General features: G+C 48.0%; 1 protein-coding gene across 2 annotated transcripts; it reads left to right on the top strand.

Annotated features, from left to right (window-relative positions):
- Positions 1–13,982: 13,982 nt before the first annotated feature.
- On the top strand, positions 13,983–59,910 carry slc25a35 (solute carrier family 25 member 35). 2 transcript variants are annotated; one of them, XM_041181319.1, is made up of 5 exons: positions 13,983–14,448; positions 15,532–15,597; positions 55,509–55,661; positions 56,500–56,634; positions 57,712–59,910. In XM_041181319.1, the coding sequence occupies exons 1-5, from the start codon at positions 14,077–14,079 to the stop codon at positions 57,874–57,876; spliced, it is 891 nt and encodes a 296-aa protein (XP_041037253.1). In that variant the 5' UTR covers positions 13,983–14,076; the 3' UTR covers positions 57,877–59,910. The 2 variants fall into 2 exon arrangements, with proteins under 2 accessions (XP_041037253.1, XP_041037254.1); XM_041181320.1 differs by lacking the exon at positions 55,509–55,661.
- Positions 59,911–72,089: the final 12,179 nt, after the last annotated feature.

Below are 72,089 nucleotides of genomic sequence, written 5' to 3'. Positions count from 1 at the left end.
GTCCCTCAGCTCCATCCACATCCTCACCTCCAGCCAAGAGGACACCTCCTCCATTGAAGAGCTGGAAATAAGCAGCCTGGAAGACCCACTGCAGCGCTTACCCACACCCTCCACCAGCACAGAGACACACCTCGGTGGGACTTAGATCTATAGCAGGCTCAGGTTCACAATCTGGTGGTCACTGCACAGACACGTGTCCGCAGCAGGAGGAGGCAGGTTCAGCCGAGCTCCAGGCACTGGGAGGACTGATGAGGAAGAGGCATCGGTGATATCCGAGTCAGACGATGAGCCTCTGGATTCAGCCTTCCAACTCATTGTGGAGAGCCAGCAGAAGGTGGGGGAACATCACGTAGAGCTGTTGGAAGCCCTCAACAGAGTGCCACATGAGTTAGAGGAGTGCATCTGCCTGCTCTCTGATGAAGTGGTGTCCACATGTGCGCATGTGGAGGTCTCCATGGGGAGGATGGCGGACGCCATGGAGACCCTGGTCCAGCAGAACGTGGAGATGTACACAGACCTTCACTCCATTGCGGGAGCCATGGGTGAGTTCTTGCAGTGGTGACACGAGGGGGAAATGGGGCACCTCGATGTCCCTCCAGGTGCTCTTTCCCCTCAAGGAGTCAGGCCGGGGCTCTTGGGCACCTGAAGGGAGGGGGAGCGGCAGCTGGACACCCCTGCGTCATCCATTCAGGAATCTCAGAGGCTGTCCGCTCACTCCAAGTTTCCTTTGCCTGTGACCCCCTCAACCTCGTCCTCTGTCACCACAGACAGGAGGACAGGAGGCCCACACAATGAAAGCCAGAACAAGCCAGGGCCCCCAAGGCCTTGACTTTCCAAAGGATACACGCCAAAGTCATCAGAGGCAACAGGACCAACCATTGCACAGGCTGCCTCCACCCCTGCTGCGGATATCAGGGCAGCACCTAGGCCTAGAAAAGTTAAGAATTTCTGATCATAAGTTTTTGCAACAGTGAATACATTTTGTCATCTTACAAACTGGAAATATATGCACTTTCACTGAATAATGTGTAATGGTGTCTTTCAGCTTCATTGACAGGCTTTGCAAGTCCTCCCACTGAATACCCTGCCACTAGCAGTTCAGCTGCATACAGCAGCCCACAAGTGATTCTGGAGGGAGAAGTGTGTGAGCGGGGAGGCTGCAGAAGGATATGGACAGGTTAGGAGAATGGGCAAAGAAGTGGCAGATGGAACACAACGTGGGGAAGTGTGAGGTCATGCACTTTGGTAGGAAGAATAGAGGCATGGACTATTTTCTAAATGGGGAGAGAATTTAGAAATCTGGAGTGCAAAGGGACTTGGGAGTCCTAGTCCAGGATTCTCTTAAGGTTAACTTGCAGGTTGAGTCAGTAGTTAGGAAGGCAAATGCAATGTTGGCATTTATTTCGAGAGGACTAGAATATAAAAGCAGGGATGTGCTGCTGAGGCTTTATAAGGCTTTGGTCAGACCACATTTAGAATATTGTGAGCAATTTTGGACCCCATATCTCAGGAAGGATGTGCTGGCCCTGGAGAGGGTCCAGAGGAGGTTCACGAGAACAATCCCAAGAATGAAAGGCTTAACATATGAGGAACGTTTGAGGACTCTGGGTCTATACTCGATGGAGTTTAGAAGGATGAGGGGGGATCTGATTGAAACTTACAGAATACTGAAAGGCCTGGATAGAGTGGACGTGGGGAAGATGTTTCCATTAGTAGGAGAGACTAGGACCCGAGGGCACAGCCTCAGAGTAAAGGGAAGACCTTTTACAACAGAGATGAGGAGAAACTTCTTTAGCCAGAGAGTGGTGAATTTATGGAATTCATTGCCACAGAAGGCTGTGGAGGCCAGGTCACTGAGTGTATTTAAGACCGAGATAGATAGGTTCTTGATTGGTAAGGGGATCAAAGGTTACAGTAGAAGGCGGGAGAATGGGGTTGAGAAACTTATCAGCCATGATTGAATGGCGGAGCAGACTCGATGGGCTGAATGGCCTAATTTCTGCTCCTATGTCTTATGGTATTATGTAATATATTTTGATTTCCAAAAGGTGTTCAATAAGGTACCACACATAAGGCTACTTTAATAAGATAAGAGCCCATGGTATTGGGGGTAGTATATTAGTGTGGATAGAGGACTTGCTAACTAATAGAAGACAGGGAGTTGGGATAAGGGGGGCATTTTCAGGATGGCAACCTGTAACTAGTGGAGTGCCACGGGGATCAGTGCTGGGGTCACAATTATTTACAATATTTATTAATGACTTGGATGAGGGAAATGAATGTACAATTACCATTTTTGCGGATAACACAAAAATAGGTGGGAAGGCAAGTAATGAGGATGGCACAGAGTCTACAGAGGGTATAGGTGGGTTAAGTGAGTGGGCAAAAATGTGGCAGATGGGATATAATGTGGGAAAGTGTGAGGTTATACACTTTGGCAGAAGAACAGAGGAGCTGAATATTATTTAAATGGATAAAGATTGAAGAAATCTGCAGCACAGAGGGATTTGGGGGTCCTCGTGCATGAATCACAAGAAGCTAACATACAAGTTCAGCAGGTAATAGGGAAGGCAAATGGAACGTTGGCCTTTATTTCAAAGGGAATGGAGTATAAAAATAAGGAAGTCTTGCTAAAACTATACAAGACTCTAATTAGACCACACCTAGAATACTGTGAACAGTTTTGGTCCCCTTATCTAAGGAAAGATATACAGGCATTGGAGGCAGTCCAGAGAAGGCTCACGAGGTTGCTCCTGGGTATGGAGGAATTTTCTTATGAGAAGACGTTGAGTAGGTTGGGCCTGTACTCATTGGTGTTTAGAAGAACGAGAGGAGGCCTTATTGAAACATAAAAGATTCTTAGGGGGCTTGACAGGGTAGATGCTGAGAGGTTGTTTCCCCTTATGGGGGAGTCTAGGACCAGAGGGCATAATCTCAGAGTAAGGGGGTGCCAATTTAAAACAGAGATGAGGAGGAATTTCTTCTCTCAGAGGGTAGTGAATCTGTGGAATTCTTTACTGCAGAGGGCTGTAGAGGCTGGATCGTTAAGTATATTCAAGGCTGAGATAGACAGATTTTTAATCAGTAAGGGAACCGAGGGTTATGGGGAAAAGGCAGGAAAGTGGAGTTGATTAACAGATGAGTCATGATCTCATTGAAAAGCAGAGCAGACTCGATGGGCCGAATGGCCTACTTCTGCTCCTACGTCTTATAGCCTTATGGACTTATCATCTTCTGCTCCTTGGATGCCCACAATCTGAGCAAGGCCCTAAGTGAGTAAGTCCTGACTTCTGCACGTCACATTTGGCCAGACGTGTTCTGCACCAGCCTGTTTTCCTGCCAATACGGGTGGTAAATGAGGCGTTGGGGGAGGTTAATCCAGCGAGCTGGGCCTATACTGATATGCAGGTGTATTACAATGATGTTCCCAACGTCCGGCAATGGGAAACATGACCGTCATTGACAGGCAGAGCAGACGATTGTAAACGGATTATAAACGACGAGGAGATACCGACTCTCAGCCTTCCCGCCATATTGTTCGCTCATACCTGTCATAGCGCCGGACACCAACAGGGACAAAACTTCCAACCAGTAACTCTTGAGTGTGTTTTAACTAAGGTTTGATACGAGTTTAACTTAATCTCTCTGCTTTTTAATTCCAATCCCCTGGAAATGAACCATTTTGTGTAACATGTGGTGTGATTGTGAATGTCAGAAACAGGAGCAGGAGGAGGCCATTCTGCCCCTTGAACCTACTCCAACATTCAATAAGATCATGGACGATCTGCCCCCAACTCCACTTTCGTGCCCCCTCCCCATATCCCTCAATCCCCATTACCCTCACCCCTAGGATCTTTCCCGTCTCCCAGTCTCTCGCTAGGCAGTCCCTCGGGATCGAGGACGCCTCGCTTCCACTCTGGTTTGATGGGTTCTGAGGTGTGGGCTGATCAGCCCCGATATGCGATCTGCAGACTCTGCCACGTGTGTGGGGCAGGTGGAGATGGAAGGGTTGGGGGTCGGCAGGTTGTCTGGAGGTTTGTGCACGCGCTCCCTCTCCGACACCTCGACCTCTCCCCCCACCCCGATCTGGCTGGTGGTGCTTCTCCAGTGCTACCAGCGCAGAAAGTAGGATCTCGGTAATATCTGCAAGGGTGCAAGGTAGTGCAGAAGGAGCAGGGCAAGTGGTCGAACACAGCAAGTTGAAGGGGATTGAGGGTGTTTCTGGCTTTGCAGACCTTAACCACTGAAGAGATCGCTCATGGTGAAGGAATCATAAAGAAATAATTGATAGATTGGGGTATTCTGAGTGATCTGATAAAGTGAATAATTCCAGTGGCAGGAGGATCGGTAACCAGAAGGACACAGATTAAAGAGAATCGGTAAATGAACCAGAGGGGGAGATGAGGAGAATTTGTTATTCCCACAGCGAGTTGTTGTGGATCTGGAAGGCGCTGCCTGAAAGGGCGGTGGAAGCAGATTCAATAGGAACTTTCAAAAGGGGGAATTGGAGGAATAGCTAAAGGGGAGAAGCGAGCAGGGCAATGGGGGGAAGAGCAGGGAGGGTGTGGGACTAATTGGAGAGCTCTTTGAAAGAGCCAGCACAGACAGAGGGGCCGAGTGGTCTCCTCCTTGCTGCACCATTCTATGATGGTAAGAAACAGCACAGTGGAGATGGGTTTTCCACATTGAAATAGGGTATATGGGGATAGGTTTAGCCTGATAGAAGGCAAATGGGAGTTTGTTATTGAAAAAGATTTGTCTACCAAGAGCCTTGGATCCAGGAGAGAGGGCCCAGGTAGAGGTCAGAGCCCAGTAACTGAGTAAAGAGGTAGCTCGATACTATGATGGGAGAGCAGTGCAGTGTTCTCTTCCCAACTCAATGGTTTTTTAGCTGGGGTAATGTCAGAAGCACTCATTCAAACAATGGGGAGTGGAAATCTGGAACTCTCCACCGCCCCACAACCCCAGTAAATCTGCTGAGGTTGGGGTGTCAGTTGAAAATTTCAAGAATGAAATTGATAGATTTTTGTTAGGCAGTTGTACTCAGGGTTATACAACTAAGTTGGGGTAAATGCAATGAAGATCCCGAACAGCCCCTGTCTAATCGAATGATGGAAGTGGCTGAGGGGCTGAATGGCCTCCTCCTGTTCCGAAGTTAGGAAAGGCTTAGGGGCCTTTTAATTTTACTTGCATCACTGGCTGGGCCCAGCATTTATTACCCATCCTTAATTGCCCCTTTAGAAGGTGGTGGTGAGCTGCCTTCTTGAACCGCTGCAGTCCGTGTGGTGTAGGTACACCCGCAGTGCTGTTAGGGAGGGAGTTCCAGGATTTAGAGTGAATGAGTGAGTGAGTGAATGAGCGAGTCAGTGAATGAATGAGTGAGTGAGTGAGTGAGCGAATGAGTCAGTCAGTGAATGAATGAGTGAGTGAATGAGTGAGTGAGTGAATGAGTCAGTCAGTGAATGAGTGAGTGAGTGAATGAATGAGTCAGTCAGTGAATGAGTGAGTGAGTCAGTCAGTCAGTGAGTGAATGAGTGAGTGAGTAAGTGAGTGAATGAGTCAGTCAGTGAATGAATGAGTGAGTGAGTGAGTGAATGAGTCAGTCAGTGAATGAGTGAGTGAGTGAATGAATGAGTCAGTCAGTGAATGAATGAGTGAGTGAGTCAGTCAGTCAGTCAGTGAATGAACGAATGAGTGAGTGAATGAGTCAGTCAGTGAATGAATGAGTCAGTGAGTGAGTGAGTGAGTGAATGAGTCAGTGAGTGAGTGAATGAATGAATGAGTCAGTCAGTGAATGAATGAGTCAGTGAGTGAGTGAGTGAATGAGTCAGTGAGTGAGTGAGTGAATGAGTCAGTGAGTGAATGAGTGAGTGAGTCAGTGAGTGAGTGAATGAGTCAGTCAATGAATGAATGAGTGAGTGAATGAGCAAATGAGTCAGTCAGTGAGTGAGTGAGTGAATGAGTCAGTCAGTGAATGAATGAGTGAGTGAGTGAATGAGTCAGTGAGTGAGTGAGTGAATGAGTCAGTGAGTGAGTGAGTGAATGAGTCAGTTAGTGAATGAGTGAGTGAGTGAATGAATGAGTCAGTCAGTGAATGAGTGAGTGAGTGAGTCAGGCAGTGAATGAATGAGTGAGTGAGTGAGTGAATGAGTCAGTCAGTGAATGAGTGAGTGAGTGAATGAATGAGTCAGTCAGTGAATGAATGAGTGAGTGAGTGAGTGAGTCAGTGAATGAACGAGTGAGTGAGTGAATGAGTCAGTCAGCGAGTGAGTGAGTGAATGAGTCAGTCAGTGAGTGAATGAGTGAGTGAATGAGTCAGTGAGTGAATGAGTGAGTGAATGAGTCAGTGAGTGAATGAGTGAGTGAGTGAGTCAGTGAGTGAATGAATGAGTCAGTCAGTCAATGAATGAATGGGTGAGTGAATGAGTGAATGAGTCAGTGAGTGAGTGAGTGAATGAGTCAGTCAGTGAGTGAATGAGTGGGTGAGTGAGTGAATGAGTCAGTCAGTGAATGAGTGAGTGAATGAGTCAGTCAGTGAATGAGTGAGTGAGTGAATGAATGAGTCAGTCAGTGAATGAGTGAGTGAGTGAGTCAGTGAGTGAATGATTGAGTGAGTGAGTGAGTGAATGAGTCAGTCAGTGAATGAGTGAGTGAGTGAATGATTGAGTCAGTCAGTGAATGAGTGAGTGAGTCAGTGAGTGAATGACTGAGTGAGTGAGTGAGTCAGTCAGTCAGTCAGTGAATGAACGAGTGAGTGAGTGAATGAGTCAGTCAGTCAGTGAGTGAGTGAGTCAGTGAGTCAGTCAGTCAGTCAGTCAGTCAGTCAGTCAGTCAGTGAATGAATGAGTGAGTGAGTGAGTGAATGAGTCAATGAGTGAGTGAGTGAATGAGTCAGTTAGTGAATGAGTGAGTGAGTGAATGAATGAGTCAGTCAGTGAGTGAGTGAGTGAGTCAGGCAGTGAATGAATGAGTGAGTGAGTGAGTGAATGAGTCAGTCAGTGAATGAGTGAGTGAGTGAATGAATGAGTCAGTCAGTGAATGAATGAGTGAGTGAGTGAGTCAGCGAATGAACGAGTGAGTGAGTGAATGAGTCAGTCAGCAAGTGAGTGAGTGAATGAGTCAGTCAGCGAGTGAGTGAGTGAATGAGTCAGTCAGTCAGTGAATGAGTGAGTGAATGAGTCAGTGAGTGAATGAGTGAGTGAGTGAGTCAGTGAGTGCGTGAATGAGTCAGTCAGTCAATGAATGAATGGGTGAGTGAATGAGTGAATGAGTCAGTGAGTGAGTGAGTGAGTGAATGAGTCAGTCAGTGAGTGAATGAGTGGGTGAGTGAGTGAATGAGTCAGTCAGTGAATGAGTGAGTGAATGAGTCAGTGAATGAGTGAGTGAGTGAATGAATGAGTCAGTCAGTGAATGAGTGAGTCAGTGAGTGAATGATTGAGTGAGTGAGTGAGTGAATGAGTCAGTCAGTGAATGAGTGAGTGAGTGAATGAATGAGTCAGTCAGTGAATGAGTGAGTGAGTCAGTCAGTCAGTGAATGAACGAGTGACTGAGTGAATGAGTCAGTCAGTCAGTGAGTGAATGAGTGAGTGAGTGAGTGAGTCAGTCAGTCAGTCAGTCAGTGAGCGAATGAGTGAGTGCCGTGACATCCCAAACCCGACACACCATTTCCAGAGCGTCTCATTCGACTGCCATGCGTTCACCTCACCACATCATCACGCCAAGCATCACGTTTAAAGTACAACCGTGCTCAGTGCTTCTAGCCCTGGACTGCAGCAAAGAAGACATGGCCCCCAAAGGCAAGACGACTGCAGCCCTCGAGCGCCTTTGGATGCCATGCAGGCCCCACTCTGGCCGCAGGAAGGGCAGCTACATTACCACTCCGGGTTGTTAGGCAATGGCAGTGGTGGTCAGTGCCAATGCTGCACAGATGAGGTTGGCCATTCATTGGTGATACAGGATGAATTATCCCATCCATGCAGCCATGATATGGCAACCATCTCATCACTCTAAACTCACACTCAAACCCATCACACGTTCACTGGCATCTCAAGGGACATCACCACTCACTCTCTCACACACACCCTCACACGTCCATCTGGCCTCATCTCCTCTGGAGACTACCTCCTCAGCCCTCGCCATCTTGAGGCCACTTGTACAGGTTAACATGTGCCCCCACGCACACCATGAGATACCCCCCCTCACCCTGTACAGCCCTCGTCCTGCAGCCTCTTCCCTTGCCCAAGGCCACTTCTCCCCCTTCCCCAAGCAAGACCTTGGCCTGCAGCCATTGAAAAGCCACCCACATATGGCTGATCTGGTAGGTAGAGACCTGCTCGTGAGCCCCCTAAAAGTGATGTGGTGCTGTCTGTGAAGCCTGGCGTTGATGACTGTGAGTGCTGCCCGAAGCAGGGTAGACAAACAAACCTCGAAGTCCTGAGTGAAGTGCAGCTCGCCAGGTGGACACCTTATATATGCTGTTGTGAAACACGTTGGTGTGTTCTCCCGCTGACGTGAGTGGACGATTAGACGGGAGTGGGGAGGGGGGGATGAGTCCGGCGGGCTGGGCTCATAATGATTTGCTACTGTTATACAACAAGGTTCCCAATGTCCGATGGTGGGGAAAGCAGCCTGCCATTGGCCGGCTTAACGGACAAGCGCAAACTGGTTTCAAGCCGTCATGAAACTGATCACACCATAGTGTCCACTCACACCACCAGACACTCCCGATGCCAGCGGGCACAGAAAATCCCAGCCGTGAATGGATGAGTGAATGAAAGACTGAGTGAATGTGTGAATGTGTGAATGAGTGAGTGAGTGAGTGAGTAAGTGAATGTGTGAATGAGTGAGTGAGTGAGTGAATGGATGTATGAGTGAGTAAGTGAATGTGTGACTAGGTGGATGAGTGGGTGAATGAGTGAGTGAAATGGTGAATGAGTGAATGAATGAGTGGGTGAGTGAATGAATGAGTGAGTGAATGAAATACTGAGTGAGTGAATGAATGAATGAGTGAGTGAGTGAATGAGTGAATGAGAGTGAGTGTGAGTGAATGTGTGAGTGAATGTGAGTGAGTGAGTGATTGGGTGAGTAGGTGAATGAGTGAGTGAAATGGTGAATGAGTGAATGAATGAGTGGGTGAATGAATGAATGAGTGAGTGACTAAGTGAATGAATGAAAGATTGGGTGAGTGAATGAATGAGTGAGTGAGTGAATGAGAGTGAATGTGAGTGAGTGAATGTGTGAGTGAGTGAGTGACTGAGAGTGACTGAATAAATGGATGAGAGTGACTGAGTCAATGAATGAGAGTGAATGAGTGAATGAATAAGTGAATGAGTGAGTGAATGAGTGAATAATTGAGTGATTGTAAGTGAATGAGTGGGTGACTGTGAGTGAGTAAGTGAATGAATAAGTGAGTGAATGAATGAGTGAGTTAATGAATGAATGAGTAAATGAGTGAGTGAATGAATGAGTGAGTTAATGGATGAGTGAGTGAATGAATGAGTGAATAAGTGAGTGAGTGTAGGTGAAAGAATGAGTGACTGTGAGCGAATGAGTAAGTGACAGTGAATGAATGGATGAGAGCGACCGAGTGAGTGAATAAGCGAGTGAGTGTAAGTGAATGATTGAGTGACTGAGTGAGTGAGTGAATGAGAAAGTGAGAGCAAATGACTGAGTGGACAAGAGTAACCAAGTGAGTGAGTAAATGAGTAAGTGAATGAGTGAGTGAAAGAGTGGGTGAAAGAGTGGGGGAAAGAGTGGGTGACTGAATAAGTGAGTGAGAGTGAATGAATGAAAGGATGAGATTGACCGAGTGAGTGACTGAGTGAATGAATAAGTGAATGTGTGAATAAATGCGTGAGTGAAAGAGAATGAGTGAGTGAGAGTGAGTGAATAGATGAGTGAGTGAGTGACTGAGTGAGTGAATAAGTGAGCGAATGAATGAGTGAACAAGTGAATAAGTGAGGGAGTGTAAGTGAATGAGTTAGTGACTGTGAATGAATGAGTGAGTGACTGAGTGAGTGAATGAATGAGTGAAGGAGTGAATAAGTGAATGAGTATTAGTGAGTGAGTGAGTGACTGAGTGAGTAAGTGACTGAGTGAGTGAATAAGTGAGAGAGTGACTGAGTGAATTAGTGGGTGAGTCAATGAGTGATTGAGTGAGTGTGTGAATGAATGACTGAGTGAGTGAGCGAGTGAGTGAGTGAATGAATGAGTGAGTGACTGAGTGAATAAGAGAGTGAATGACTGAGTTAATGAGTGAATGAATGAGTGAGTGAATGAGTGAAAGAATGAGTGAGTGAGTGAGTAAGTGAATAAATGAGTGAACAATTGAATGAGTGAGGGAGTGTAAGTGAATGAGTTAATGACTGTGAGTGAATGAGTGAGTGTCTGAGTGAGTGAGTAAATGAATGAGTGAGTGAATGAATAAGTGAATAAGTGAATGAGTGAGTGACTGAGTGAGTGAATGAATGAGTGAAGGAGTGAATAAGTGAATGAGTATTAGTGAATGAGTGAGTGACTGAGTGAGTGAATAAGTGAAAGAGTGACTGAGTGAATTAGTGAGTGAGTCAATGAGTGATTGAGTGAGTGTGTGAATGAATGACTGAGTGAGTGAGCGAGTGAGTGAGTGAATGAATGAGTGAGTGACTGAGTGAATAAGAGAGTGAATGACTGAGTTAATGAGTGAATGAATGAGTGAGTGAATGAGTGAAAGAATGAGTGAGTGAGTGAGTAAGTGAATAAATGAGTGAGTAAATGAGTGAACAATTGAATGAGTGAGGGAGTGTAAGTGAATGAGTTAATGACTGTGAGTGAATGAGTGAGTGTCTGAGTGAGTGAGTGAATGAATGAGTGAGTGAATGAATAAGTGAATAAGTGAATGAGTGAGTGACTGAGTGAGTGAATAAGTGAGAAAGTGACTGAGTGAATTAGTGAGTGAATCAATGAGTGGAGGAACGAGTGATTGAGTGTGTGAATGAGTGAGTGAGTGACTGAGTGAATTAGTGAGTGAATCAATGAATGGATGAGTGAGTGAGTGTGTGAATGAATAACTGAATGAGTGAATGACTGAGTGAGTGAATGAATGAGTGAATGAATGAGTGAGTGAGTGACTGAGTTAAAGAGTGAGTGAGTGAATGAGTGAGAGTGACGGAGTGAGTGAATAAGTGCGTGAGTAAATGAGTGAGTGAGTAAATTAATGAGTGAGTGAGAGAGTGAATGAATGAGTGATTGAATGAGTGATTGAATGAATAAGTGAATTAATCAGTGAGTGAGTGACTGAGAGTGAGTCAATGAATAAGTGAATGAATGAATGAGTGAGTGACCAAGTAAATGAGTAAGAGAGTGAGTGAGTGAATGAGTGGTGAATGAATAAGTGAATGGGTGAATGAATGAGTGAGTGAATAACTTGAATGACTGAATGAACGGATGAGTGAATAAATAAGTGAGTGAATAAGTGAGTGAGTGAATAAATGTGGGAGTGTAAGTGAATGAGTGAGGGACTATGAGTGAGTGAGTGAGTAAATGAGTGAGTGAATGAATAGTGAGTGAGTGAATGTGTGTGACTGAGTGAGTGACTGAGTGATTGAGTGAGTGAATGAATGAATAAGTGAGTGTGAGTGAATGAATGAGTGAGTGAGAGTGAATGAATGATTGGATGAGAGTGAATGAGTGAGTGAATGGGTAAGTGGGTGAATGAATGAGTGAGTGAGTGAATGCACGAGTGAGTGAATGCGTGAGTGAGTGAATGAGTGAGTGAATGAATGAGTGAGTGAATGAATGAGTGAATGTGAGTGAGTGAATGAATGAGTGAGTGAATGAATAAGGGAATGAGTGAATAAGTGAGTGCAAGTGAATGAGTGAGTGACTGTGAGTGAATGAGTGAGTGAATGGGTGAGTGGGTGAATGAGTGAATAGCTAAGTGAGTGAATGACTGAGTGAGTGAGTGAACAAATAAGCTTATAAGTGAATGAGTGAGTGAATGAGTAAGTGGGTGAGTGAATGAATAAGTGAGTGAGTGAGTAAGTGATTGAGTGTGATTGATTGAGAGAATGAGTGAGTAAGTGAGTGAGTGCTGAGTGTGTGAGTGAATAAGTGAATGTGTGAGTAAGTGTTTGAGTGAGTGAGTGAGTAAGTGAGCGAGTGAGTAAGTGAGTGCTAAGTGAGAGTGGGTGACTGAGTGAGTAAGTGAGTGAATAAGTAAGTGAGTAATAGAGTGAGTGAGTGAGTAAGTGAGTGAGTGATTGAGTAAGTGAGTGAGTGGGTGTGAGTGGATAAGTGAGGGAGCGAGTAAGTGAGTGAAAGAGTGAGTGGGTGAATGATTGAGTGGGTGAGTGAATGGGTGAGTGAGTGGGTGAGTGAGTGAATAAGTGGGTGACTGGGTGACTGGGTGAGTGAATAAGTGAGTGAGTGACTGAATGAGTGCGTGAGTGAGTTAATGTTTGAGTGAATGAATGAGTGAGTGTGAGTGAATGAATGAGTGAGTGAATGAATAAGCGAATGAGTGAATAAGTGAGTGATTGTAAGTGAATGAGTGAGTGACTGTGAGTGAGTGAGTAAGTGAGTGAACGTGTGAGAGCGAATTAATGAATAGAGGAGTGTAACTGAGTGAGTGAGATAATGAATGAATGAGTGAATGAATGAATATGTAAATCAGTGAATGAATGAGTGAGTGAGTGAATGAGTGAGAGAACGAATAAGTGAATGATTGAATGTATGAGTGAGTGAGTAACTGAGTGAGTGAATACATGTGTGAGTAACTGAGTGAATGAGTGAGTGAGTTGATAAGTGATTGAGTGACTGAGTGTGTGAGTAAATGAGTGAGTCAATGAGTGTGTGATATGTGAATGAATGAATGAATGAGTGAGTGACTGAGTGACTAGCTAAGTGAGTGAATGACTGAGTGAGTGAACAAATAAGTTTATAAGTGAATAAATAAGTGAGTGAGTGTGCGAATAAATGAGTGAGTGAGTGAGTAAATGAGTGAGTGAGTGCTAAGTGAATGAGTGGGTGAGTGAGTGAATAAGTGAATGAGTAAGTGATTGAGAGAATGAATGAGTAAGTGAATGAGTGATTGAGTGAGTGAGTAAGTGAGTAAGTGAGTGATTGAATAAGTGAGTGAGTGTGGGTGAGTGAGTGAGTGAAAAAGTGAATGAGTGGGTGAGTGAGTGGATAATTGAGTGAGCGAGTAAGTGAGTGAAAGAGTGCGAAAGTGAGTGATTGAGTGAATGACTAAGTAAGTGAGTAGTGAGTGCTAAGTGGGTGAGTGAGTGATTGAGTGAGTGGGTGTGAGTGGGTGAGGTAGTGAGTGAGTGGGTAAGTGAGTGAGCTGTGTCCCTTCCCCAGGGGTTGATTGACAGTAGCTGGGTCCCTCCCACCGGGGATTGATTGACAGTAGCTGGGTCCCTCCCCTGTGGGTTGATTGATAGTGCCTGGGTCCCTCCCCCGGGGGTTGATTGACAATAGCTGGGTCCCTCCCCTGAGGGGTTGATTGACAGTAGCTGGGTCCCACCCCCTGGGGCTGATTGACAGTAGCTGGGTACCACCCCCTTGGGTTGATTGACAGTAGCTGGGTCCCTCCCCAGGGATGATTGACAGTAGCTGGGTCCCTTCCCCCTGGGGTTGATTGACAGTAGCTGGGTCCCTCCCCCTGGGTTGATTGACAGTAGATGGGTCCCTCCCCCCAGGTTGATTGACAGTAGCTGGGTCCCTCCCCCGTGGGTTGATTGATAGTGCCTGGGTCCCTCCCCCTGGGGTTGATTGACAGTAGCTGGGTCCCTCCCCCTGGGGTTGATTGACAGTAGTTGGGTCCCTCCCCCGGGTGTTGATTGACAGTAGTTGGGTCCCTCCCCCCGGGGGTTGATTGACAGTAGTTGGGTCCCTCCCCCCGGGGGTTGATTGACAGTAGCTGGGTCCCGCCCCCTCTACACCAGTGTGGGCGGTGCCCGGCTCCTTGCCCCCGCCCCCTGAGCCGGTGGGCGGGGTTTGCCCAGGCGGGTTGCGGTGCAGCCTTCCCCAGCCGGCCAGCATCCTCCGTGCAGCGGGTGCGCAGCAGTTCCTGGCGGCCCCGGCTGTGCAGCGATGGATTTTCTGCTGTCCGGGGCGGCTGCTTGCGGAGCCTGTCTCTTCACCAACCCCCTGGAGGTGGTCAAGACTCGGATGCAGCTGCAAGGGGAGCTGCAGAGCGGCGGCTCGTACCGGGTGCATTACCGCAACGCCTTCCAGGCCACCTACACCATCTGGAGGGTGGACGGGCTGCTGGCCCTGCAGAAGGGACTCCTGCCCGCCCTCCTCTACCAGTTCTGCATGAACGGCATCCGCCTGGGCTCCTACTCCCTCATCGAGAGCTCCGGCTACACCAGCACCAAGGGCAGGATCAGTGCGCTCAAGAGCACCGTGTCTGGGGCACTGGCTGGGGTGGCGGGGGCACTGCTGGCTAGCCCTGTCTACCTGGTGAGTCTGCTGTCTGAGGGTGCGGGGGGCGAGGGAGGAGGAGGGAGGGAGGGAGGGGTGAGGGGGGGCAAGGAAGGTCAAGGGAGGGGGGAGGACGAGGAGGAGGGAGGGAGGTAGGTAGGTAGGTAGGTGGCAGGTGCCCTTTCCTGACACATTCCACCCCCAACCACCCACCCGTCTCCCTCCTGTGGGCACTGAGTTCTCCCTGGGCATCCAGTGCCCACTGTAAGCCGGGTACACTGATGGCAGGAGGTTGGGAGGTTGGAGGGTTGGGAGGTTGGTCGGGTGGGGGATGGGGGACAGTGGAATTGTAACCTGCTGTCCCCGATATCTACACCAACGTGCCCCACTCCCAGGCGGCCGTGTGCCTGATGTGTCTCTCCCTCTCTTTCTCGCCTCCTGAGTCAGAAACGTTGGGGATTCAAACCCCGACGACAGAGACCCGAGCGCAAGTTCTGGGCTGGGCGCAGTACCGTGGGAGTGCCACACTGTCAGTGGCATGAACCCATTAAACCCATCCGTCCCCTCAGCTGGTCAGAAAAGATTGGAAGAAGAGCAGGGGTTATCCTGGGCTACATATAGTGCTATTTCCAGCTGGCACTCATTTTATGACAAATAATATTTTTTATTCAGTCACTATCCTCCGCTCTCTGTATTTCATCGGGAGAGGCTGCTGCTGCTTCAGCAAAGTGTTGGTTTTCAGCAGAGCCCTCTTTAACTAGATTCTGTGAATAAACGTTGCCTTGCAGTTACCCACGCTGTGAATTACACTCATATACTATAAGCCCAGTGAGTCCTTCAAACTCACTGAGTGAGAGGGTGAGGCCAGTAGTTACTCTGGGCAAGGATAGGGGTAGGACTGACTGCGATGCACATCATAGCTGATTAGCCTGCACAAGCGCCCGTCCCAACCCCTCCCACATGCCCCTGAGTTAGAAAAATCTAATTGCGAAACAGTCACTAGCCAAGTGACGGGCACTTGTGTAACTGTTCCAGCTCAGAGCTGGTGCCTTAAAGGGGAGGGGACAGGGAGGAATTAATTATTGCGCTCCCCTTTTCTAAAACTTTGCATTACTTTTAAAGGTTAAAACCCACCTTCAGGCACAGTCTGCCTCAGCTATAGCTGTCGGTCATCAGTACCAGCATGAGGTAAGTACAAATCCTGCAGATTCAAAGTGAAATATTCATTTTGCAGGGGGAGTGAGAAATTTCAGTGCTGAGAACAGGATTCACCCATTCACACTCATCAAACCCGTTCCTTCAATTAATTCAATTGCCACTGCTTTGTACCTTCAGTCCATCACTTCACAGCATCATCCAAAAAGCAATCTATCCATCTCAGTGCAGCCATTTTCCATTGACCCCCAGCCTTTAATTTGCAGTTGGCGGGGGGGTGGGTGGGGGGGAGAGAATTCTAAATTTTCCCTCTCCTTTGTGTGAGGAAGTGTTTCCTGACATCACCCCTGAACGGCCTGGCTCAAATTTAAGGTTCCACCCACTTCTGCACCCCCCCCCAACAGAGGAAATGGTTTCTCTCTATCAACCCTACCGGATCCTTTAATTACATAACCTGATAACCTTCTGTGCTTGAGCTTACTCTGTGAGACCTAGCCTTGTAATGTAACCGCTTTGGCCCAGGTCTCATTCTGGTGAATGCACCCCCTCCAAAGCCAATATACCCTTCCTGAGGTGCGGTGCCCAGGACTGAACCCAGTTCACATAGAAATATGGAAAATAGGAGCAGGAGGAGGTCATTCAGCCCCTCCAGCCTGCTGCGCCATTCAATATGATCGTGGCTGTTCCTCTATCTCAACACCGTACTCCCGCTCTCTCCCCATTCTCCTTGACATCTTTAGTGTCTAGAAATCTACCTATTTCCTTCTTAAATATATTCAGATGGCTGAGTTTTTTTTAATAGCTTTCATCCGTTTCTCTTTGAGGTAGCGGCCAACATTCTATTAGCCTTTTAAGTAATTTTTGTGTTGTACCTTGCCGAAAAGAGAGACATGTTGTTGAAGCTTTTCCTCTTGCACTCACCAGAACAGACACAAGAATTCCAAATTTCAAAACGTCACAACAGTTTAGACCACAGGAGAAGAGGGTGCTGATTGGTTGGCAAGTTGATTCTGGTTGGCTGAGTCATTGCCATGGAGAAAGCAATGGGAAACTACGCTTATTTACACTTATGGAAGTGACATACACTCATAGACAGGGACCCGTTCTGTGCCAACAATGGGAATATGTTCAAGCCTTGTGCCTTTTGTTAATTACCTGGAAGCTTGGGGAGCTCCCAATGTATAAACACACTGAGTTTGAGGAGGCCAGCAACACTTTGTTGATTAAGATGATTTTCAGTCTCTCAAAAGCTGCTTGCACTTCCCTGACCACACCACACCACGCTCGTTTATTTCTGTAACAAGTCCATCAGTGGTGTCGCTGTAGCGCTGAAGTTTAGGATGAACTTGCGGTAGAAGCCACACACCCCTAAAATCCGTATGCTTTCCCGTTCAGGCTTGTGGGCGGGGAAGCCTGTCAATGCCTGAGATTTTGCTGTCCCTGTGCCCACACCTATTCCTGACCCACTGTACGCCCGAGGTAGGTTACCCGAGATCGCAGACTCGCGTTTTGCAAGATTTACCGCTAGATTACCTGAGCAAAAAAGGGCTTTTGGTTATTCCGCGTGGTCCTTTCCAGGTGTCATGATACCAACAGGACATCAAGGTACACGGCACAGTGAGGGCGCTTACCTGGTTCACTAGCCTTGGGAAGGCAGCCGGAGCATTCCCTAGACCGAGTGGCTTATCTCGGCATTGGAAAAGGCCGTCTGGGGTGACAAAGGCTGATATTTCATTAGCCCTGGGCATTAGAGGGACCCTTGGTGGATCTATTTTTCATTCCCGTCCCTGTCCATACAGTCCTCCGGGGTAGGAGTTCGCCCCCGGTCACTGCATTAACCTTTCTGTAATCGGTGGCTGTGCCATCAGCTGAGACACTGGCACCACTGGGGAAGTCCGGCCACTTAGACTGGGGTCAATCCGGGTGTTTTCCGACGTGAGCTGGGTTCCTGCTTTCACCTGGACCAGTTTCTCGGGACCTAGGTGACAAGGATGCTGCTTTACAGGAGAGGTCAGTCCCACGTCCACGTGGTGTAGGGAGAGGGCTGTGCAGTCTGGCTTGTCCCACGTGGTGTAGAGAGAGGGCTGTGCACTCTGGCTTGTCCCACGTGGTGTAGAGAGAGGGCTGTGCACTCTGGCTTGTCCCACGTGGTGTAAAGAGAGGGCTGTGCACTCTGGCTTGTCCCACGTGGTGTAAAGAGAGGGCTGTGCACTCTGGCTTGTCCCACGTGGTGTAAAGAGAGGGCTGTGCACTCTGGCTTGTCCCACGTGGTGTAGAGAGAGGGCTGTGCACTCTGGCTTGTCCCACGTGGTGTAGAGAGAGGGCTGTGCACTCTGGCTTGTCCCACGTGGTGTAGAGAGAGGGCTGTGCACTCTGGCTTGTCCCACGTGGTGTAGAGAGAGGGCTGTGCACTCTGGCTTGTCCCTACAGAACTCCTTGAAACTTTGTGAGCAGTCCTGTCAGGTCTCTTGTCTGTTCTGGGTCTAAATAGGAGATCACGGTGTCTAATCTCCCTAATAGTTTGGTGTTAGCTGACCAGAGAGTGTGGGGTTAAATGTGGGAATCCTTACAGGCCTTTGCTTGGTTACCCTCCTCCCGGCTCTGGTACTGCACCATCTTCCTTTCTTTGTGGTCTGGGCTATCAGTTGGACAATTCACCTCAGCAGTCCTCCTCACTGCTCTATATGACCGACTGAGCCAGCAGCTCATCTTGTAGAGGGAGTAGCGCTACCACATGTTCCCCCCCCAGCCCAGCCCCGCTGGGTCTTGGCACTCTTGCCTGCTCACCTTTCCGTGGGTGTCTGTGGAGATTCAAGGTTGCTCCTGGCCCTCAGTACAGGCTCCCGGTACATTGATACACAATCCAACATGGAAAATTCATCCCTTTGCTCAAAGAACCTTTCCTCGATTGGATCCCAGGGACCTCCCAACTCATAATCCCACAAACTATTCCAAAGAGGACTAAGGCCGGTGCACTCACTGGGTGAATCCCAGGGTGGAAAGCAGGAGAATTCCCAGCCCTTAGTCCCGGCCATGGGGGTACCTATGGTAGTGTGCCCTGATTATCACCATCATGTTACCCTTCTAAAGCCCCTTGTGACTGGGGGTGGAGGGCTGAGGACTTTGGCTGGGAGAGGCCCAGATTCCCCAGACTTTCTGGAACGCGTTGGACACAAAATTGGTGATCAAGGCAAAATAACGCAGATGCTGGAAATCTGAAATAAAAAAGAGAATTGCTGGAAAAACTCAGCAGGTCTGGCAGCATCTGTGGCGTGAGAAACAGAGTTAACGTTTCCAGTCCGTATGACCCTTCGTAACAGCTACTGAGAAGTAGGAATGTGATGAAATTTATACTGTTTAAGGGGGTGGAGCAGGTGAAGCTGGATAGAAGGACAGCGATAGGTGGGGACAAAGGAGAGATTGACAAAGATGTCATGGACAAAAGGACAAAGGGAGTGTTAATGGTAGTGGTAAGGGCTAAAGGAGGTGCTGATAGTGGCGGAAAGATAAGAAAGCCTTGTCAATGATACACACAGCTGCTGCTGCTACTGTGTGTCACTGGTGGAGAGAGTGAACGGGGCCCTTGCATGGACTCGACCAGAGAAGGACGGCTTATCACCTCCTTTGGCTCATCCAAATCTCCAAAAAAGGTTTAGGATAGCCAAGAGAGCAGAGTCATCCAGCTGTGGGGCCAATTTACAATAGCCGGGGGGCAGAGTCATCCGGCTGCAGTGCCAATTTAGGCCCAGGCGATGGGGCTTGTTTGGCCATTGACTGGGTCACCACACAGCCAGGGAAAACGCCAGGAATCCTTTTCTGTAACTGCCCTGTCTCCTTGACCTCACTTCGAGACGACTAGGGAAGTCACTACCTTTGCCCCGCCAAGTCATTTCAAAGGACCAAGTTGACCGCATCCACTGGTAAACTATGGGCAATCTCCTTGGTTACTGGCCAGACTTTAGATCACACTCCAGGTGCACCCGATATAAAGGTGTGGGTATATACTCCAGGTGCACCCGATATAAAGGTGTGGGTATACACTCCAGGTGCACCCGATATAAAGGTGTGGGTATACACTCCAGGTGCACCCGATATAAAGGTGTGGGTATATACTCCAGGTGCACCCGATATAAAGGTGTGGGCATATACTCCAGGTGCACCCGATATAAAGGTGTGCGCATATACTCCAGGTGCACCCGATATAAAGGTGTAGGCATATACTCCAGGTGCACCCGATATAAAGGTGTGGGCATATACTCCAGGTGCACCCGATATAAAGGTGTGGGCATATACTCCAGGTGCACCCGATATAAAGGTGTGGGCATATACTCCAGGTGCACCCGATATAAAGGTGTGGGCATATACTCCAGGTGCACCCGATATAAAGGTGTGGGCATATACTCCAGGTGCACCCGATATAAAGGTGTGGGCATATACTCCAGGTGCACCCGATATAAAGGTGTGGGCATATACTCCAGGTGCACCCGATATAAAGGTGTGGGCATATACTCCAGGTGCACCCGATATAAAGGTGTGGGCATATACTCCAGGTGCACCCGATATAAAGGTGTGGGCATATACTCCAGGTGCACCCGATATAAAGGTGTGGGCATATACTCCAGGTGCACCCGATATAAAGGTGTGGGCATATACTCCAGGTGCACCCGATATAAAGGTGTGGGTATATACTCCAGGTGCACCCGATATAAAGGTGTGGGTATATACTCCAGGTGCACCCGATATAAAGGTGTGGGTATACTCCAGGTGCACCCAATATAAAGGTGTGGGCATATACTCCAGGTGCACCTGATATAAAAGTGTGGGCATATACTCCAGGTGCACCCAATATAAAGGTGTGGGCATATACTCCAGGTGCACCCGATATAAAGGTGTGGGTATATACTCCAGGTGCACCCGATATAAAGGTGTGGGTATATACTCCAGGTGCACCCGATATAAAGGTGTGGGCATATACTCCAGGTGCACCCGATATAAAGGTGTGGGCATATACTCCAGGTGCACCCGATATAAAGGTGTGGGCATATACTCCAGGTGCACCCGATATAAAGGTGTGGGCATATACTCCAGGTGCACCCGATATAAAGGTGTGGGCATATACTCCAGGTGCACCCGATATAAAGGTGTGGGCATATACTCCAGGTGCACCCGATATAAAGGTGTGGGCATATACTCCAGGTGCACCCGATATAAAGGTGTGGGCATATACTCCAGGTGCACCCGATATAAAGGTGTGGGCATATACTCCAGGTGCACCCGATATAAAGGTGTGGGCATATACTCCAGGTGCACCCGATATAAAGGTGTGGGCATATACTCCAGGTGCACCCGATATAAAGGTGTGGGCATATACTCCAGGTGCACCCGATATGAAGGTGTGGGCATATACTCCAGGTGCACCCGATATAAAGGTGTGGGTATATACTCCAGGTGCACCCGATATAAAGGTGTGGGTATATACTCCAGGTGCACCCGATATAAAGGTGTGGGTATACTCCAGGTGCACCCGATATAAAGGTGTGGGCATATACTCCAGGTGCACCCGATATAAAGGTGTGGGCATATACTCCAGGTGCACCCGATATAAAGGTGTGGGCATATACTCCAGGTGCACCCGATATAAAGGTGTGGGTATATACTCCAGGTGCACCCGATATAAAGGTGTGGGTATATACTCCAGGTGCACCTGAGATAAAGGTGTGGGTATATACTCCAGGTGCACCCGATATAAAGGTGTGGGTATATACTCCAGGTGCACCCGATATAAAGGTGTGGGCAGATACTCCAGGTGCACCCGATATAAAGGTGTGGGCATATACTCCAGGTGCACCCGGTATAAAGGTGTGGGCATATACTCCAGGTGCACCCGATATAAAGGTGTGGGCATATACTCCAGGTGCACCCGATATAAAGGTGTGGGTATATACTCCAGGTGCACCCGATATAAAGGTGTGGGCATATACTCCAGGTGCACCCGATATAAAGGTGTGGGCATATACTCCAGGTGCACCTGATATAAAGGTGTGGGCATATACTCCAGGTGCACCCGATATAAAGGTGTGGGTATATACTCCAGGTGCACCCGATATAAAGGTGTGGGTATATACTCCAGGTGCACCCGATATAAAGGTGTGGGTATATACTCCAGGTGCACCTGAGATAAAGGTGTGGGTATATACTCCAGGTGCACCCGATATAAAGGTGTGGGTATATACTCCAGGTGCACCCGATATAAAGGTGTGGGTATATACTCCAGGTGCACCCGATATAAAGGTGTGGGTATATACTCCAGGTGCACCCGATATAAAGGTGTGGGCATATACTCCAGGTGCACCCGATATAAAGGTGTGGGTATATACTCCAGGTGCACCCGATATAAAGGTGTGGGTATGTACTCCAGGTGCACCCGATATAAAGGTGTAGGCATATACTCCAGGTGCACCCGATATAAAGGTGTGGGCATATACTCCAGGTGCACCCGATATAAAGGTGTGGGCATATACTCCAGGTGCACCCGATATAAAGGTGTGGGCATATACTCCAGGTGCACCCGATATAAAGGTGTGGGCATATACTCCAGGTGCACCCGATATAAAGGTGTGGGTATATACTCCAGGTGCACCCGATATAAAGGTGTGGGTATATACTCCAGGTGCACCCGATATAAAGGTGTGGGTATATACTCCAGGTGCACCCAATATAAAGGTGTGGGTATATACTCTTCCTCTGATACCATTCACTGGAACTCTGGCATTCAATGCCAATGGTGGAAAGGTCCCACCTTTCCCAGCAAATGGATTTGGTTGGCCCCTGGATCCTTCAGTATGACTATGGGTTTACCTGCCTCACGTGACAGGTAGGGAGTCATTTTTCCTCAGAGGGGTAGGGAGAGGTAGCCAGGTTTTTAAATATTTTGAGGTGAATTCTCTGAGGCTTTCATAGGTGGTCTTTAACTTCAGTGCCCGTCTCCGGCGGTGAAAGACAAATTGGCTGATAGTGTGCGCAGTTTTGGTCTCCTTATTTAAGGATGGATGTACGTGTATTGGAGGCGGTTCAGAGGAGGTTTACTAGATTGATACCTGGAATGAGTGAGTTGTCTTATGAGGAGAGGTTGGACAGACTGGGCTTGTTTCCACTGGAGTTTAGAAGAGTGAGGGGTGACTTGATTGATCCTAAACGGCCTTGACAAGGTGGACATGGAAATTAGGTTTTCTCTTGTGGGTGAGTCCAGAACTCGGGGGCACTGTTTTAAAATCAGGGGTCGCTCTTTTAGGATAGAGAGGAGGATAATTTTTTTACTCTCAGAGGGTTGTGGGACTTTGGAATTCTCTACCTCAGAAGGTGCTGGAGGCGGAGGTCGATAGATTCTTATTAGGCAAGGGAATCAGAGGTTATCAGGGGGATAGATGGGAATGTGGAATTAGTAATATAAACAGATCAGCCATGATCTTATTGAATGGTGGAACAGGCTTGGCGAGCTGAATGGTCTACTTCTGCTCCTAATTCGTAAGTTTGTATAAACTCAGTAAAAGCTTGCTTGGACTGTTTTTGAAGATTTCAAAATTTCTGACCTTTTTTGGCCATCTCGTAATCTGTGGAGGTCTCTTCAGAAAGCATGTCATAACCCTTATGGGCTTAGTCGGTTAACCAGCTTTGCATCAGCAGTGTCCGGCTTTCTGAGGCTATTTCATTTAGTTTGCTATTTTCTCAAAAGAAATGAAAAATGCCTCTCTGTCCCTCTCCACAAGTTTTGGGATCACTTAGGCAAATTTAAACAGTTCCACACGTGGCCCTGAGTTGGGGACAGGTCCATCCCTATTGTTACCTTTCCTGGGACCAGGTCTACCCTCTTAGTTCAAGCTTTTTAATTGAAATTCTCTTTCTTCCCTCTGTTCCTGTCTCTCTTTTTGTTCCCGCTCCCTCCTTCGTTTATTTTTTCTTTCTTTGTCCCTCTCCTGCGTCTCACTTTCTGCTTTTCTTTCTCTCTCTCTTTCCCTAGTCTGGCATTCTACCTCTTCTATGCCAGCTGTATTTTTACAAAAGCTAGTTTGCCTGTTTCTGGTTCTAAGCTTATCTCTAACTCTTCCAATTCAATTTCAAGACTGCTGGCCACTAGTTTTTGAATTTCTTGTTTCTAATTCTATAAAAATAAGAAAGTAAGAAATAGGAGCAGGATTAGGCCATTCGGACCCTCAAGCCTGCCCTGCTATTCAATAAGATCATGGCTGATCTGCCCCAGGCCTCAACTCCTCTTTTGCACCAGCTCCTCATAGCCCTCAACTCCCCGATATTTCAAAACTCTATCTACCTCCTGTTTAAATACTTACAGTATCTAGCCGCCACAATTCTCTGGGGTAGAGAATTCCAGACATTCACTACCCTCTGAGAGAAGAAATTCCTTCACATCTCAGTTTTATATCAGAGTGTCCCCTTATTCTGTAACTATGTCCCCTAGTTCAAGAATCCCTCACTCGAGGAAACATCTTCTCAATATCTACCTTGTCAAACCCCCTCAGAATCTTGTACATTTCAATAAGATCACCCCTCATTCTTCTAAACTCTAATGAATAAAGGTCTAACCTGTTTAGCCGCTCTTGATGATAAGTCAACCCCTTCATCCCAGGATTCAGCCCAGTGAATCTCTTTTGAACTGTCTCCAATTCCTTTCTTAAACACGGGGACTAAAACTGTACACAGTGCTCCAGGTGCGGCCTCACCAACACCCTGTACAGTTGTAACAAGACTTCCCTATTTTTAAACACCAACCCCCCAGCAATACAGGCCAAAATTCCACTTGCCTTCCTAATTACTTGCTGCACCTACATACTAGCCTTTTGTGTTTCATGCACAAGAACATCCAGATCCCTCTGTGCTGCACTTTTCTTGGAGTCTCTCTCCATTTAAATAATAGTTTGCCTTTTGATTCTTCCTACCAAAGTGCGTGACCTCACATTAAACTCCATCTGCCACGTTTTTACCCACTCACTCAACCTGTCTATATCCCCTTGCAGATTCCTTATGTCCTTATCACAACATGCCCTCCCACCTATTTTTGTATCATCAGCAAATTTGGATACATTACATTCTGCCCCCTCCTCCAAGTCATTAATATAGATAGTAAACAATTGAGGCCCTAGGACTGATCCTTGTGGCACTCCACTAGTTACATCTTTCCAACCTGAAAAAGACCCATTAATCCCGACTCTCTGTCTTCTAATTGTTAATCAATCCTCAATCCATGCTAATACATTACCCCCAATACCGTGACCTCTTATCTTGTGCAATAACCTTTTATATGGCACCTTATTGAATGCCTTTTGGAAATCCAAATACACTACATCTACCGGTTCCCCTTTATCAACTCTGCTTGTTCTATCTTCAAAGAACTCTAGCAAATTTGTCAAACATGATTTCCCTTTCACAAGACCATGTTGACTCTGTTTGGTTGTGTTAAGCTTTTCTATATGTCCTGCTATTTCTTTCTTAAGAATGGACTCTAGCATTTTCCCAATGACAGATGTTAGGCTGACTGGCCTATAGTTTCCTGCTTTTTAACTCCCTCCCTTATTGAAAAGGGGCATCACATTAGCAGTTTTCCAATCCATTGGGACCCTCCCGGAATCCAGTGAGTTCTGGAATATTTCGACCAATCCTCCATTATCTCTGCAGCCACTTCCTTTAAAACCCTTGGATGCAGGTTATCAGGTCCTGGAGACTTGTCTGGCTTTAGTCCCATTAGTTTCTCAAATACTTTGTCCCTCGTGATAGAGGCTGTTACAAGATCTTTCCTCCCATTAGCTCCTTATTTATCTGATATCTTTGGGATGGTTATATTGTCCTCCACTGTGAAGACCGATGCAAAATATTGATTTGAATTATCTGCCTTTTCCCTGTTCCCCATTATCAATTCTCCAGTCACATCCTCCAAGGGTCCCACGCTCACTTTAGCTACTCTCTTTTTATATACCCGTAGAAGATCTTGCTGTTTGTTTTTATATTTCTTACCAATTTACTTTCATGATCAATTTTCTCCCTCTCTATTAGCTTTTTAGTCTCCACTGCTGGGTCCTAAAAAATTCCCAATCCTCTGACCTACCAATGGTTTTCACCACTTTGTCTGCCTTAGTTTTTGATTGGATGCTCTCCTTGATCATCTTTGTTAACCACTGGTGGTTCATCCTTCTCATTGAGACCTTCTTTTTGACCGGGATAATTTTTTGCTGAGTGTTATGAAATATCTGCTTAAATGTCTGTCACTGCTCATCCACTGACCTTCCCCTTAGTCTATTTTCCCAGCTCACTTTAGACAACTCTCTCTTCATACCTCTGTAATTGCCCTGATTTAAGTTGACACTGGTTTGAGACCTGAGTTGCTGATCATCAAACTGAATTTGAAATTGTACCAATTGTGATCGCTACCCCCGAGAGGATCCTTTACTACAAGGTCTCTTTTAATCCCACCTCATGACACAGTAGATCTAAAATAGCCTGTTCCTGAGTAGGTTCTGCAACGTATTGCTGTAAGAAACAATTCCTGATGCACTCTACAAACTCGTCTTCCATGTTACTCCTGCCGATCTGATTTGTCCGGTCAATATGCAGATTAAAATCACCCAAGAAGGTGCCCTTCTTACACGCCTTCATTATTTCCCGATGTATAATTTGTCCTACAGTGAGGCAACTCTTCAGAGGCCTATAGATGACTCCCACGGATGACTTCTTCCCCTTGCTATTCCTTATTTCCACCCAAACTGACTCCACATCATGATCTATTGCATCTACATCACTACTCACCACTGCGCTAATACCTTCCTTTATTAACAAAGCTACCCCACCTCCTTTTCCTTTTTGCCTATTTTTCTGGAACATCAAATATCCTTGAATATTGAGTTCCTAGTCTACACCCTACAACCACATCTCTGTAATAGCTATCAAGTCATATTCATTTATTTCTATTTGTGCCGTCAACTCATCTACCTTGTTACAAATGCTGCCTGCATTCAGATAAAGAGCCTTAAGTTTCGACTTTTTACCATTATTACTCATTCTGGTTCTGATTTCTATGTCCAACCACCTAGCTACACTTCTCAATGGACAATATCTTTGAACTGTTCCAAGTCATTTCACTCTATTCTAAAATCACACTAGCCTTGAAGGTGAACATTTTGGTTAATATGGAATCACTCTAGTAAACAAGAAAACTGATGTTTTTAAATTATGTCTAGGGATTAATTTAGTTCCTGCTTCCAATCTATGGTTTCAAATCCTGGACGAGCCCCCAAATGTCTGTTACAATGGTTAGCAGGGGTGAACCGAATCCTCTCTTTGTCCCACTCCTGGTTGGTTATAACAGTGTTTGAATTTAAAAAGGAGATGATGTTGCCAATTCAGTGTATACACCTAACTGTGTGTAGCTCCATGTAGGAAATAAGCCAGCCAGGTTCCTTCAGTTAACAAGTAAAGAGTTTGTTTTACTGCTAAACCTCACTCAGGTAAAGTTGCAGAAATTAACAAAAGGTTTAAAATGTACAAATATGTCCAACTACTCACTAATGCAGAACCAACACATACAAAATGTACAAATATGTCCAACTAGTCACTAATGCAAAACCAACACATACACAACAGCCACCACCAGCCCCCGCCCAGCATGCACAAAGGGAAATAAAACTCTGCAGGGTATCAGATCTTAAAACTTGGGCAAGTAAAAATTAAAGTCAGATCAAGAAATTATTTACAGAATGTACGAATACTTATTTATAGCTGAAGGGTCACTTACTACAGAAGCTGTTGGTACTTGGGGTTTGTCACTGTAACAGTTGTGGCTGGTTGATTCTCTTTTCTCTTGGACACAGTGGTGTTGATTCAGAATCCACCTTTCAGGACTATCAGTTTGCTGCAATGAGGTCTTCTGGTGGTTTTCAAACTACAAACAGCATAGCTTTGATGGGAGAAGTCTAGGAGAAAAAGAGAGGGGGTAAGGCTGTAGCCCCTTCTATCCCTGTGCCAGTCTCTATAGGTTCTATTCCAGTATATTTTACACCCAAGAGCTGGGTCACTTGACCTTTCTCTCTGGTTTCAATCTTAGCCACTGTCTTTGAGAACTCCGTAGAGTGTATCCCCATAAAGCAACTTGTGTCCTTCCCAAATGCATCACAGCAGCAGCTGTAGTTCTGTAATATATTCTGGCTGATGACATTATAAATTAATATATTCTACAAATCACATCTTCATAACCCTGTACTTGCCTTGGGAGTGTCCAATGGGACAGTGTAGAGGGAGCTTTACTCTGTATCTAACCCCGTGCTGTCCCTGTCCTGGGAGTGTTTGATGGGGACAGTGTAGAGGGAGCTTTACTCTGTATCTAACCCCGTGCTGTACCTGTCCTGGGAGTGTTTGATGGGGACAGTGTAGGGGGAGCTTTACTCTGTATCTAACCCCGTGCTGTACCTGTCCTGGAAGTGTTTGATGGCGTCAGTATAAAGGGAGATTTACTCTGTATATAACCCCGTGCTGTACCTGTCCTGGGAGTGTTTGATGGAGACAGTGTAGAGGGAGATTTACTCTGTATCTAACCCAGGCTGTACCTGTCCTGGGAGTGTTTGATGGGGACAGTGTAGAGGGAGATTTACTCTGTATCTAACCCCGTGCTGTACCTGTCCTGGGAGTGTTTGATGGGGACAGTATAGAGGGAGATTTACTCTGTATCTAACCCCGTGCTGTACCTGCCCTGGGAGTGTTTGATGGGGACAGTATAGAGGGAGATTTACTCTGTATCTAACCCCGTGCTGTACCTGTCCTGGGTGTGTTTGATGGGGACAGTGTAGAGGGAGATTTACTCTGTATCTAACCCCGTGCTGTACCTGTCCTGGGAGTGTTTGATGGGGACAGTATAGAGGGAGATTTACTCTGTATCTAACCCAGGCTGTACCTGTCCTGGGAGTGTTTGATGGGGACAGTGTAGAGGGAGCTTTACTCTGTATCTAACCCTGTGCTGTACCTGTCCTGGGAGTGTTTGATGGGGACAGTGTAGAGGGAGCTTTACTCTGTATCTAACCCCGTGCTGTACCTGTCCTGGGAGAGTTTGATGGGGACAGTGTAGAGGGAGCTTTACTCTGTATCTAACCCCGTGCTGTAACTGTCCTGGGAGTGTTTGATGGGGACAGTGTAGAGGGAGAATTACTCTGTATTTAACCCCGTGACGTACCTGTCCTGGGAGTGTTTGATGGGGACAGTGTAGAGGGAGCTTTAGTCTGTATCTAACCCCGTGCTGTACCTGTCCTGGGAGTGTTTGATGGGGACAGTGTAGAGGGAGTTTTACTCTGTATCTAACCCCGTGCTGTACCTGTCCTGGGAGTGTTTGATGGAGACAGTGTAGAGGGAGTTTTACTCTGTATCTAACCCCGTGCTGTACCTGTCCTGGGAGTGTTTGATGGGGACAGTGTAGAGGGAGTTTTACTCTGTATCTAACCCCGTGCTGTACCTGTCCTGGGAGTGTTTGATGGGGACAGTGTAGAGAGAGCTTTACTCTGTATCTAACCCCGTGCTGTAGCTGTCCTGGGAGTGTTTGATGGGGACAGTGTAGAGGGAGCTTTACTCTGTATCTAACCCCGTGCTGTACCTGTCCTGGGAGTGTTTGATGGGGACAGTGTAGAGGGAGTTTTACTCTGTATCTAACCCCGTGCTGTACCTGTCCTGGGAGTGTTTGATGGGGACAGTGTAGAGGGAGATTTACTCTGTATCTAACCCCTTGCTGTACCTGTCCTGGGAGTGTTTGATGGGGACAGTGTAGAGGGAGCTTTACTCTGTATCTAACCCCGTGCTGTACCTGTCCTGGGAGTGTTTGATGGGGACAGTGTAGAGAGAGATTTACTCTGTATCTAACCCCATGCTGTACCTGTCCTGGGAGTGTTTGATGGAGACAGTGTAGAGGGAGATTTACTCTGTATCTAACCCCGTGCTGTACCTGTCCTGGGAGTGTTTGATGGAGATGGTATAGAGGGTTTCCTATGCAGCCCAATCTAGTAATGCAAGTGTAAAAAACAGATGGCCCTCTCCCGAAGGCAACCCCCACCCCACCCACTCCCAGCCCCACATTTGAACAGTTGCGAAGGGAGGAAAGATATGTGGCGGGGGGGGGGGGGGTTTGAGCAGTTGTTTTTGACCAATGGGTGACTGTTTGATGGAGCAGACACTCAGTCAGTCAGTCTGGCAGAATTCCCCATGGAAGAAAATTGCTCAAGATTCCGATGCTCCAATAGGTGAGTAAAACGTGGAATCCGGACTGAGCTGGCCAACATCAGGCTGCCAGCCCTGACAGGGGGGTACGAACGCTGTGTGGTGTGGGAGTGGCGGACAAGGTCAGAATAGGCCTTGTTTATTTCTGAGGAACCTTGGTCTTTGTTGGGTCAAGAAACCTCTTTCCTAATAGATCTCATGATTTCTCAATTTGCTGAGTTATTTTTAGTTGCTTAATGTCACTCAGGGTGGATTTGGATTTTGTTTTATATTCGGAGTCACAGAGTTATTACAACATAGAAAGAGGCTAATCAGCCCATCAAGTCCATGCTGGCTCTCTGTACACTAATCCAGTCAGTCCCATTCTCCACTCTATCCCTATAACCATGCAAGTTTATTTCATCCAATTACTTCTGGAAATCATTCATCGTCTCCCCTTCTGCCTCCCTCAAGGGGCAGCGAGTTCCAGGTCATCACCACTCGCTACGTAAAAAAAGTTCTTTCTTACATCCCCCCTGCATCGCTTTCTCAAATCTGAGTCTCTGAGTCCTTGCACCATCAGCCAATGGGAACAGCTTTCCTTTGTCTACCTTATCTAACCCTGTCATCGTCTCGTACACCTCCATCAAATCTCCCCTCAACCTCCTTTGCTCCGAAGAGAACAACCCCAGCTTCCCCAACCCTAACCTTGGAGCTAAAATCCCTCATCCCTGGATCCATTCTGGTAAATCTCCTCCGCACCCTCTCAAGGAGCTTTACGCCCTTCCTAAAGTGATACTCTATTTGTGACTGAATCAGAGCTGTATAAATGTTGAACTTCCCTGTTTTTTGTGCTCAGTAGCCCTATTTAAAGAAGCTCAAAGTCCCGTCCACTCTGCTAACTCTGTCTCACAAGACCTCTTACTCACTTCTCTGAATCAATTGTGACATCTCCTGTCTTCTGTCAGAATAAAAGAAAAAGGGGAACTTGCCTATAAATCATGCTTTTCCCAGCCTCAGGCTGTCCAAAAGAACATGAAACATTTTTTGCAGAGCAGTCACTCTCTTGATGTGAGAAATGTGGCAGCCAATTTGCACAAGGCAAGCTCCCACAAACAGCTATGTATTAATTAACCAGGTCATCTGGCGAGGTTGGTTGAGGGATAAGTATTTCAGCCTCCTCCAGAGGTTCCCAGCATCACAAACACCAGTCTTCAGCCAATTCGATTCACTCCACGTGATATCAAGAAACGGCTGAAGGCACTGGATCCTGCAAAGGCTATGGACCCTGACAATATTCCAGCAATAGGACTGATGACTTGTGCTCCAGAACTTGCCATGCCCTTAGCCAAGCTGTTCCAGTACAGCTACAACACTGGCATCTACGCGGCTATGTGGAACATTGCCCAGGTATGTCCTGTACGCAAAAAGCAGGACAAATCCAACCCGGCCAATTATCACCCCATCAGTCTACTGGGAGAACACCCCCCTTGCTCTTCTCCCAACAACTGCCGTGGAATGGAGCAAAAGGGGCCTCGGTTTAGTGTCTTACCTGAAAAACAGCACTTCAGATGGTGCAGTGCTCTCTCAATACTACCCTGGGATTGTTGGCCTGGATTTTTTCATTATCCTTTCACAGGATGTGGGAGTCACTGGCTGGGCCCAGCATTTATTGCCCATCCCTAATTGCCCCTTGAGAAGGTGGTGGTGAGCTGCCTTCTTGAACCCCTGCAGTCCATGTGGTGTAGGTACACCCACAGTGCTGTTAGGAAGGGAGTTCCAGGATTTTGATCCAGCGACAGTGAAGGAACGGCTGATATATTTCCAAATCAGGAGGGTGAATGACTTGGAGGGGAACTTCCAGGTGGTGGTGTTCCCATCTCTCTGCTGCCCTTGTCCTTCTAGATGGTAGTGGTCGTGGGTTTGGAGGAGCCTTGGTGAGTTGCTGCTTCTCCATATGGCCTGCAGGCTGTAATGGCCCATGAAGCTCTGCTGCGTGACCCCTGGGGCCAGTTTTCAAAATGCCGATTGAAGAAATGTTTGAAAGGAAGATTCTGCATGTAGCTGTTCCTCCAATCACAGGCCGTTTCTCTGCTGCATTTGTTGGTGAAAGGCTCTGGTGTGACCCAGGGAGATGAGGTGCCGGGGAGTGTGACCCAGGGAGATGAGGCACTGGGGAGTGTGGTCCAGGGAGATGAGGTGCTGGGGAGTGTGACCCAGGGAGATGAGGTGCTGGGGAGTGTGGCCCTGGGCGATGAGGCACTGGGGAGTGTGACCCAGGGAGATGAGGCACTGGGGAGTGTGGTCCAGGGAGATGAGGTGCCGGGGAGTGTGACCCAGGGAGATGAGGTGCCGGGGAGTGTGGCCCAGGGAGATGAGGCACTGGGGAGTGTGGCCCAGGGAGATGAGGCACTGGGGAGTGTGGTCCAGGGAGATGAGGCACTGGGGAGTGTGGTCCAGGGAGATGAGGCACTGGGGAGTGTGACCCAGGGAGATGAGGTGCCGGGGAGTGTGACCCAGGGAGATGAGGTGCCGGGGAGTGTGACCCAGGGAGATGAGGTGCCGGGGAGTGTGGTCCAGGGAGATGAGGTGCCGGGGAGTGTGGTCCAGGGAGATGAGGTGCCGGGGAGTGTGGTCCAGGGAGATGAGGTGCCGGGGAGTGTGACCCAGGGAGATGAGGCACTGGGGAGTGTGACCCAGGGAGATGAGGTGCCGGGGAGTGTGGTCCAGGGAGATGAGGTGCTGGGGAGTGTGACCCAGGGAGATGAGGTGCCGGGGAGTGTGACCCAGGGAGATGAGGTGCCGGGGAGTGTGACCCAGGGAGATGAGGTGCCGGGGAGTGTGACCCAGAGAGATGAGGTGCCGGGGAGTGTGACCCAGAGAGATGAGGTGCCGGGGAGTGTGGTCCAGGGAGATGAGGTGCCGGGGAGTGTGGTCCAGGGAGATGAGGTGCCGGGGAGTGTGGTCCAGGGAGATGAGGTGCCGGGGAGTGTGGTCCAGGGAGATGAGGTGCCGGGGAGTGTGACCCAGGGAGATGAGGTGCCGGGGAGTGTGGCTCAGGGAGATGAGGTGCCGGGGAGTGTGACCCAGGGAGATGAGGTGCCGGGGAGTGTGACCCAGGGAGATGAGGTGCCGGGGAGTGTGACCCAGGGAGATGAGGTGCCGGGGAGTGTGACCCAGGGAGATGAGGTGCCGGGGAGTGTGACCCAGGGAGATGAGGTGCCGGGGAGTGTGACCCAGGGAGATGAGGTGCCGGGGAGTGTGACCCAGGGAGATGAGGTGCCGGGGAGTGTGACCCAGGGAGATGAGGTGCCGGGGAGTGTGACCCAGGGAGATGAGGTGCCGGGGAGTGTGACCCAGGGAGATGAGGTGCCGGGGAGTGTGGTCCAGGGAGATGAGGTGCCGGGGAGTGTGGTCCAGGGAGATGAGGTGCCGGGGAGTGTGACCCAGGGAGATGAGGTGCCGGGGAGTGTGGCTCAGGGAGATGAGGTGCCGGGGAGTGAGACCCAGGGAGATGAGGTGCCGGGGAGTGTGACCCAGGGAGATGAGGCACTGGGGAGTGTGACCCAGGGAGATGAGGCACTGGGGAGTGTGACCCAGGGAGATGAGGTGCTGGGGAGTGTGACCCAGGGAGATGAGGTGCCGGGGAGTGTGACCCAGGGAGATGAGGTGCCGGGGAGTGTGGTCCAGGGAGATGAGGTGCCGGGGAGTGTGGTCCAGGGAGATGAGGTGCCGGGGAGTGTGGTCCAGGGAGATGAGGTGCCGGGGAGTGTGGTCCAGGGAGATGAGGTGCCGGGGAGTGTGGTCCAGGGAGATGAGGTGCCGGGGAGTGTGGTCCAGGGAGATGAGGTGCCGGGGAGTGTGGTCCAGGGAGATGAGGTGCCGGGGAGTGTGGTCCAGGGAGATGAGGTGCCGGGGAGTGTGGTCCAGGGAGATGAGGCGCTGGGGAGTGTGACCCAGGGAGATGAGGAGCCGGGGAGTGTGACCCAGGGAGATGAGGAGCCGGGGAGTGTGACCCAGGGAGATGAGGCACTGGGGAGTGTGGCTCAGAGAGGTGAGGCACTGGGGAGTGTGACCCAGGGAGATGAGGTGCCGGGGAGTGTGGTCCAGGGAGATGAGGCGCTGGGGAGTGTGGTCCAGGGAGATGAGGCGCTGGGGAGTGTGACCCAGGGAGGTGAGGTGCCGGGGAGTGTGACCCAGGGAGATGAGGTGCCGGGGAGTGTGGTCCAGGGAGATGAGGTGCCGGGGAGTGTGGTCCAGGGAGATGAGGTGCCGGGGAGTGTGGTCCAGGGAGATGAGGTGCCGGGGAGTGTGGTCCAGGGAGATGAGGCGCCGGGGAGTGTGACCCAGGGAGATGAGGCACTGGGGAGTGTGACCCAGGGAGATGAGGCGCCGGGGAGTGTGACCCAGGGAGATGAGGTGCCGGGGAGTGTGACCCAGGGAGATGAGGTGCCGGGGAGTGTGACCCAGGGAGATGAGGCACTGGGGAGTGAGACCCAGGGAGATGAGGCACTGGGGAGTGTGACCCAGGGAGATGAGGTGCCGGGGAGTGTGACCCAGGGAGATGAGGTGCCGGGGAGTGTGACCCAAGGAGGTGAGGTGCTGGGGAGTGTGGCTCAGGGAGGTGAGGCGCTGGGGAGTGTGACCCAGGGAGATGAGGTGCCGGGGAGTGTGACCCAGGGAGATGAGGTGCCGGCGAGTGTGACCCAGGGAGATGAGGTGCCGGCGAGTGTGGTCCAGGGAGATGAGGCACTGGGGAGTGTGGTCCAGGGAGATGAGGCACTGGGGAGTGTGACCCAGGGAGGTGAGGCGCCGGGGAGTGTGACCCAGGGAGGTGAGGTGCCGGGGAGTGTGACCCAGGGAGATGAGGTGCCGGGGAGTGTGGTCCAGGGAGATGAGGCACTGGGGAGTGTGGTCCAGGGAGATGAGGCACTGGGGAGTGTGGTCCAGGGAGATGAGGCACTGGGGAGTGTGGTCCAGGGAGATGAGGCACTGGGGAGTGTGACCCAGGGAGGTGAGGCGCTGGGGAGTGTGACCCAGGGAGATGAGGTGCCGGGGAGTGTGACCCAGGGAGATGAGGTGCCGGGGAGTGTGACCCAGGGAGATGAGGCACTGGGGAGTGTGGTCCAGGGAGATGAGGCACTGGGGAGTGTGGTCCAGGGAGATGAGGCACTGGGGAGTGTGACCCAGGGAGGTGAGGTGCTGGGGAGTGTGACCCAGGGAGGTGAGGTGCTGGGGAGTGTGACCCAGGGAGATGAGGTGCTGGGGAGTGTGACCCAGGGAGATGAGGCGCTGGGGAGTGTGGTCCAGGGAGATGAGGCACTGGGGAGTGTGGTCCCGAGAGATGAGGCACTGGGGAGTGTGGTCCCGGGAGATGAGGCACTGGGGAGTGTGGTCCAGGGAGATGAGGCGCCGGGGAGTGTGGTCCAGGGAGATGAGGTGCCGGGGAGTGTGGTCCAGGGAGATGAGGCACTGGGGATTGTGACCCAGGGAGATGAGGCGCCGGGGAGTGTGACCCAGGGAGATGAGGTGCCGGGGAGTGTGACCCAGGGAGATGAGGTGCCGGGGAGTGTGACCCAGGGAGATGAGGCACTGGGGAGTGTGACCCAGGGAGATGAGGTGCCGGGGAGTGTGACCCAGGGAGATGAGGTGCCGGGGAGTGTGACCCAGGGAGGTGAGGTGCTGGGGAGTGTGGCTCAGGGAGGTGAGGCACTGGGGAGTGTGACCCAGGGAGATGAGGTGCCGGGGAGTGTGGTCCAGGGAGATGAGGCACTGGGGAGTGTGGTCCAGGGAGATGAGGCACTGGGGAGTGTGACCCAGGGAGATGAGGCACTGGGGAGTGTGACCCAGGGAGATGAGGTGCCGGGGAGTGTGACCCAGGGAGGTGAGGTGCTGGGGAGTGTGGCTCAGGGAGGTGAGGCACTGGGGAGTGTGACCCAGGGAGATGAGGTGCCGGGGAGTGTGGTCCAGGGAGATGAGGCACTGGGGAGTGTGGTCCAGGGAGATGAGGCACTGGGGAGTGTGACCCAGGGAGGTGAGGTGCCGGGGAGTGTGACCCAGGGAGATGAGGTGCCGGGGAGTGTGGTCCAGGGAGATGAGGCACTGGGGAGTGTGGTCCAGGGAGATGAGGCACTGGGGAGTGTGACCCAGGGAGATGAGGTGCCGGGGAGTGTGACCCAGGGAGATGAGGCACTGGGGAGTGTGGTCCAGGGAGATGAGGCACTGGGGAGTGTGGTCCAGGGAGATGAGGCACTGGGGAGTGTGACCCAGGGAGGTGAGGCGCTGGGGAGTGTGACCCAGGGAGGTGAGGTGCTGGGGAGTGTGACCCAGGGAGATGAGGTGCTGGGGAGTGTGACCCAGGGAGATGAGGTGCCGGGGAGTGTGACCCAGGGAGATGAGGTGCCGGGGAGTGTGGTCCAGGGAGATGAGGCACTGGGGAGTGTGACCCAGGGAGATGAGGCACTGGGGAGTGTGACCCAGGGAGATGAGGTGCTGGGGAGTGTGACCCAGGGAGATGAGGTGCTGGGGAGTGTGACCCAGGGAGATGAGGTGCCGGGGAGTGTGGTCCAGGGAGATGAGGTGCCGGGGAGTGTGGTCCAGGGAGATGAGGCACTGGGGAGTGTGACCCAGGGAGATGAGGCACTGGGGAGTGTGGTCCCGGGAGATGAGGTGCCGGGGAGTGTGGTCCAGGGAGATGAGGTGCCGGGGAGTGTGACCCAGGGAGATGAGGTGCCGGGGAGTGTGACCCAGGGAGATGAGGTGCCGGGGAGTGTGACCCAGGGAGATGAGGTGCCGGGGAGTGTGACCCAGGGAGATGAGGTGCCGGGGAGTGTGACCCAGGGAGATGAGGTGCCGGGGAGTGTGACCCAGGGAGATGAGGTGCCGGGGAGTGTGACCCAGGGAGGTGAGGTGCCGGGGAGTGTGGTCCAGGGAGGTGAGGTGCCGGGGAGTGTGGTCCAGGGAGGTGAGGTGCCGGGGAGGATTCCCAGCCTCTGACCTGCTCCTGTAGCCACAGTATTTATCTGGCTAGTCCAGTTCAGTGTCTGGTCAATGGTAACCCCCAGGATGTTGGTGGTTTATGGGATTGAATCTCTGCAGTGGGATTCGACTCCACAACCCGTTTGCTCTGGGGAAAGTGCGACCAACTGAGGCCCGCCGAGCCTGTGATAAGCGGACTGCTGCCCTCCAACAGGATTCAGCTCCGATTTCAACCACACTTCACACTCCGCCTCCTCAATAAGCAGGGAATATTTGCAGGTGGCAGCAGAGGGATCCCATGAAGCTGTCAGATTCGATAGAAACCCGTCTGGCCCACTAACACCATTTAGGGAAGGGCACCAGCCGTACCTTTCCTCAGTCTGGGCCTATACCTGACTCCAGCCCCACACTTTAACCGCTGGAGTGGCAGTTTCTCAGGTGGGGCGTTAAACTGAGGCCCTGGCTGTCTGCCCCTTTGAGAGCAGGCCCCAAATCCAGTGTTTGGGAGGAGAGCAGGGGCCCTTCTCCCCAGTGTGCTGGGGCCGACAGTTATCCGTCAACCAACGTCGCTGTTTAAAAGGAAAGGATTATCCTGTCATTATCACAAGGCTCTTTGTGGGATCTTGCTGTGCAAAACTCGGTTGCCGTAGAAGCTGAGCTTTTATTTTAAAGGGAGGTGCTCGGGAGAGTGAAGACACCGAAACTGCGGCCCGGAGTCAGTCAGACTGTGATGCTACAGCCTGTGAGTTTAAAATAGCAGATATCACAAGAGAGTGGAGACAGGGAAATGAGAGTGAGAGAGAAGACAGGCTGTAACCCGGGCAACGCACCCACACACACCAGATTAGCAAAGATCAACGTGAAAGATATTGGAGGCATCCTGATTATGAAGACCTGAACACCAGGAAGAAACGATTCCAAGCCGCAAGGCGTTTTTTCTGAGATTGTGACAGTGCAGCAATGAGAAGATTAAAGGCTGCACGATGATTCTGGGCTGGTTTTTGAAAAGAATGTTAGAGAGAGAGGGCCCATTCACACACCAAACAAATCTCACAGCCCCTGGGATACAGGCAGAGTACCAAACTGTAAATACTGAGATACTCCCCGGGGACCCCCTGTAAATACTGACACACTCCCCGTGTCCCCCTGTAAATACTGACACACTCCCCAGGGACCCCCTGTAAATACTGACACACTCCCCGGGGACCCCCTGTAAATACTTACACACTCCCCGTGTCCCCATGTAAATATTGTCACACTCCCCGGGGACCCCCTGTAAATACTGACACACTCCCCGTGTCCCCTGTAAATACTGACACACTCCCCATGTCCCCTGTAAATACTGACACACTCCCCGTGTCCCCCTGTAAATACTTACACTCCCCAGGAACCCCCTGTAAATACTGACACACTCCCAGGGACCCCCTGTAAATACTGACACACTCCCCGTGTCCCCCTGTAAATACTGACACACTCTCCGTGTCCCCCTGTAAATACTGACACACTCTCCGTGTCCCCCTGTAAATACTGACACACTCCCAGGGAACCCCTGTAAATACTGACACACTCCCCAGGGACCCCCTGTAAATACTGACACACTCCCCGTGTCCCCCTGTAAATACTGACACACTCCCCGTGTCCCCCTGTAAATACTTACACACTCCCCGTATCCCCCTGTAAATATTGTCACACTCCCCGTGTCCCCTGTAAATACTGACACACTCCCCAGGGATCACCTGTAAATACTGACACACTCCACGTGTCCTCCTGTAAATACTGACACACTCCCCAGGGACCCCCTGTAAATACTGACACACTCCCCGGGGACCCCCTGTAAATACTGACACACTCCCCGGGGACCCCCTGTAAAAACGACACACTCCCCGGGACCCCCTGTAAATACTGACACACTCCCCGGGGAACCCCTGTAAATACTTACACACTCCCCGTGTCCCCCTGTAAATATTGTCACACTCCCCAGGGACCCCCTGTAAATACTGACACACTCCCCGTGTCCCCTGTAAATACTGACATATTCCCAGGGACCCCTTGTAAATACTGAAACACTCCCCGTGTCCCCCTGTAAATACTGACACACTCCCCGGGGACCACCTGTAAATACTGACACACTCCCCGTGTCCCCCTGTAAATACTGACACACTCCCCGGGGACCACCTGTAAATAATGACACACTCCCTGGGGACCCCCTGTAAATACTGACACACTCCTCGGGGACCCCCTGTAAATACTGACACACTCCCCAGGGACCACCTGTAAGTACTGACGCACTCCCCGTGTCCCCCTGTAAATACTGACACACTCCCCGGGGACCCCCTATAAATACTGACACACTCCCCGGGACCCCCTGTAAATACTGACACACTCCCCGGGGACCCCCTGTAAATACTGACACACTCCCCGGGGACCCCCTGTAAATACTGACACACTCCCCGGGGACCCCCTGTAGATACTGACACACTCCCCGTGTCCCCCTGTAAATACTGACACACTCCCCGTGTCCCCTGTAAATACTGACATATTCCCCGTGTCCCCCTGTAAATACTTACACTCCCCAGGAACCCCCTGTAAATACTGACACACTCCCAGGGACCCCCTGTAAATACTGACACACTCCCCGTGTCCCCCTGTAAATACTGACACACTCTCCGTGTCCCCCTGTAAATACTGACACACTCTCCGTGTCCCCCTGTAAATACTGACACACTCCCAGGGAACCCCTGTAAATACTGACACACTCCCCAGGGACCCCCTGTAAATACTGACACACTCCCCGTGTCCCCCTGTAAATACTGACACACTCCCCGTGTCCCCCTGTAAATACTTACACACTCCCCGTATCCCCCTGTAAATATTGTCACACTCCCCGTGTCCCCTGTAAATACTGACACACTCCCCAGGGATCACCTGTAAATACTGACACACTCCACGTGTCCTCCTGTAAATACTGACACACTCCCCAGGGACCCCCTGTAAATACTGACACACTCCCCGGGGACCCCCTGTAAATACTGACACACTCCCCGGGGACCCCCTGTAAAAACGACACACTCCCCGGGACCCCCTGTAAATACTGACACACTCCCCGGGGAACCCCTGTAAATACTTACACACTCCCCGTGTCCCCCTGTAAATATTGTCACACTCCCCAGGGACCCCCTGTAAATACTGACACACTCCCCGTGTCCCCTGTAAATACTGACATATTCCCAGGGACCCCTTGTAAATACTGAAACACTCCACGGGGACCCCCTGTAAATACTGACACACTCCCCGTGTCCCCCTGTAAATACTGACACACTCCCCGGGGACCACCTGTAAATAATGACACACTCCCTGGGGACCCCCTGTAAATACTGACACACTCCTCGGGGACCCCCTGTAAATACTGACACACTCCCCGTGTCCCCCTGTAAATACTGACACACTCCCCGGGGACCACCTGTAAATAATGACACACTCCCTGGGGACCCCCTGTAAATACTGACACACTCCTCGGGGACCCCCTGTAAATACTGACACACTCCCCAGGGACCACCTGTAAGTACTGACGCACTCCCCGTGTCCCCCTGTAAATACTGACACACTCCCCGGGGACCCCCTATAAATACTGACACACTCCCCGGGACCCCCTGTAAATACTGACACACTCCCCGGGGACCCCCTGTAAATACTGACACACTCCCCGGGGACCCCCTGTAAATACTGACACACTCCCCGGGGACCCCCTGTAGATACTGACACACTCCCCGTGTCCCCCTGTAAATACTGACACACTCCCCGTGTCCCCTGTAAATACTGACATATTCCCAAGGACCCCTTGTAAATACTGAAACATTCCCTGGGGACCCCCTGTAAATACTGACACACTCCCCGTGTCCCCCTGTAAATACTAACACACATCCCGGGGACCCCCTGTAAATACTGACACACTCCCCGGGGACCCCCTGTAAATACTGACACACTCCCCGGGGACCCCCTGTAAATACTGTCACACTCTCCGTGGACCCCCTGTAAATACTGACACACTCCCTGGGGACCCCCTCTGAATACTGACACACACCCCGGGACCCCCTGTAAATACTGATACACACCCCGGGACCCCCTGTAAATACTGACACATTCCCCAGGGACCCCCTGTAAATACTGACACACTCCCCGGGACCCCCTGTAAATACTGACACACACCCCGGGACCCCCTGTAAATACTGACACACTCCCCGTGGACCCCTGTAAATACTGACACACTCCCCGTGGACCCCCTGTAAATACTGACACACTCCCCGGGACCCCCTGTAAACACTGACACACTCCCCGGGAGCCCCTGTCAACACTGACACACTCCCCGGGACCCCCTGTAAATACTGACACACAGCGTATGATGAGCTCCCGCGGGATGCCCATGCAGATCTCTCAAGGTCTTCGGAATCTAGTAATGGGGCTCAGCCCATCTGGAGGGAGGTTTGTCATTCTGTAATGGGCAAGATAACACAAAGCGGGGGCAGGGGTGGGGGTGCTGCGGAAGTGGGCGAGCGGTTAGCTCAGCTGGTGTGGTGCAGAATAATGTCAATAGCATGGGGTTTGTGTATTAGAAAGGGTTAACAGAATGGATTTGCTAATCAATGCGGCACACCATTGCACAGCCTTCAGGCAGTCAGGTGCTAGGTACTGCAGGGAGCAAACAGGTAGCCTCGAGGGGAGATGTACCTTCCCTGTAACACACTATGCACCTACCATAAATAGTGTAAATAAAGTAGTTTTTAAGTAGATATCCTGGTGCGTCTGTATCAGTATTTACAGCTCTTCTTTGCTATAATCCTGGCCTTGCACATTCTACAACATGGTGGCAGCACTGGCGGTACCAATTTAACCGATTGTTGGTGCCAAAGGACGAACACTCCACAATCCAAGTGATCCCAGTGTGGCAATGTGCCTCATCAAGCATCCCGGCGACACGCTCGCCGGACACAGGTAGCGATGACTGCACTGCAGGAACAGGGGCTGCCCCTACCCTGCCCGTTCTCGAGCCTCAAAGACCCCCCCACGTGGAGGTCGCTGCTGAAATATGCGCTGCGAGAAATCTCCGCAACCAATCCAGGCTGGTTCCTTCCCTGCTTTTGTGGGGCTGGACACGAATCGGATCATCCGTCGCCCTGTCTCCCGGGGCCTCAAGGGAGGGCCGTCCGCTCGCACCTGACCACTCCTAACTCTGGGCAGGCCGAAGGACGCCACAACGGTCCAGAAGGATGGCAAATGGGTCGGTCGCCATTTTGAAATATCTGCACTGTGGCACAAGGACTGCAGCACAAAATGGCCGGATTGCCCAGCGGGGGCGCTGAGCGTTTTCAGATGCGGCAGGACGGGACTTTCCCAGTGTTTCTGCTCGGCTTTGAGTCTCCCAACAAACGGGGAAAACAACGGACCCCCCCCTGCAAAGAATGCCTATCTCTCACTTCGTCGGTGAAGTTCGCCGGCATTCCCAGGACTTCTAGTCCCTTGATTTAGAAGTCAGAGAGTTCCCAGCCTGCTTGAAACTGGACACAGGCACAGCGCCATCTGTAATGGCCGACCATCTTGCATGACTAAGTTCAGGAAACCAGGATGTAGAAGCGGTTTGCGTTGAGATGAGGAATGACAAAGGCAAGAAGTCACTTGTTGGAGTGGTGTACCCACCCCCTAATTCTCACCACATGGTAGGACGGAGTATAAAAGAAGAGATAATGGGAGCTTGCCAGAAAGGTGCAGCAATAATCATGGGGTTTCAACCTACATATAGACTGGAAAAATCAGATGGGCAAAGGTAGCGCAGATAAGATGAGTTCATAGAATGTTTTCGGGATAGTTTCTTAGAACAGCACATTCTGGAGCCAACCAGAGAGCAGGCGATACTAGACCTGGTATTGTGCAATGAGATAGGATTAATTGATAACCTCCTAGTGAAGGCACCTTGAGGTAGCAGTGATCATCTTGATTTTGAGGGAGAAACAAGTACGTCCAAGACTAGTGTTTTAAACATAAATAAGGGCAATTATGAGGATATGAAAGCAGAGCTAGCTAAAGTGAACTGGCAAATGAGGTTAAGGGATAAGTCATTTGCAGTTCAATGGCAGTCATTTAAAGGGATATTTCAGAATACACAGAATATATTCTCATTCTCATTCCAATGAGAAAGAAACATTTCAAGGGGAGGACCCACCATCCATGGTTAACTAAAAAAAAGTTAAGGACAGAATCAAACTTAAAGAAAAAACATAATTACACAAAGGTGGATGGCAGATCAGAAGATTGGAAAGAGTATAAAGAACAGCAGAGGGTGACAAAAAAATTAATAAGGAGGGAAAACTAGAGTTTGAGAGGAAGCTAGCTGGTAACAATAAGACAGATAAGAGTTTCTATAGATATTTAAGATTGATATTATACATAGTTGGTCCTATAGAGAGTGTGTCTGGGGAATTGATAATGGAACGTAGGGAGATGGTGGATGAATTAAGTGGGTATTTTGCATCAGTCTTCACTATAGAGGACACAAGTAACATCCCGGAAATAGCTGTAAACCAGGAAATGGAAGGAAGGGAGGAACTCAGGAAAATTACATTCACCAGGGAAATGGTATTGCTATGATCCCAGCTGAGGTTACCCCTGACAAGCCTGATCCCAGAGTGGAACCCAGCTTGATAGATCCTAACTTATAATTTGTTTGTTTAGATACGTGGAGAGGGGCTACTGAACAGTCAGCGGAGTCAGCTATTGAACTTTTAACAAAAGAATAAAACATTTATTAAACAAGAAAAGATTAACTATATTACAATACTCCTTCACCCACAATCATACATTTACAGATATATACAGATTTGTAAGTATAACACAAGTTATAAGAGCTTTTTTATACTCTAATGCTCACAGTAAGTACACAGTCCATGTAAACCAATAGGCAACCTGTGGTCAGACACACCACACTCTGAAACCAAGTGACAGACGCCACCTCAACCAGATGCTATGGATCTCTCCTCAGCTTCCCCCAGACACTTGTCACACTGTGAGCCAATCAGTCTCACTGAACTCCGTCTTTCACACGAGGGTTTTCAATCTCCACTCTCCAAGAACTCGCTTTAGAATCTTCTCCCAAACCAAAGCTTTCTCTCAAATGCCTTCTGCAAAGGTTCATCTCCAGGGTTTCGAATTCTCCTTCCGATGGACCTCTCCCCTGAATCATCACATTCTTCCTCGCACACACTCTCACTGACTGAGCTGTCAACAGTACACCACGGCTTCACATGCCCATAGCGAAGAGCTACAGACCTTCAGTTGTCTCTTTGGATCTTCTGGCCTCTTGCAAGCTGTTCTCACTTTAAATCTGCTTTCTGCAGCTTTTGTCTCTTTAAACCTGAAGCTTGAAGCCTTTCTATCTGCCCCTCATTATTAATTTCACTTAACTTTCACTTTTACAGATTTAAAGAGACAAAAGCTATAGAAAGCAGATTTAAGGTGAGAACAGCTTGCAAGAGGCCAGAAGATCCAAAACCTTCCTTTGACTAGAAGGTCTGCTTGGCACTTTCTCCTGTTTCACTCCCCTGGATTTTGGGGTCTTTTCTTTAGTTTGAGAGTGGCTATCTGTCCCCTTTGCTCCTGGAAGCTACTTTCAAAACCAACTGAACTCAAACAGCTTCCAAATCAACTGCTGTTTCTAGTTTCTTCTGTGTGTGTGTCTGTGGGAGGGTCCTGCCTCTCTGGACCCCTGTTGCTGGGCAACAGCCCAGTTTCTCTACTCTTTTTTTGTTGAACTTAGCTGCAACAATCGTAAAACTCTCATTAGAAAAGCAGGCACCTTGTAAAGTGAAACTAAAACTCAAAATACAGAAATACAAATCAAACTTAAACATTAAAGCTAAAACTCATTCCTTATACCCACAAATACAAATAGAACTTACTTAAACATTCTCTATTTCCTAACAGTATTGAGCTAATTGTTGGGGCTGCGGGCTGACAAATTTCCAGGTCAAGATGGACTTTACCCGAAGGTTTTGAAAGAAGTGACTAGCGAGATAGTTGATGCACTGGTTTTTTTAAATTTTCCAAAATTGCCTAGATTCAGGGAATGTTCCATTAGATTGGAAAATAGAAAATATCACTCCTTTATTCAAAAATAGAGGGAGACAAAAAGCGGGAAACTATAGGCCAGTTAACCTAACGTCTGTCACAGGGAAAATGTTAGAAGCTATTATTAAAGATGTTATAGCAGGGCACTTAGAAAAATTCAAGGCAATCAGGCAGAGTCAGCATGGTTTTGTGAAAGAGAAATCATGTTTAATGAATTTATTGGAGTTCTTTGAAGGAGTCACATGTGCTGCGCATAAAGGGGAACTGGTGGATGTGCTGTACTTAGATTTCCAGAAGGCATTTGATAAAGTGCCACTTCAAAGGATATTGCAGAAAATAAAAGTTCATGGCTTAGTGGGTAACATATTGGCATGGATAGGAGATTGGCTAGCTAACTAGAAGCAGAGAGTTAGCATAAATGTCTTTTCCTGGTTGGCAGGATGGAACGAGTAGTGTGCCACAGGGATCAGTACTGGGGCCTCAATGTTTTGCAATTCAAATCAATGATTTGGATGAAGGGATAGAAGGGATGGTTGCTAAATTTGCTGATGACACAATGATAGGTAGGAAAGTAAATTGTGAAGAGGACATAAGGAGGCTACAAAAAATATAGATAGGTTAAGTGAGTGGGTAAAGATCTGGCAAATGGAGCGTAATGTGGGAAAATGTGAAATTGTTCATTTTGCATGTTATCCAAATGGTGAGAGATTGCAGAGCTCTGAGATTTAGAGGGATCTGGGTGTCCTAGTGCATGAATCACAAAAGGTTAGTGTGCAGGTACAGCAGGTAATTAGGAAAGCTAATAGAATGTTATCACTTACTTTGAGAGGAATTGATTACAAAAGTAGGAAGGTTATGCTTCAGTTGTACAGGGCATTGGTGAGACCACATCTGGAGCACTGTGTACAGTATTGGTCTCCTTATTTAAAGAAGGATGTAAATGCATTTGAAGCAGGTCAGAGAAGGTTTACTAGTCCAATACCTGGAATGGGTGGGTTGTCTTATGAGGAAAGGCTGGACAGATTAGGCTTGTATCCATTGGAGTTTAGAAGAGTGAGAGGCAACTTAATTGAAAGCTTTAAGATCCTGAGGGGTCTTGACAGGGTGGATGTGGAGAGGATGTTTCCTCTTGTGGGGGAATCTAGAGCTAGGGGTCACTGATTAAAAATAAGGGGTCGCTCATTTAAGACAGATGAGGAGAATTTTTTTCTCTTGGAGATTGAGAGTCTTTGGAACTCTCTTCCTCAAAAGGCAGTGGAAGCAGAGTCTTTGAATATTTTTAAGACAGAGCTAGATAGATTCTTGATTAACAAGGGGGTGAAAGGTTATTGGGGGTAGGCGGGAATGTGGGGTTGAGGTTACAGACAGATCAACCATGATTGTATTGAGTGGTGGAGCAGGCTCAAGGGGCTGAGTGGCCTACTCCTGCTCCTAATTCACATGTTCGTATGACTTCGCACAATCCCTCTTTCGCCTTCCACAATGAAACTCGAGGGGCGGGACAAAGAAACCTACATAATTAGATTACTGCCACACTATTCCACAAGGGGTGACATTGGAAACCAAAGCATTTCCCTCCTTCACAGGAACCCATGTGTACTGTTCGGCATCATGCAGAAAGTCGATGAGATTCTTTCATCAGATACCAGGGTCACGTTCCATCAGGAATCTCCACAATTTTTTCAAGGGCTGGGGAAGTTGAAGAATGAATATCATATTTCCCTGCTCCCAGAGGTCGTGTCAGTGTGCCTGTTCACCCCTAGGAGGGTGCCGCACCTCCTCTTGCTGAAAGTTAAGGAAGAATTTGACCACATGTTACACAGGGCCATTATTTCCCTGATCGCTGGTCACTGTTGCCAAGCCCAGCGGCCACCTCCAGCTTTGTGTGGATCTAACCCAGCTTAACAAAGCTGTGCAGAGGGAAGTCCACCTAATGGTGTCAGCAGACGACAGTTTGTCCAAGCTCGCCAGTAGCATCCTTTTTATGAAGCTCAATGCAACCAGCGGGTTTTGGCAAATACCCCTGAACAAGTAATCTCGGCTCCTGACGACCTTTATCAGGCCCTTTGGTCGATTTTGCATTAACCGCCTCCCTTTTGGCATTTCACCTGCTGTTGAGATAGTCCAATGTATCAGATCAACAGTCCTTGAGGACAAACAAGGTGTTGCCTGCTATATGGACGACATGCTCATACATGGATCCACAAGAGCTGAACACGACCATAGGGTAAGAGAGGTCCTCAAGCCTATCCAGGAAGCAGGCCCCACGTTGAACAAGTGTGAGTTCGCCAGGGCCAACAAAAAATTCCTAGGATACACCTTCCAAAGGCCTGGTATTATGGTGGATCCTTGGGAAACAAAGGCCATTACTGAGTTTCCCCAACTGACCTGCATCACCGATAGACATCCCAATGTTTCCTTGGGATGGTAAACAAGGTGGGAAAGTTTATCTCTAACTTGGCCACACTCATGGAATCATTGGGAGATCTCCTGCGGAAAGGCCAGCAATGGTCCTGGGATGCGGAACCAATCAAGGCCTTTCAATCTATCAAAGATCGCTCAGTCTCCTCGCACGTCCTGGTGCACTACATTTCCCACTGGCATCGCTGCTGACGCTTCCTCCCGGGGCCTCGGTGTTGTTCTCATCCAGCTGCAAATAAACGCTGATAGAAAACCTGCCTACTTCACTTCGAGTCCTGACGGAAACCAAACAAAGGTTAGCCACTGTTGAGAAAGAGGCACCGTCGTTACCTGGGAGTTCGAGCGCTTTTCTGAGTACCCTATAGAGCTGCCCTTCCGAGCAGAAACAGAACAAACAAGCCTGTCATTACACTCCTCAGTTCCACAGAGATTGCCCATCTGTATTCAACAATTTCACCTCCGGTTGATGCGGTACCAATATACAACCCACCTACGTGCCAGGGAAAGCACAAACCACAGCCGATGCCCTCTCCAGGGTCCCAGTCGACCAGGCCACCCCTCCCTGATTCTACATTGATGTCAGAAGTAGAAGCGTTTTCCTCACCACCATGAGCCTCCTGCCCAAAACCAGGATGCCCAATGTGTTCGAGTGCCTGCTTCAGCCTCCAAAGATGGTCCAAATACAACCCTACCAATCGTCTCATCTGCAAATACAACAAGCAGCAAGCCCATCTGACCCTTGTGGACAACCTCCTAGTTCACGCCCATCGTTTGGTCCTTCCAAGCCCCGTGCGATGAGATATTCTTCACAGTCTCCACAGAGATCACCTAAACATCGCTAAAAGCAGAGCGGTGCCCTGAATCAGCATGGCTGCCAGGTATCATACAAACAGCCTAGGATTTTGTTCGGTCGCCACATCTGCTGAATTTACACTGACACTAAGGGAATCCCTCGAACCACCTGTCCTTCCTCATCGCCCCTGGCAGAAGTTAGGGCTCAACCTCTTTGACTCCCACAGCAAGTTGTCCCTTGTGGTTGCTGATTATTCTTCTCGAAGGTTAGAGATAATCAGACTTCATACAACCACATCAGAGGTCGTCATCAGGGTGCTACTGACCATCTTTTACACCAACTGGTTCCCAGACCAAATTACTTCGGATAAGGGGCTCCGATTTGCAAACGCCCATTTTTAGCAGTTCCCCATTGATAATGGGATCTCCCATGTCACAAACTCTCCTCTTCACCCAAAAGCCAATGGGGAAGCTGAGCGAGCAGTCTGGACCAGTAAAGATCTGATGTCCAGGAATTTGGATTGCATGCAGCCCTCGTGCAGTATTGGGATACTCCCCGGGCCAAAGGATTCTCTCCGGCCGAACTCTTTATGGGCTGTTGTTCAAAAACACAGGTTCCCTTGTTGCCTTCAGCCTTGTACCAGCCCCGCTGATCATAATTCTTTGAGAACGAAGGAGTTGGATCTCCGGGTGCCAATGGTACAATACCAGACGCAGAGCGAAAGCTTTGCCACCTTTAACGCTGGGTCAGTGAGTCTAGATCCAGGACCAAAACACTGAAGGCCTCATTCTCACTTGCACAGAGCACCCACTTGTATTTGATCCAGGTGCTGCCTGGTACTATCCAAAGAAACAGACAAGCCCTCGTTGCACTCACTCTCACCAGACTGCAGGGTTCCGACTACCACAAGATGTGGGTCGAAGACCCCCAAAACACTCCAGATGCTTCCACTCCCACTCCAAGACCTCCGAACAAGTGGAGCAGTCACCAGGACACACTCGGGAAGGGTGGTAAAGTCCCCCCACAGCTGGGGAACTCTGGAGGGGGGGTGGAGGGATAGGGGGTGCGATAGGTGGAGAAAGAGACAGTAATGTAAATAGTTCAAAAGCAAGGGTCATGTAAATAGATATAGTGTTACGACCGGGATGGGAGAAGGGCACTGTGTCTAGTTCGATTACTCCACAGGTCACAGCAGCTAGCAATACGGCCAAATATGTGCTTTACCTATTAATCTCAGGATGACCGTTCAATGACCAGGTTTCAATAAACAACAAAATTACTAATTTATTATAAAACCAGACCTGTCAAATAGAAGGCAAAGCTGATTAACATACAGTATGAAATATGCAATTATAGTAACTAGACTTTCTAATTCCCCTAACACACTCGCTCTCTCTCTCACACACACACACACACACACACACACACGCGCGCACACATACACCCCCGCCCTCCAAAAACAAATAAAAATTGAGGAATTCCACCAATGGTTAAAAGTCAATGGTTTAAGGGAGAAGGATGGATGGTGGAGTCCCTGAAATGGTGTCCGGATTATACAGGTGATTTCCCAGTACTGGCCTAGGAAACAGTGTCTCTTGCATTACTTTTCAGGTGGACTTCGAGGAAAACTTGCAGTCAGTCAATTCCAGAACGTAGAGTGACTTTGGAGCAACTTCAATTCACTTTTTACTTTGGACTGGATCTGGAACTTCAGGAACTGTTGTCTTTTTTTTACCCAGGCAGTTGATCCTTCTTGATTCCCTTCCAAAACAAAACAGCCGACCAGCTTTTAAACACAGTTTTCCGAAGCATGGCTCTTCTCAAAGCCATAAATCACCTTGTGACTCTCTTGTAAACAGTCCACCGGGGTCAAGAGGTTTCCAGCTTCTTTAAAACTGTTTAATTCTCATTTGTAACATGCTGTCTTTTCCAGGGACAGCAGCAACCACAGTCCTTGTATTAACCCTTTAAGGAAGTGTCTTTTAAAAACGCAAATTCTTCCAGAATGTTCTTAGTCCTTGAGGACGAACCATTTTCTGTGATTAAAGCATTTATGACAATATTTTCATGTTACTGTTAAAAAGATATTTTCCTTGGGGAGGGGGTAGGTAGGTGTATTATAAAGAGTTATCAGAATGAACATGCTAATCTATGGGGTGCATGATGATGTGGTACTAAGGTCAGCCAGCCATGTACTAAGTACTGTAAGGAGCAGACAGGTAGTCTTGAGGGGTGATGTGCGATCCCTGTAACTCACTCTGTACGTACTGTAAATAGTGTAAGTTGATATCCTGATATGTCTGCAGCTCTTCCTTGCTAAAATACTGGCCTAGCACATTCTACAATAGTTTGCTCCTCATTCCTGCTGAGGTAGACTTAGAGCCTGCCTTCTCACCCTGCCATGTAGTAAAATCATAGCATAAAAGCTGTGGTTCACTGAACTTTGAATTATTGAGGATGCTACCTGGAGGAGAAAAATGCAAACTGCCCATTGCTGACTCTCATTAAAATTGTGTTGATTCAGTCGAGTGGTGAGTGTTTGTCCCCCAATGAGCATCAATAAATCAGGTTACCCGCTACCTTATCTCATTCTATCTCTACTGTACATGGTGGCAGCGTGCTAGAACAGGCTAATGGTCATTGCCAGCATCAGCAGTGCCTTGTTAACTTGTAGAAAATGGAATTTTCAGAGGCCATTTCCCATGTATGATGTAACAAAGCGTGTTCAGCGCTGCATCTCCATTTGTCCATTGGTGTCCCCTTCTTCCCAGAAGGTTGACCACGAGTCTTCACCTCTGCCTATCCTGTGATGCCCTTACAGATTCCACATCAGTCATCTGCATCCAGTCCATTATATTCATCATCCATTTCCTCCTCTTTTTCCCTCTCCTACGTTGATCTTTCCCTTCCTGTAACTGTGTACCATCTACTCTAATGATGCGACCAGAATATTGGATCTTTCTCTCATTGATGTTATGCACTATTTCCTTTTTTCTCCAGCCATTTCCAATGTTGCCGTTCTGTCTTTGTAGGGTATGTGGAGCATCCTCCTCCATTGTGCACATCCCGAAAGGAAAATTCAGCTCATCGATAGTCCCTTTGTTGTTCTTGTCTCCGAGGCATTTAACATCAGTGACAAAATGTAGCTTCTCAGTATTACTTTCCTAAGATTCATGTTCAGTATCCTTGATGTTAACACTTCCTTCATTCAGACAAAGCTGGTCTTGGCCATCTCAATTGCTTCTTACATGGAACGCAGAGCCCAGAAACAGGCCACTCAGCCCATCTGCTTCCATCTAGTGTTAATGCTCCACATAAGCCTCCTCCCACCCACCCCTCTTCATCTCACCCTCTGCTTCATGTCTTATACATTAGCTGGGTCTGACCTACCATGCCAATATAAATATGTGTTTGTTCATTCTCGGTGAAGGGAGGGATAGAGAGGAAAATTGTTTCCTCTCTTTGCTCCCAAACCTTTCTCCCTCATGTGTTTATCCAGCTTCCCCCTTAAATGTACCGATACTATTCACCTCAACCACTCCCTGTGGCAGTGAGTTCCACATTCTCCCCACTCTCTGGGTAAAGGAGTTTCTGCTGAATTCCCCATTGGGTTTATTAGTGACTGTCTTCACAGTATATTTACAGTGCAGAAGGAAGCCATTCGGCCCATCGAGTCTGCACTGGCTCTCTGAAAGAGCATTCCACCTAGTCCCACTCCCCTGCCTTATCCCGTAATCTTGCACATTCTCTCTTTTCAGGTAGCAATCCAATACCCTTTTGAATACCTCGATCGAACCTGCCTCCACTACCCTCTCAGGAAGTTTGTTCCAGACTCCAACCACCCACTGGATGAAAGTTTTTCCTCGCATCACCTCTACTCCCTTTGCCAATTGCTTTCAATCTGTGCCCTCTAGTTCTTGATGTTCTCTTGAGTGGGAACAATTTCTCACTATTTACCCGGTCCATATCCCTCAGGATCTTGAATACCTCCACCACATCTATCAAGGGTGTCACAGAGTGGCTGCAGGTCATTCTTTTGGGGGAGCGTGAGCAGCCAAAGGTCGTGGTCCACACTGGGACCACTGACATAGGCAGGAAAAGGGACGAGGTTCTGAAAGCAGATTTTGGGGAGCTAGGAAGGGAATTGGAAAGCAGGATCTCAAGAGCAGTAATTTCAGTGAGTATAAGAACAGGAAGATTGAGCAGTTCAATATGTGGCTGGAGAAATGGAGTAGGAGGGGGAGGGCTTTAGATTCCTGAGGATTGGGGTCGGTTCTGGGGCAGGTGGGATCTGTGCAAGAAGGATGGGTTACACCTTAACAGGACTGGGACTAGTGTCCTCGCAGGGAGGTTTGCTAGTGCTGTTGGGGAGGTTTCAAACTATACTTACAGGGGGATGGGAACCTGAAGGGAAATTCAGAGCGGAGATGAGAAAAACTGGCAGTGGGAAGTAGTGAAGCATTAACTGATAAGGATGATATACCAGAGAATAGTATCAAGATAGATAGAATGCTTGGAATACTCTGAAGAAGAGTCATACAGACTCGAAACGTTAACTCTGTTTCTCTCTCCACAGATGCCGCCAGAGCTGCTGAGATTTTCCAGCACTTCTTGTTTTTATTTCGGAATACTTGGAGTTTGTTGGAACTAGAGTAGGCTATAGCAAGTCATTAGCTGGGGTCAGAACAAGTGGGAATGTTTAAAAAGCCTAAATCAGGCTGAATGTGCATGTATGTGAATGTACGGAGTGTGGTTAATAAGTTGGTGAACTGCAGGCACAGATTGACAAATGGAATTATGATATTATTAGAACAGAGACTGGGCTCAGAGAAGGGCAGGACCGGTGCCAATCAATATCCCTTTGTTTTGGACTCCCCCACAACTGGAAAAGAACCTCTGCCTCATGTCTTATCATTTGTCTGGCCCAGGTCAGGGTTGACATATGATGATAATATAAACGCGGGTTTATTTATTCTAGGTGAAGGGAGAGATGGAGCGGAAAATTGTCTCCTCTGTTTGCTCCCAAGCCTGCCACTTTTCAGTCAATAATTGCTCATTTTCTCCTGAGTTCTCCTCTGTTCTTAGCTACTGCCTGTTGCTGGGATACAGGATAATGTAATGCTCTCTGATCTCTAGTACCTTGCTTAATTTACCATTCAACTTGTGCAAACCTAATCATTAAGTCAAGCTATCCAAAGTGCTTTGCAGTACAAGGGTGTTTGGCATAGCAAAGGTTAATGTGGGACTGGAGAACAGTGGCACCCATAGTGTGATGTAGAGACACATGACAGTAGACAGGAGACAGAGTTGTACGGAGAGACTTAAATAGAAAACAGCATCAAGTTAGCTCCTAATTAGCACTGTACTTTGTACATGTGTATTTAGTTATGTGTTACCAATAAACACTACTGTTCAACCTTACAAGCCTCTGAACCTCTTCATGAGGCCTACTGAACAAACCCTCACAGCACGCTTTAGAGCCAACTCAACACTTTTTGATCAGTGTTGTCGATGTAGGGAATGCGGCAGCCAATTTGCACAGCAAGCTCCCACATAAAGCAATGTTATAATGGCCAGATCATCTGGTTTTTTTTTAGCAATGTTGGGTGAGGGTTAAATATTGACCAAGGCACTGGGAAGAACTACTCTGCTTTTCTTCAAAGTAGTGGAATTTCTGCTTGACCCTGAGAGCTCTGAAAGATGGCACCTCTGACTGTGCAAGCATTCCCTCAGTACTGGCACTTGACTTGTTGGCCTGGATCATGTGCTCAAGTTTCTGGAGTGGGAATTGAACACGTATCTCTCTCGGAGAGTCGCCTACTGTGCTATGGCTGACAGAAAGCACGGAGGGCGACATAACCGAGTATGATCCACTCTTTCATGTGCACACTCCAGCCACAGGTGCACTCTCTCCAATCTGAGCGCTGCTTGTCCGAACAGCCTTCGATCTTCATCCCTGGATCTGGAGTGTCAGCATCATACAGAAGGAGGCCATTTGCCCCATCATGCCTTTGAAAGATCTATCCGATTTGTCCCACTCCCCGCACCCTCCTGCTCTATCCCCATAGCCTTGCAAGTTTTTCCCCTTTAACTATTTCTCCAATTCCCCTTTGGAAAGTTCCTCTTGAATCTGCGTCCACCACCCTCAGGCATGTAAAAACATTCTCATGTCCCTCTCTGGTCCTTTTGCCAATTATCCTCAATGATTTGAAAAAAGCAAAATACTGCAGATGCTGGAATTCTGAAACAAAAATAGCTGGAAAAACTCAGCAGGTCTGACAGCCTCTGCGGAGAGGAACACAGTTAACATATCGAGTCCGTATGACTCTTAATGTTCTGATGAAGAGTCATATGGACTCGATACGTTAACTGTGTTCCGCTCCTAAAATACTGTCAGGCCTGCTGAGTTTTTCCAGGTATTTTAGTTTTTGATCCTAAATGCTTTGGTCATTAACTCTCCTGCCACTGGAAACAATTTCTCCTTATTTACTCTTATCAAAACCCCTCATGATTTTGAACGCCTCGATTAAATCTCCCTTTAACCTTCTCTGTTATATGAGGATAATCTCAGCTTCTCCAGTCTGTCTAGTTTGAGCTGGTTCACTGAAACCACTTCTTCTATTCATCGCTAGTTTGAATATTTAAATCCCAGACAGTAGAACCCAGGAAGGGACCACAACCCTTCTAGTGACTCATGGCCAGGACAGATATAGCATGGGGTTAGATACAAAATAAAGCTCCCTCTACACTGTCCCGTCAAAAAATGTTAAGATATAGGTTAGATAAAGTGTAACATTGCACTGTGAATGTAGCAAAACACCCCTAGGGCCTTTATCATTTAAATTTGACACCAAGCCACATATTTGGACAATTCACCAAATTGTTGGTGACGTGCCAGCAAAGCGCATCCTGCTTGCCCCCTACCTCTCTCAGCCATGCCTATCCCTTATTCACCATCTACGTGATTGTTGACAGAGTTGCAGAAGACTGCAAAAGAAAAATAATTACTCCACAGGGCCACCTACTGGCTAGAGCCTGTATCTACATTGTGACAGTCTGTTGTTTACATACAAGATTCTCATTCTAAGTTTCAATATGATAGTGAATTGCCACAACAGGGAAGTGTGTAGAAAATTTTGAACAATATATTGATACAATGACAAAAACAGAATTACCTGGAAAAACTCAGCAGGTCTGGCAGCAACAGCAGAGAAGAAAAGAGTTGATGTTTCGAGTCCTCATGAGCTGAAGGGTCATGAGGACTCGAAACATCAACTCTTTTCTTCTCCGCCGTTGCTGCCAGACCTGCTGAGTTTTTCCAGGTAATTCTGTTTTTTTGGATTTCCAGCATCTGCAGTTTTTTGTTTTTATCTCTATTGATACAATGAAATGCTCCTCCCAGGGGATGCTCCACGCACTGATGACCATTTACCGCCGGCATGGCATCACTGGACTATGGCGTGGATCAAGTTCAGCAGTCCCCAGGGTGATAGTCGGCTCTGCCGCCCAGCTTTCCACCTTCTCCACAACGAAACAGCTCACCAACGACCTGCAGGTCAGTAGATCTGAATGGATGGTTCTGCATAATAGTGAACCAGAGAAAGGGATGGATGTGGAGGGCTTGGGAGAATGAACAAAATGCACAGATGCAAACCCAGCAATCATGACCGCCGGGAATCCCAGCTCATTATCTTCCCCCTTCCCATGTTGAGAGGCCAGTCTCGTGCTGACTGTTTCTTCACCTGAGATGGGCTAACAGTGCACAGAATCTGTAACATCTCGCTCCCTATCTCAGGTCATCCTGCTGCTGAAACCTTCAACTATTCTTTTTATTACTTCAAGACTCGACTATTCCAACGCTCTCCCGGCCAGCCTCACCACTTTATCTAAACTTTAGCTCCTTCAAAACTCTGTTCTTTCACACCCTAACTCACACCTAATCACTCCCCGTGCTCACTCACTTGCATTGGTTACCAGTCTGGCAATGCCTCAGTTTTTAAAATGCTCACCCTCATGTTCTGATTCCTCCCTAGCTCAGTAACCTTCTCAAATTCTAACCTCTTAAACATCCCCCAATTTCCATCGCTCCACTATTGGTGGCCGTGTTTTCAGTTGCCAGGGCCCTGAACTTTGGAATTCCCTCCCTAAACCTCTCCAACTTTAAGTTCCTCTTCAAAACCCACATCTTTGGGCCTGTCCTGATGGCTCCCTCTGAGGCTCTGCATCAACTTTTTGTTTGATAACAAAAAAGGGACTTTAGAGGCGCTGTATAAATGTGGGTTGTAGTTGAGGTCCGCGTGCAGCACAGTCCTGTGGCTGGCAATGGCAGTGTGATATCGTGTCCCCATCGCTAACGGCCAGCGCCATTAACAAGTCCTTTGTTTTTCTCACAGCTCTTTCAGCCAGGCAGCTGGCTGGTATCACTGACAGCCGGGATGGTCAGCAGCGTCTTTGTGGTCCTCGCCATGACGCCCTTTGATGTAATCAGCACCCGACTGTACAACCAACCGGTGGATCAGGAGGGGAAGGTACTGGGTCATCGCCCATGTTCCAATATCTACCACCAGTTTCTCGACCCCCTCCACCAACTAGTTAGTTTGTTTTAACGGACAAGGGAACCAATAGTAAAGGAACATTAGGATGAAGAGTAGACCATTCAGCCCTTAGAACTTGAACCATTATAGTCAGTCATAATCAAGCATTGTAAGTCAGCAGCAAAAACAGAAAATGCTGGAAAAGCTCAGCATCTGTGGAGAAAGAACCAGAGTTAACATTTCGAATCCGTATAACTCTTCTTCAGAGCTCTGAAGGGTCACATGGACTTGAAACGTTAACTCTGTTTCTCTCTCCGCAGGCGCTGTCAGACCTGCTGAGTCCTCCCAGCATTTTCTGCTTTTGTTTCAGATTTCCAGCGTCCGCAGTATTTTGCTTTTATTGTAAGTCAGCTTGCAGCCACAGCAAACGATTAGGAAGGCCTTTTTCACAAGAGGGCTGGAGTATAAAAGCAGGGAAGTCTGGTTACAACTGTATGAGGCATTGGTAAGGCCACATATAGAGTACTGTGCAGAGTTTTAGCCTCCTTTCTTAAGGAGAGACATATTCGCACTGGAAGCAGTTCAGAGAAGGTTCACTAGGCTGATTTTTGGGAGGAAGGGGTTTGTCTTAAGAAGAAAGGTTGAGCAGGTTGGGTATGAGCTGATCTTATTGAAGCATATTAGATTCTGAGGGGGCTTGACAGGGTTTGCCCTCAAGAGGGAATCTGGAACCAGGAGGCACATCCCATTTAAAATGGAGATGAGGATTTTTTTCTCTGAGAGAGTTATTAGTGTTTGGAATTCTCTTCCCCAGAGAGCAATGGAGATAGGTCATTGAATTTATTCAAGGCTGAGTTAGACAGATTTTTGATGTACAAGGGAGTCAAGAGTTATGGGGACAGGCAAGAAAGTGAAGTCAAGGCCCACATCAGAACAGCCATGATCTTATTGACTGGCAGAGCAGGCTTTATGGGCCAAATGGCCTACTCCTGCTGCTATTTCTTATGTCCTTATGTAATCAGTCAGCTGCAAGTGTTATTGTCAGTCACTGTTCCTGTCATCTTCTTGCAGGGTGTGTTCTATAGAGGATTTCTGGATTGTTTTACGAAAACCATGAAGAAAGAAGGCCTGCACGGCCTCTACAAGGGCACCGGGGCTTCCTACTTTCGACTAGGCCCCCACACCATACTCAGCCTCTTCTTCTGGGAGGAGATATGCAAGTATTACAGGAAGTAGAGGTTCGCTGGACAAAGACTCACATCTGGAGAGCTGTGGCTGGAATTTGCACTGTCGTACTGCTCAGGGACTATTCATCTCTCTCTCTCAATGTGCCCCATTTTTCCAACGCTCACTCAATGTAGTGGGGGAGACAGTGATGTCGGACATCACACGCTCTGATAGACAACAGGATGGTGAAACACAGAAAGCTGAATTAAAACCCAGTGAACGCTCCTCGGAACAACATTGCGGGTCTGAAAAAGAAAAAGGGCCTGTTAAAAATGTCATGGGGGGGAGGTGGGATGGTTTGACAGGAATGAACGGATGTGGTTCACTGGGGGTGGTGGAGAGCGATGTCAAATGGTTGGCACCAGGTCAGGCTGGTTAGGGTTGGGGATGGGGAGTCTACATTCATGTTTTTTAATTTATTTTTCGCACTGTCAACCTATCTTTGGGACCAGTGATTTTCAATCGGTTTATGATTTTGCTGAACTAAATGAGCTGGAACTCAGATCAAATAATGTGGGTTAAGGTTTTGGGGGAGAGTAGTGGTTCTGGGGAATGGGCTGTGAGGGAGAGTTGTGATACTTAGTGGTGGTAGGTGGTGGACTTTTGGGAGAGTAAAATGTAGAATCAGTTTGGATGGAGATAAGAAATAGTAAAGGAAAGAAGTCACTGGCAGGAACAGTTTATAGGCCCCCAAACAGCAGCTACACAGTAGGACAGAGTATGCATCAAGAAATAATGGGGGCTTGTAAGAAAGGTACTGCAATAATTGTGGGTAACTATAACCTTCATGTCAGCTGGACAAATCAAATTGGCAATGATGGTCTGGAGGATGAGTTAATTGAGTGTATTGAGACAGCTTCTTAGAACAATATGTTCTGGAATCTACTAGGGAACAGGATATTTTGCATCTTTAATATATAATAAGATAGGATTAATTAAATACCTCATAGTAAAGGATCATAAGTGATCATAACACGATGGAGCTTCACATTCAGATTGAGAGTGAGAAATGTGGGTCCATAACTAGTGTCTTAAACTTAAATAAAGGCAATCATAAGGGTATGAAGAGAGTTGGCTAAAGTGGAATGGGTAAACAGGTTAAAAGAGAAGCAGTGGTAGACATTGAAGGAGATATTTCATAACTCTCAACAGATATATTACATGGAGGACGAAAGACTCTACCAGAAGGATGTACCATCCTTGGCTTAAAAGGGCATTCAGATGGTATCAAATTGAAAGAATAGATGTACAATGATGCAAAGGTTAGTGGTATGCCAGAAGATTGGAAAAAAGTTCAGAAATCAGCAAAGGATAACTGAAAAAATAACAAAGATGGAGAAATTGCAGTACAAGAGAAAATTAGCAAGAAATATAAAAATGGACAGCAAAAGCTTCTATAAGTATTTTAAAAAGGAAAGAGCAGCTAAAGTGAGCATTGGTCTCTTAAGAGGGTGAGACTGGGGGAATTCATAATGGGAAACAAGGAGATAGCAGAGACTGCACCCGGAGCACTGTGTATAGTTATGATCACCTTACTTAAGGAGGGACATACTTGGAGGCAGTTCAGAGAAGGTTCATTAGACTGATTCCTGGGCTGAAGGGGTTGGGTCTATACTCATTGAAATTTGGAAGAATGAGAGATGATCTTATTAAAACCTAAAAGATTCTGAGGGGTCTTGATGAGGTAGATGCTAAGAGGATGTTTGCTGTCATGGGGGAAACCTATAACTAGCGGACACAGTTTCAAAACAAGGGGTTTCCCATTTAAAATAGATGAGGAGGAATTTCTTCCCTGAAGGTCATTGCTCTGTGGAATTCTTTTCCCTAGGGAGCAGTGGAGGCTGGGTCAGTGAATATATTCAAGGCTGAGTTAGATTTTTGATCAAGAGAGTCAAGGATTATGCTGGGACTGGTGGAGTTAAGGTCACATCAGATCAGCTTGATCTTATTGAATGGTGGAGCAGACTTGAGGGGCTTAAGTGGCCTATTTCTGCTCCTACTTCTTATGTTTATGCTGGGGGATGGGCCTTTGGCAGGAGTTGTTGTCCTGGTTTGGGGGGGGGGGGGGGGGGGGGTGGGGTGGTGAAACGAGGTTTTGGAAAAGAGTTGGGGTATTGGAGGGGTAGCCTTCGATGGTCTGAAAGGCTGTGTCCTGCCTGTAATATTAGCTATGACACCCATCACACCTTCCCCGGCCCCAACACACCCTCTCAAAATATCCCACATTACAACCCCTATTAACGAGGACTCGGGGCTGGAGCCTGACAGGATTAAAAGATGATTTGCTAATAGCTCCAGCCTTGAAAGCCTCTGCAAACACAGGTGAGGACATCCATTCGAATGTGTGCTCTCTGGAAAAGGATTGCAGAGTATGTCAGCACCAGTCTGCCATTGAACCTGATGATCCAGCATTTGACTGTCCTGTTCAGAATGGCGTAAGTTGCAAGGAAGCTGATAATTCCGAAGAAAAGTCGGTTCTTTTCCCACTTGCTTCTTGGTCTCACGACGTGCAGCAATTCATGATTAATCTTGTTCAGTTTTTTTTTCCGGATACTCTTTAATCAGCCGACAAACAAACACCAATTCTCAGGAGCCCTGTCCAGCCTGAAGTGACAATATGCATAATGTAATGCTTGAAAAAGATGGTCAACACACTCACCGGTTTCCTGTATTGAACACAGAAGTCCGTGTGTATTATTCTACTGCTATATTCGTGCCACCGCTAAGACTGCCTATTTCCACCTCTGTTAACATTGTCCAACTTTACCCCAGTCACAGCTCTTCTGCTGCAGAAACCCTCATTCACATCTTCGCTATCTCCAGACTCGACTATTCCAACATGCTCGTGGCTGCTCTCCCTCATCCTATCCTCTGTAAACTTAAGATCATCCAAAACTGCTGCCCGTGTCCTAACTCACACCAAGTCCTGTTCCCCTATCACCCTCTGTGCTCGCTGACCCACACTGGCTCTCTGGTCAAGCAGCATCTGGACTTTAAAATTCTCATCCCTGTTTTCAAATCCCTCCATGGACTCGACCCCTCCCTATTTTAGCAATCTCTACCAGACCCGCAAACCTCCGAGATCTCTGCACTCTTTCAATTCTGGCCTCTGGAGCATCTCCAAATTCAATCATTCAGCATGTTCAAGACAGAAATCGACAGGATTCTGGAGAATAATGACATCAAGGGATTATGGGGATAGCATGGGAGAGTGGTGCTGAGCTAATGATCAGCCATGTTCCAACTGAATTGCAGAGCATGTTCGACAGGCTGAATGGCCTCCTCCCTCTCCTATGTTCCTGTTTGGGATCCTGAGCTTTGTAGATGGCTGCATTTGTTTGTGATGTGACAAAGGGAGGAGCAATTTGTGCACGTTCGTGTCAGTGAATCAGTCTGTGACTCTATCGTGTGCAACTAGGCAGACCCTCTAAATTAAGTTCTGAGGTGCAAACTGAAACCTCGTATTAGGGGAGCAAATTAAAACCGAATCATGTTTTCCAAAATGATCTGTTCATTTGTCAGTCATTATTATTAAATGTCTCATCAGAAATACATTGGGGTATTGCTTTTTTAATAGGACTTTCTGCAGATGCTATCGAAAAGATTTATTTTATATTCTACAAATGAATGTATTCTTCGGTAAATAAATACATTATATGAAATTTTTTAAAATCATTGCCCACCGTGGGGCTTGAGATCACAGAATCACAGTGCAGAAGAGACCCTTCGGCCCATCGAGTCAGCACCAACATGTGAGATCATGACTCCAGGCCTAAGAGTCCTATTGACCACCAGCTGACTAGCCTGGAACTGCCTCCACAAAGCCTTTCCAACTCCTTTCAGAAGACTGTTCCTTAAACTTGCACTCATTATTTCCTTTTTGGATATCTGTGATACTTTGCAAGTTTACCCTGCGTGTAGGATCTGATGCTCTGCAGCCACACGCAGGCCTCTGACACTCCTGTTGCCAAACAGAAGGTCGTCAGGGTCGGTTACCCGTGTGGTGGGTGCCGCAGTGCGGGCTGAGAGCCCGTGTGCAACCATTCCGGACACCTTTCTGGTCAGCAGCAGGAGATGCAGCATTTGCTTTATTATCTGCTTTGATAACCAGCCCTGGATTTGAACGGACATCCCCAGGATTCTCTATTCTTGCAACCCCTTTACAACTGGAGCATTTTGCTTCTCAATCATCCTACCACAATGTGTCTCCTCACGTTTTTGAATGTTGAATTTCACCAGCCTGTCCTTGTCCTCTTGAAGTCTTTCACTATCTTCCTCACTGTTTATTGCACTTCCAAGTTTCATATTATCTGAAAATTTCAAAATTGTGATGTGTACCCTCAAGTTCTCCCATATACCTGGATTCCATTAGTGTCCAAAAATCTAACCAAAAATGACCTGACTGAAGTCAGGGTTGGCTAAAAATCCTGCTGTTAGGTAATATTAAGGCAATGACATTTCATTGCTTTAGTTAGTTTCAAGAGCCCTTGGTTAGTGGCTCAGGGCACTTTCCTTCAAGCTGAGAGGGAGAGATTATTAAGGTTTACATGACCAAGGCAGGTAAAATGGAGTTACAGTACAGGTCAGCCCTCAAGCTAATTGAACAGTGTTACAGGGTTGAGGGGCTGAATGGCGCCTTTCTGATCCTGTGTTATCTCCTTTGGAGCTGTGTTCTCTTTTAGTGCAGAATTGAAAAAAAAACCGTATACTGAAGTTTCTTTCAGGCAGAAAACCTTGAAGGAATATTTTACAATAAAAACTAAGTTTGGTTGGCATAAATCCTTGGCCAGGAACTGACTCCAGTCTAGGCCTTTACACATCTCTGTCCATCTCCAGAATGACCCTGGCTCTGGATCAGGTGCCTTCTTACATCAGTGTGTGGACAGTACTGTACTAGGTCCCACATTAACCCTGTATGTACCAGATACAACTACTACAAACATTTCATTTGCTTTCCTAATTACTTAGTTTACCTGCATGTCAACATGCTGTGAATCATGTACAATGATACCCAGCTCCCTCTGAATACCAACATTTCCCAATTTGACATTTGAAAAATAGTCTGATTTTCTATTTTTCCTACCAAAACAGATAACTTTACATTTCTCTACATTATACTCCATCTGCCATGTTCTTGTCCACTCACTTAACCTGTCTATATCCTTCTGCAACCTCTCTGCATCCTCCTCACAGCCTACTTTCCCTCTTAACTTTGTATCATCAAGAAACATGGAAACGTTACACTCACTCCCCTCATTTAGACCATTGGTAATAGCTTTATAAATAGTTGAGGCCCCAGCGTTGATCCTGCTAGTTACTATCTGCCAACCCAAAGTCTGCCATTTATTCCTACTCTGTTTGGGCAATCAACCAATCTCCAATCCAAGCTAACATATTACCCCAATCCCACGAGTTCTAATTTTGTGTAATAACCTCTTTGTGGCTCCTTATCGAATGCTTTTTGAACACATCTCCTCATTCCCCCTAACCCACTCTGCTAGTTACAACCTCAAAAAAACTCAACAGATTTGTCAAACAGGTTTTTCCTCTCTTGGATCGGTGTTGACTCTGCCTAATGATTCTCTAAGTGCCCTGACGGTGAGGGCTTGTGGCGCAGAGATCGCATCCCTACCTCTGGGTTCGAGTCCCATTCGGGGATTTGATGGCCATGGAAAGTACGTTCATAACGTGGCCAAACAGGGGTTGATTGTCAACCTGTAAATTCTTCAAGTGCACCTGATGGCAGGCGGTAAGATTGGGAGAGTTTCCTGATCAGCCATACTGCAGAAGGCAATGGCAAACCACTGCAATACTTTTCCAAACATAACCATGGACCAATCCAATGGAAGTCCACAGTCACCAATGCCCTCTTAGGCCATGGTACCTGAAGGAGGAGGTGTGCTGATACCAGAACCTAACAATCGACTCTCACATTTTCCCTTCTAGTGATATCAGGCTAACTGGAGTACAGTTTCCTCCCCTCCCTTCCGTCTTACCCATGAGGAGTGTACCAGCAGTGGGGAGTTCCTCTATAGCAATCGTGGCTGCTATTCCCCACTCCCCAACTTGGGCACTGAGGCCAGTTAGGAACATGGGGCCAGGAGGAGGCCAATCAGGCCCTGCAGCCTGTTTCACCATTCAAGGGGTGGAGGGTGGAGGGCGTGGTGGTAATGTCACAGGACTAGATCCAGAGGCCCAGGATAATGCTCTGGGGACCAGCAAAACTTTGCTGGAAATCCAAAATCGAAACAGAAAATACCGAATAAAAACTCAGCAGGTCAGGCAACATCTGAGGAGAGAGAAACAGAGTTAACATTTCAAGTTGACAATCTTTCATCAGAACTGGGAAAGGTTAGCAATGTTCATTGGTTTTGAGCAAGGGGTGGGTGGGACAAGGACAAAGGAAGCTCCGTGATAGGGTGGAAGACAGCAGAGACTGAGTGACAGAAGAGTTGGTCTGACAGGGCCAACGGGAATGGTGATGGGACAAGGAAAGAAACAAACGATTTGCCTAGAGCAGGCGCACTGCCAGCTGAAAACAAAAATAAGTGAAAAACCACAAGAAGTCCAAAGAAAAGGAAACAAAAGGGGGCCAGGGATTACGGTCTGAAATTGATGAACTCAATGCTGAGTCCGCAAGGCTGTAAAGTGCCTAATCAGAAGGTGAGCCTCGCTGGAACGGTGCATCAAACCAAGGACAGAAATGTCAGCATGAAAGTAGAGTGGAGAATTAAAACGATGGGCCATCGGAAGCTCAGGACCATGCCTGCGGACTGAACGGAGAACGTAAGAACTAGGAGCAGGAGTATTCAATTCAGCCCCTCCAGCCTGGCCCACCATTCATTACGATCAAAGCTGATCTCATTTTAGCCTCAACTCCAATTTCCTGTCCTCTCCCCCATAACCTTTCAACCTGTTACTAATTAAAAATATCTCTATCTCCTCCTTAAATTTAGTCAGCGTCCCGGCATTCATTGCTCTCTGAAGTAGTGAATTCCACAGATTCACAACCCTTTGAGAAAAGTAATTCCTCCTCATCTCGGATTTAAATCTACCACCCCTTAACCTAAAACTATGGTCTCTCGTTCTAGAATGTCTCACAAGTGGAAACATCCGCTCCACATCTACTTTGTCTATCCCCTTTAGCATCGTATGTACCTCAATTAGATCTCCTCTCATCCTTCTAAACTCTAGCGAGTATAGGCCTAAACTGCTCAATCTCTCCTCATAAGACAAGCCCGCATCTCTGAAATCAATCTAGTGAACCTCCTCTGAACCGGCTCCAATGCAATTACGTCCTTCCTCAAGTAAGGGGACCAAAACTATGCACAGTACTCCAGGTGCGGTCTCACCAATGTCTTGTACAGTTGCAACAACACTTCCCTATTTTTATACTCTATTAATAAATGTCAAAATTCCATTTGCCTTCCTTACTACCTGCTGTACCTGCATACTATCAGCGATTCATGCACAAGTACACCCAGATCCCTCTGCACTCAAGCATTCTGAAATTTCTCTCCATTTAAATAATAAGTCACCTTTTTATTCTTCCGACCAAAATGAATAACCTCACACTTATCCATGTTAAACTCCATCTGCCAAATTTTAGCCCATTCACCTAACCTGTCCATATCCATTTGTAAATTTCTTATTTATTCATTGCAACTTACTTTCCCACCTATTTTGGTAGCATCTGCAAATTTAGCTATAGTACCTTCTATCCCTGAATCCAAGTCATTAATATAGATTGTAAATAGTTGGGGCCCAAGGACCGAACCTTGTGGCACCCCACTAGTTACAGCGTGCCATCCAGAAAAAGACCTATTTATCCCGACTCTCTGCTTTCTGTTGGTTAGCCAATCCTCTATTCAAGCTAATATATTACCCCTAACTCCGTGTTATCTTATCTTGTGTATTAATCTTTTGTGTGGCACCTTATCAAAGGCCTTCTGGAAGTCCAGATATACTACATCTACAGGATCCCCATTATCCACTTTGCTTGTCACATCTTCAAAGAACTCTAGCAAGTTAATCAAACATGATTTACTCTACATAAAACCACGCTGACTCTGATGGATTACATTTTGACTTTCCAAATGCCCCATTATTACTTCCTTAATAATGGATTCCAACAATTTCCCAATGACAGACGTTAAACTAACTGGTCTATAGTTTCCTACTTTCTGCCTCCCCCACCCTTTTTGAATAAGGGCATTTTATTAGCATTTTTCCAATCCATTGGAACCTTTCCAGAATCCAGGGAATTTTGGAATATTATAGCCAATGCATCCACTATCTCCGTTTTAAGACCCTGGGATGTAGCCATCAGGTCCTGGGGACTTGTCACCCTTTAATCCCAATAGTTTGCTCAGTACTTTTTCTCTAGTAAAGGTAATTGTTCTAAGTTCCTCCTTCTCTATACCCTCTGCACTTCCTGTTACTATTGGGGTGGTACTAGTGTCCTCCACCATGAAAACTGAGGCAAAATATCAATTAAGCGTCTCTGCCATTTCTGCATTCCCCACTATTAACTCCCCAGTCTCATCCTCCAAGGGACCAACATTCACTTTAGGTACTCTCTTTCCTTTTATATACTTGGAGAAGCTTTTGCTCTCAGTTTTTACATGTTGTGCTAGTTTTCTTTCATAATTTACCTTTGCTCTTTTCATTTTTTTTAGTAACCCTTTGTTGATCTTTAAGAGTTTCCCAATCTTCCAGCCTTTGCAATTTGGTGTGCCTTAGTTTTTGCCTTTATGTTATCTTTAACTTCCTTGCTTAGCCATGAATGCTTTTTCCCCTTTTACCATTTTACTTCCTCTTTGGAATATATTTTACTTGGGAGGAATTGAATATCTCCTTAAATATCTGCCACTGTTCATCCACTGTCCTACCTTGTAGTCTTCCTGCCCAGCCCACTAGGTCCAAATCTGCCCTCATACCTATGTAGTTACCTTTGTTTAACTCTAGAACACTAGTGTGGGACTCAAGTTTCTCACTCTCAAACTGAACTTGAAATTCTAGCATGCTATGGTCACTCTTCCCTAGAGGATCCTTTACTATGAGATCATTAATTAATCCCATCTCATTACGCAAAACCAAATCCAGAATAGCCTGCTCCCTGGTTGGTTCTACAACATATTACTTCAAGAAACAATCTCTAATACACTCTCCCTCGAGGCTACCCTTGCCAATTTGATTAATCCAGTCTATATGCATATTAAAATCACCCATGATTATTGTCATGCCTTTCTTACATGCTCTCAGTATTTCCTGTTTTATACTATGCCCTACTGCTGAGCTATTGTTTGGGGACCTACAGATTACTCCCAGCAGGGACTTCTTTCCCTTGCTATTTCTTATTTTTACCCAGTCTTGCTCTCCAGTGCCTATACCATTCCTCACTATAGCACTGATCTCTTCCTTTACTAACAAAGCTACACCACCTGCTTTTCCTTCCTGCCGATCCTTCTGAAACACTGAGTACCCTTGGATATTCAACTCCCAAACCTGTTCTCCCTGTAACCACATCTCAGTAATCGCCAGCAAATCATACCTATTTACCTCTATTTGCGCTGGTAACGCATTAGTTTTATTCCGAATGCTACGTGCATTCAGATACAAAGCCTTTAAGTTTGCTCTCTTGTCAATTTTCCCTTCGCTTATATGATTCTTTGGTGCAATATGGTGTTCACACACTCTGTCCCTTCCTTTCACTTTTTGGTAACAATCAGCCTCATCACTAACCTGCACTCTTACCCTTTCCTTAAACTTTGATTTTTTTATATTACCATCCAAGTGAACACCACCCCGCTCTCCCCCCCCCCCAGCCGCTACATTTAGTTTAAACCCCTAACTACAACCCTAGTTATGCGAATCTCCAGGACACTGGTCCCAGCCTGATTCAAGTGGAGCTGATCCGAATGGAATAGCTCCCTCTTTGTCCAGTACTAGTGCCAATGTCCCATGAATTCAAACCCATTTCTCCCACATCAATCTTTGAGCCACGCATTTACCTCTTTAATCTTATTGACCCTGTGCCAATTAGCTCGTGGCTCAGGTAGTAATCCGGAGATGACCACCTTTTTGGTTCTGCTTTTTAATTTAGCCCCTAGCTGCTCATATTCCCTCAGCAGATCCTCTTTCCTCGTTCTATCTATATCATTGGTACTTACGTGGACCACGACAACTGGATCTTTCCCCTCCCAATTCAAGTTCCTCTGCAGCCCAGATGAGATATCCTTAACCCTGGCACCAGGTAAGCAACACAGCCTCAGGACTCTCAATCCTGACTACAGAGAACATTTCCCTAACTATACTATCCCCAATTACAACCACATTTCTCTTCTCTCCCACCACGTGAATGGCTCCCTGTACCACAGTGTTATGGTCTGTTTGTTTATCCTCTCTACAGTCCCCGCTCTCGTCCACACAGGAGCAAGAATCTCAAACCTGTTGGATAAGGGCAAGGGCTGAGGCTCCTGCAGTGCTACTTCCTGTAGCTCTACCTGTCTCACTCACAGCCACACCCTCCTGACCACTGGCCAAACTTAAGATGGTTAATCTAAGGGGTGTGACTGTCTCCTGAAACACAGTGTCCAGGTAACTCTCCCTCCCTGATGTGTCGCAGTGTCCGAAGCTCAGACTCCAGCTCATCAACTCTGAGCCGGAGTTCCTTGAGCAACCAACATTTGCTACAGATGTGGTCACTAGGAACCATGATGGGGTCCACCAGCTCCCACATCATGCTGCTACAACAAATCGCCTGGCCCTGTGTCTCTATTTTATTTAATTTGTTTTTAAATTTCCTACTGGCCTTTAGTTTATTAATCGGTAAAATATTTCTCCTATTTACCTGTAATCTAAAAGCACGCTAGAATAAAGATTCAAAATACACTTTTTAAAATCAACTGGGACTCGCGCTTTCTGCTCAGTTGAAGTTGAAAAGTGTTTGGCCTCCGATCCTGGGCCCCAATGGTCACCCTTAATCTGAAATCAACTTAGAATAGGTCGTTCAAACTAGCTGTTACTTACCAACCAATGAACTTATGGTTTTCCTGTGATGTCACTCTTTGCATACCACATGGATCTGTGCTGGGTCCCCTATTATTTGTTATTTATATAACCGACATAGATGACTAATTGGGGGCAGGATTAGTAAGTTTGTGGGTGACACAAAGATTGGCCGAGTTGTTAACAGTGAGGTTGAGTGTCTTGGGCTACAGGAAGATATGGATGGGATGGTCAAATGGGCAGATAAGCGGCAGATGGAATTTAACCCTGAAAATTGTGAGGTGATACACTTTGGAAGGAGTAATTTGACAAGGAAGTATTCAATGAACGGCATGACACTAGGAAGTTCTGAGGAACAAAGGGACCTTGGCATGTGTGTCCATAGATCTCTGGAGGCTGAGGGGCCTGTTAGTGGAGCGGTGAAAAAGGCATATGGGACACTTGCCTTTAACAATCGAGGCATAGATTACATAAGTAAGGAGGTCATGTTGGAGTTGTATAGAACCTTGGTGAGGCCACAGCTGGAGTACTGTGTGCAGTTCTGGTCGCCACATTATAAAAAGGATGTGATTGCACTGGAGGGGGTGCAGAGGAGATTCACCAGGATGTTGCCTGGGATGAAATATTTAAGTTATGAAGAAAGGTTGGATGGACTTGGGTTGTTTTCGTTGGAGCAGAGAAGACTGAGGGGTGACCTGATCGAGGTGTACAAGATTATGAGGGGCATGGACAGGGTGGATAGGGAGCAGCTGTTCCCCTTAGTTGAAGGGTCAGTCACAAGGGGACATAAGTTCAAGGTGAGGGGCAGGAGGTTTAGAGGGGATGTGAGGAAAAACTCTTTTACCCAGAGGGTGGTGACGGTCTGGAATGCACTGCCTGGGAGGGTGGTGGAGGTGGGATGCCTCATATCCTTTAAAAAATACCTGGATGAGCACTTGGCACATCATAACATTCAAGGCTATGGGCCAAGTGCTGGTAAATGGGATTAGGTAGGTAGGTCAGGTGTTTCACACGTGTCGGTCAATGGGCCGAAGGGCCACTTCTGTACTGTGATTCTGTGATTTGTTTCTTTTCCACTCAGTGACAGTGACTGCAGAGTACACACTTCCCAGACTGCTTCACAGCGACAGTGAATGCAGAGGACACTCTTCCCAGACTGCTTCACAGCGACAGTGAATGCAGAGGACACACTTCCCAGACTGCTTCACAGCGACAGTGAATGCAGAGGACACTCTTCCCAGGCTGCTTCACAGCAACAGTGAATGCAGAGGACACACTTCCCAGACTGCTTCCCGGCGACAGTGAATGCAGAGGACACTTCCCAGACTGCTTCCCGGCGACAGTGAATGCAGAGGACACTCTTCCCAGACTGCTTCCCGGCGACAGTGAATGCAGAGGACACTCTTCCCAGACTGCTTCCCAGTGACAGTGACTGCAGAGGACACTTCCCAGACTGCTTCACAGCGACAGTGAATGCAGAGGACGCTCTTCCCAAACTGCTTCACAGCGACAGTGAATGCAGAGGTCACACTTCCCAGAATGCTTCACAGCGACAGTGAATGCAGAGGACACACTTCCCAGAATGCTTCACAGTGACAGTGAATGCAGAGGACACTCTTCCCAAACTGCTTCACCGCGACAGTGACTGCAGAGGACACTCTTCCCAGACTGCTTCCCGGCAACAGTGAATGCAGAGGACACTCTTCCCAAACTGCTTCACCGCGACAGTGACTGCAGAGGACACTCTTCCCAGGCTGCTTCCCGGCGACAGTGAATGCAGAGGACACTTTTCCCAGACTGCTTCCCTGTGACAGTGAATGCAGAGGACACTTTTCCCAGACTGCTTCCCGGCGACAATGACTGCAGAGGACGCTCTTCCCAGACTGCTTCCAGGCAACAGTGAATGCAGAGGACGCTGTTCCCAGACTGCTTCACAGTGACAGTGAATGCAGAGGACACTCTTCCCAGACTGCTTCACAGCGACAGTGAATGCAGAGGACGCTGTTCCCAGACTGCTTCACAGTGACAGTGAATGCAAAGGACATTCTTCCCAGACTGCTTCACAGCGACAGTGAATGCAGAGGACACTCTTCCCAGACTGCTTCCCGGCAACAGTGAATGCAGAGGACGCTGTTCCCAGACTGCTTCACAGTGAAAGTGAATGCAGAGGACACTCTTCCCAGACTGCTTCACAGCGACAGTGAATGCAGAGGACACACTTCCCAGACTGCTTCACAGCGACAGTGAATGCAGAGGACACACTTCCCAGACTGCTTCACAGCGACAGTGAATGCAGAGGACACTGTTCCCAGACTGCTTCCCAGCGACAGTGAATGCAGAGGACACTGTTCCCAGACTGCTTCACAGCGACAGTGAATGCAGAGGACACTGTTCCCAGACTGCTTCACAGCAACATTGACTGCAGAGCACACTGTTCCCAGACTGTTTCACATTGACAGTGAATGCAGAGGACACTCTTCCCAGACTGTTTCACAGCGACAGTGAATGCAGGGGACATTGTTCCCAGACTGCTTCACAGCGATAGTGAATGCAGAGGACACTCTTCCTGGACTGTTTCCCGGCGACAGTGCCTGCAGAGGACACTCTTCCCAGACTGCTTCCCGGCGACAGTGAATGCAGAGGACGCTGTTCCCAGACTGCTTCACAGCGACAGTGAATGCAGAGGACGCTCTTCCCAGACTGCTTCCCGGCGACAGTGAATGCAGAGGACGCTGTTCCCAGACTGCTTCACAGTGACAGTGAATGCAAAGGACATTCTTCCCAGACTGCTTCACAGCGACAGTGAATGCAGAGGACACTCTTCCCAGACTGCTTCCCGGCAACAGTGAATGCAGAGGACGCTGTTCCCAGACTGCTTCACAGTGAAAGTGAATGCAGAGGACACTCTTCCCAGACTGCTTCACAGCGACAGTGAATGCAGAGGACACACTTCCCAGACTGCTTCACAGCGACAGTGAATGCAGAGGACACACTTCCCAGACTGCTTCACAGCGACAGTGAATGCAGAGGACACTGTTCCCAGACTCCTTCCCAGCGACAGTGAATGCAGAGGACACTGTTCCCAGACTGCTTCACAGCGACAGTGAATGCAGAGGACACTGTTCCCAGACTGCTTCACAGCAACATTGACTGCAGAGCACACTGTTCCCAGACTGTTTCACATTGACAGTGAATGCAGAGGACACTCTTCC

The sequence above is a fragment of the Carcharodon carcharias genome (genome assembly GCF_017639515.1).
Source record: "Carcharodon carcharias isolate sCarCar2 chromosome 33 unlocalized genomic scaffold, sCarCar2.pri SUPER_33_unloc_1, whole genome shotgun sequence".
In the NCBI taxonomy this organism is placed as follows: domain Eukaryota; kingdom Metazoa; phylum Chordata; class Chondrichthyes; order Lamniformes; family Lamnidae; genus Carcharodon; species Carcharodon carcharias.
Note: the sequence above shows the minus strand (reverse complement) of the source record. Positions and strands in the feature narration are given on the sequence as shown.

Bases quoted from the DNA above. Each gene is read 5' to 3' on its own strand.
- slc25a35 (XM_041181319.1), top strand. From the start codon at position 14,077: ATGGATTTTCTGCTGTCCGGGGCGGCTGCTTGCGGAGCCTGTCTCTTC. The intron at 15,598-55,508 runs GTAAGTACAAAT...TGCTCCTCCCAG, and splicing joins GTCATCAGTACCAGCATGAG to GGGATGCTCCACGCACTGAT. The intron at 55,662-56,499 runs GTCAGTAGATCT...TTTTTCTCACAG, and splicing joins AGCTCACCAACGACCTGCAG to CTCTTTCAGCCAGGCAGCTG.